The following is a 72,089-nucleotide window of genomic DNA, read 5'->3' as shown; positions in this document are numbered from 1 at the left end:
GGCGCAGGGGTATGCATTGCATACCCCTGCGCGCACGGATGCAAGATTTTGGCCTAGGAAAGAGGCTTCAAGCAGCCTCATTTGACCGAGGGACGTGGGCGTGAGCTGCCATTCAGACAGGGGCTGTGTCCGAGTAAACTCGGTCTGCGCCTTGTTTGAATGGGTGCTGTCCGAGCGTCCGCGCGCGTGTGTGTTCATTCAAATCCTGATATTTTCATTCAACTTCAAAAAATCATAACTAATTCATAAAAAATCCAAATTAGGTTCTTTAAAAGCCTAAATTTTTTAGTTTTTTGTCTATTTCCAGAAAAAATAATCCCAGATCGAAATAAAAATATTTCAGTAACATATATTGCGATTTCAGAACTATCATCAAATAAGCACACAAACCACATGAAACCATCCAAATTAACACATAACATCGTTTTAATTCATATTTCATGAAAGTAAATCAATACCATGGCTCTGAGGCCAGTTGTTGGATATATTTTACCATAATCTAGATTTACTACCATGTATGTTTCATTAACATCCTAATATGAATTCTAAAACAATGAAATAAACACATAAGAGCTTAGGAAACCTTACATTGGGTGCAGCGCAATATAATGACTCTTTCCGTTCAGATATCAAGCCCTTGATTCCTTTCTGTAGCAGAGCATTATCAATATCTGAACCTAGATCTCTTTCTCTCCTTCCTTTGATGTTGAATCTCCTTCTTGTTGGTTGTTTTTCCACAGTCTTACACACTCTGATTGAGATACCACTTGATGTGTGTGGGCACTCACTCATTCACTCAAGGATTTCGAAATTTAGAGAAGAAAAGAGAAGGAAAGAGGTTCGGCCTATAGAGAAAAAAATAGAGGCTCACTTTTCATATGACAGAAGTTCAAGTGTGAATGAGAGCCATCACTATCTATTTATAGCTAACCACCTACGTTTAGATTATTTGGCATTAAAATAATGAAAAAATAAATGATAAAACCCTATAAGTGTGGCCGGCCATGGGCCTTGGATAATGGGCCTCACTTATGCAATTTTGCTGTTTTATCATTCCTGCATCTGATTTTCTCAAAAACGCCAATTTTCAAATTCAACCATTTAAATGCCAATTCTAATTATTTAATGACTAAAATTAATTCTTAAATAATATTTTCATTTAATATATTTATTAATTAGACATATAAAGTCTCTTAATTAATAAATAAACCTAGAATCTCTTTTCTTTACAATTTCGCCCTTGCTTAGTGAAAATTCACAAAGTAGACATAGTCTAACTTTAGAATTATAATTGATTAATCAAAATCAATTAACTGAGTCTTACAAGTAGTATGGTCTCAACTAGTATGGGGACCATGGGTCTATATATCCAAGCTTCAAATAAGTAGATCAAGAATTTATATCTTAAATTCACTGACTTATTAATTCTTCGTTGAATCCACGCATAGAACTTAGAATTACACTCTCAGTATATAGAACGCTCTATTTGTTCCACGATATAGACACGTCATTAGTTATCCATTGTTATAAGCCTAATGTGATCAATGATCCTCTATAAAGATGATTTACACTGTAAAGGGATTAAATTACCGTAACACCCTACAATGTACTTTATCCTTAAAACACTTAACCCTGTATAAATGATATTTCAGCTAAGTGAAATGAGATCTCCACCATTTATTTTCGTTTGGTTAAGCTCGAAGGAAATCATCCTTTACTTTCTATTCACCAGATAGAAGCTATAGATTCCATATTTATGTTAGCGCTCCCACTCAATTGCACTACCGTGTTCCCAAAATGTACGTATCACCCTGACCCAAAAGTAGGCTTAACTAACAAATCAAAGAACACGAATAACACTCTTGAGATTGAACCTAATCATATCAGGATTTAAGATCATTTGATCTAGGATCAACAGGTGATATTGAATTGAATAGATATTACGGTAAATTCTAATATATCTAATCAAAGTTCAATATCGGTCCCTTCCGATGTATACTCCATACATCCGATGCTGGTAAACTTTTCCAATGTCCTGGAAAGGACATAACACTTATCCAAGGTGTAAGAATACCTATCGTTGATTATACCATGTCAGTCTAAATCCAGTGTTCTGACAAATCAGGGAATAAACTTTCGAACATATAATTAAGATTATATTCCACTGTGTTGACAACACTATAATAATTAACAAACTGATATATTCTGGACTTAAATAGAATTCGTACATTATGTACATATAATCATGAAATAAATCATGTGTACCATCCAACATTAAATGTTATTTCTGATCTATATTAATAAGTAAATCTGATTATATTGAAATGAGTTTTATTTAGGGCATAAAACCCAACAAACTCCCACTTGCACTAATATAAAACAAAATGTGCATTTCAAATAATCTCAACACCTTGATATACAAATCAAGTGTAGTAGTAGTAAACTCCTCGTAATAGGATCTGAAAGATTGAATTCAACACAACCTTTTCTCCACCATAACTCTTCCTTAATCACAAAATCATTGATAATGTGAAATTCCTCTCTATATGTCTACTCTTTTGGGATAGTGGATTCTATACCTTTGGCAACTACTTCTTGGTTATTCAGGAAGTAACCCTAGTAGTTAAGGCAGGTTGGAACGGTGCCACAATTGTATAGAACTTTCCTTAGACTGAATAAGTACCGTTCCTGCAACTTTAACATTCAGTCACTCTCTGGTAGACTAAGAGATTTCAGATAGGTTTTTACACTTCTCCAAAATCACTACTCCACCCCCAGAGTAATCACCATTGTAAAGCCCGCTTAGTTAATTTGGAAATTAGCAGTTATTTATGTTAATCATGAAATTATTTATAGCCATTTAAATAATTTATTATGGAATTCAGATATGCATAATTATGTCATCAGTAGTTTTTATATTTCGCATTTCCGGTGTCCGGTATTTTGGAACGCGGCGTTTGGCTCATTAGAAATCACAACTTAGTATGTTAGTATTTTGGGGACGGGTTTTAGACATTGGGAATGTCGGGAATGGCCGGGAATTTTGAATGTCCCAAAAATACCCCTTTAGTATGATTTTCATGATTTAATGGTGGAGGGGCAAAATGGTCTTTTTGCCCCATTAGTATTTTTGTCTTATGTGATTTATGAAATGGAAAATAAATGTTAAGTGTTTATTTTATTTATTTGTTGGCTGAAAATAAAATGTGTTATATGGCTTATATTCCCTTTTCCTCACTATTTCAACACTTAGTCAATTTAAAGGAAAATTTCAAAAACTCACACACACAACTCTCTCTCTCTCTTTCGGCCAAACCTTGAGCAGCAAGGAGGGGACTTTTCTCCTTGGATTTTGGCTAGTGGTTCATCATCTCTTAGGGTTCATCTCAAGCTAGGTTGGTTCATGTCTCTCCTCCTTTAATTTCTTGAAAAACTATGTGAAAAATGATGATGCATGCATGAGTTTTTAGTATTTGTTGCTGCTGTGATTTTGTTATTTTTCTAGGGTTCAAAGCATGATTATTTTGATGATGATTGAGTTGTTTGAATGCTTGTTAGTTAGGATTGTTCAAGCTCTTAGTTTTTATGTGAAAAAGTATGATTTTTGAAGGAAAATGTGTGAATATGTTGCTGTGAAGTTGCTGGGTGTTTCTGTATGTTTTCAGAGGTGATTATATGCTTAGTTAAGTAGAATTAACTAGGCTAGGGTGCATGATAGTGGATTTAACCAAGTTTGAGTTCTTGAACTCAAAGCTTGGTCTTTAATGGTAAATTTTGCATGTGTGATTTCTGGGTAGGTTTGATGCTCTAGAATTGTTATTTGGGACCTATAGAGGAGGTCTGGAAAGTTTGGGATCAATTGGGTTCGAATTGATCAAGATATGTGAATTTTTGGTTGCTGCCTGCGAGGAACCGGAATTCCGGTTGAGCATCCGGAATTCTGGATGGGGTCCTGAATTTTCCCAGAACCGGAATTCCGGTTGGGCAACCGGTCTGCCGGTTGGGGGATTTTTCAGAACCCTAGTTTTCCTCGTTTTTGGGTTTTTAGGGGTATTGCCATGCTTTTTATCGATAGGGAAACTTTTAGTTTCAAGTTTTAGTCCCCGGGAAGTGATTTAGCGTGTCACTTATAGCGTTGTGATTTTTATGGTTTAGGAGCCAGTAATCCGCCGTTCAGCTTCAGTTCCAGTCAGGTTGACCGGCACACCTGAAATCGGAATCCAGGTAAGATTAGTATAACAGTATGCATATGTAGATTACATGTTTAGCGTGCATGTAGGAAGCCTGTTAGATTACATTAGATATGTATTTAGGCTTCGAACCACCCAACCCTGTCACGTCGGTACAGTGGAGTATGACCAAACCGGAGTATGACCGGTTCGACCGATCAGCCGACACCGGTTGGTGGTTCGGTGCTATTGACCTATCCCGTCGGTACAGCCGGAGTATGACCAGCAGGCGGAGTATGACCGGCTCGACCGATCGGGAGGATACTTGTCAATAGTACCGTCCCCCGAACGTTCAAAACTCGGCACCATGTTGGACATGGCAAGAAGTGCTCGCACCATGTTGGACATGGCGCAGCGGGACTCAGTATCGTGTTGGACACGGCAGTCAGTTTTATGTATGATATTATTATGCTTTTCTTACTGAGTCTGTCGACTCACAGTTTACGTTCATGTGTAGGTAAAGGCAAGGCAGTTGCTGATGGACCGTGAGCGGGCTTATGAGATTGTACATGTCGGGGCGGTTAGGCCTGGAGCGTACGATCCTCGGGACAGCACGGCTGAGATTTTGTAACTGTCGTTAGACGACTTTATTTTGATGTAAAAGTTGAACAGTAAAAACGTTTGTAAATATTTTATAAATCGGGATCCCGAGACTTTTTGTAAAATGGTTTATAAGTTTAATGAAAAAGCAAAATTTTAATTAATCACGTTTTTCCATAAACCTCGTTGATTAGCAACGAGCTGCACAGTACGTTTAAAAATCACGTAATACGCCTAAGATAGTTAGGGTGTTACAATTTGGTATCAGAGCCGCCAGGTTGTCTTCCGAAGATCATCACGACATGTACAATCATCATCAGCAGTTAGCTCGGTTCACGGTTCAGTAAGCCTTTATTGCTTTAGTAGTTTATTTTATTCAGTTATGAAAAAGAAAAGCCTGTTAGGAAGCATGTTAGTAGCCTGATAGTAGAATAGGCGCATGTTTCATTTCTAATTTCCAAATTAAGCGGCATTAGTAAGCTCGCCTTGAATACGACCTGATATGCCAACTCTTGGTTTCGCAGGCGGTTCTAACTAGATGGACGCCAGGCGGACCACGAGGAGTCAGGGCAACTCCGTAGGGTCGAATCAGGGACAGGGAGCTCAGTTTCCCCCACCTGCTAGGGGCCGAGGCAGAGGTCCCCGAGGCAGGGCTCGTGGTCGGGGTGATGAGAACCCACCACAGGCTGCCCAGGCTCCCCCAGCCGATCAGGGAGCCCCGAATTGGGAGTTACGGTTTGCGGAGATGCAAGCCAGGATCGAAGAGCAAGACCTCGAGATTCAGAGGTTGAGACGGCAGGTGCTCCCGCAGCCCGCGGTGCCGGAGGTTCCCGTGGCACCCGCCCGCCGCCTGTGCCGAGATGGTAGTGGCGGCCCACGTATTGGAACCTTTGTATGAGCGGTTCGGAAGCAAGCACCTCCGTATTCCCGGGAGGTCCGGATGTGTCAAAAGCCGAGCGGTGGCTTACGGTGATCACCGAATCTTGAACTTCATGGGTGTCACCGCAACGACAGAGTGGTGTGCGCCACATTTCAGTTCCAGGAGGATGCCCTGGTATGGTGGGACATGGTGTCTCAGATTCACGATGTCACCACCATGACCTGGGAAAGGTTCCAGGAACTCTTCAACGCGAAGTACTACAATGAGGCGGTTAGAAGCGCCAAGAGGAAAGAGTTCGTTCACCTGACCCAGCGGGAGAACATGAGTGTCACTGAGTATACTACTCAGTTTGACCGGTTGGCGAGGTTAGCCTCGGGAATCGTGCCGACCGACTTCAGCAGGAAGGAGAAGTATCTGGACGGGTTGAATCCCAAGATCAGGCATGACCTGATGATTACCACAGACGACAGCACCACCTACGCTCAGATGGTGGAGAAGGCACTGCGAGCTGAGGGCGCAGTGGGGTGCATGTCAGAGTCAGCTAGTACTCCGATTAGTGGCGGAGCTCCTACCCCTCCTGCATCAGGATTTAGCAGGGGGAGTAGTGGTTCGGCCATTGATCAGAGGAAGAGGGCACCCATCCGCTTCCGGCGGCTCGAGCGTAACAAGAGGTTCCGGGGGAACCGCAACGGAGGAGTCGTCCTGGTGGTAATGAGACTCGCTTCTCCTATCCCGAGTGCCCTAGCTGCAAGAGGCACCATCGGGGAGAGTGCAAGGGGCAGGGATGCTTTCATTGTGGCATGCCCGGGCACTTCAAGAGGGAATGTCCCCAGCTTCGGCCAGAGGCACCGAGAGCTCCAGTGATGCCCACTCCAGCCAGGGTATTCGCGATCACGCAGCCGATGCGTATGCCACCCATCAGTTGTTACAGGTCAGATTCTTATTGACGACTCGTTTTATTCAGTGCTGTTTGATTCTGGGGCTACACGTTCTTATGTGGCGGCCAGAGTCTTTAGTAAGTTGGGTAGACCCTTTGATAGATATGAATCAGGGTTTGGAACCCTGTTACCTGGCGGAGAATTGGTTATCTCCAATAGGTGGATTAGGTCTATGCCGATCAGGATAGATGGTAGGGAGTTAAGCGCTGATCTGATAGAGATGAGCTTAGTCGAATTTGATATTATTTTAGGAATGGATTTCCTATCTAAATATTCGGCGAGCATTGATTGCAAGAGGAAGATGGTGGTCTTCCAACCAGAAAGTGAAGAACCGTTCGTATTTGTGGGTTCGGTTCAGGGATCTCGGATCCCGGTGATCTCGGCTATGTCAGCGAGAGAATTATTGCACGGTGGGTGCTTAGGGTTTCTGGCCGTGGTGGTGGACACCACTCGGCCGTACACCATTCGCCGAGAGGACATCGGCGTGGTTCGGGAATTTTTGGACGTTTTTCCCGAAGAACTTCCTGTGGTTACCACCTCGGCGGGAGATTGACTTCGTGATTGACTTGGCACCGTGGGTGGATCCGGTTTCTAAAGCCCCGTATAGGATGGCTCCACGAACTTAAGGAATTAAAAATTCAGCTCCAAGGGTTGCTTGACATAGGGTTCATTCGGCCCAGTGTGTCACCTTGGGGAGCCCCGGTTTTGTTCGTGAAGAAGAAAGATGGATCTATGAGGATGTGCATCGACTACAGAGAGTTGAACAAGTTGACGGTGAAGAATAAATATCCATTACCTAGGATCGATGACTTGTTCGATCAGCTTCAGGGGAAGACGGTCTTTTCTAAGATTGACCTCCGTTCGGGTTATCATCAGTTGAGGATCCGAGAGGAGGACATTCCAAAGACGGCTTTCCGCACTAGGTATGGACACTACGAGTTCCTGGTTATGTCATTCGGACTAACCAACGCTCCTGCAGCATTCATGGACCTGATGAATAGAGTATTCAAGGATTTCCTCGATATCTGTGTGATTGTGTTTATCGACGACATCCTCGTGTACTCTCAGTCAGAAGAGGAGCATGAGTTACATCTTCAGATGGTACTGCAACGACTTCGAGAACATAGACTCTACGCCAAGTTCAAGAAATGTGAGTTCTGGTTGTCTCAGGTGTCCTTCCTAGGGCACATAGTGAGTAAAGATGGGATCAAGGTGGATCCCGGGAAGATCGAATCCGTCAGGGATTGGCCGAGACCGAAGACAAGGACGGAGATCGAAGCTTCTTGGGATTAGCTGGGTACTACCGTAGGTTCGTGGAGGGGTTCTCCAAAATTTCAATGCCCCTAACCGAGCTTACAAAGAAGAATCAGCGATTTATCTGGTCAGATAAATGCGAAGCTAGTTTTCAAGAGCTGAAACAGAGGTTGATTACTGCTCCGGTGCTAGCTTTACCTTCGGACGAGGAGAAGTTCGTGGTCTATTGTGACGCATCCAAACAGGGTTTGGGGTGCGTATTGATGCAAGCCGATCGAGTTATCGCTTATGCCTCCCGTCAGTTAAAGGATTATGAACAGCGATACCCGACTCATGATTTAGAATTGGCCGCAGTGGTTTTTGCACTGAAGATTTGGCGGCATTACTTGTATGGTGAGAAGTGCGAGATCTATACCGACCATAAAAGTCTCAAGTATTTCTTTACTCAGAAAGATTTGAACATGAGACAAAGGCGTTGGTTGGAATTAGTGAAGGACTATGATTGTGAGATCCTTTACCATCCCGGGAAAGCCAATGTTGTGGCCGATGCCCTGAGCAGAAAGGGTCCCGGGCAAGTAGCTAGCATGGTTCAGATCTCACCTCAGCTAGCAGAGGATATGGTTAGATCCAGCATTGAGTTTGTGGTAGGTCAGCTTCACAACTTAACGCTGCAATCTGATCTGTTAGAAAGAATAAAGATTGCTCAGACGACAGATCCGGAGTTAGTGAAAATCCAAGATGAGGTATTGGCTGGTCAAGCCAAAGACTTTTCAGTGTCAGATAGTGGGATGCTTTTGTATAAAGCCAGGGTTTGTGTCCCGAACAGTGTGGACTTGAGAAACGAGATCTTTGAGGAGGCTCATTCTACTCCATATTCTCTGCATCCCTAAGACCACCAAGATGTACCAAGACTTGAAACCGTACTTCTGGTGGAACGGTATGAAGAAGTATTTGGTAGAATTCGTTTCGAGATGCCTCACATGTCGACGAATCAAGGCCGAACATCGTAGACCACAGGTTGTTGCAGCCTCTAACCCTACCAGAATGGAAATGGGAGGATATTACGATGGATTTTGTGGTCGGGTTACCTAGGACCACGGGTATGTATGACTCCATCTGGGTAGTGGTGGACCGATTTACGAAATCTGCTCATTTTCTACCGGTCAGAACAACATTTACAGTGGATCAGTTGGCAGAGTTATATGTCAGGGAAATAGTGAGACTTCACGGGGTACCGAAGTCTATAGTTTCGGACAGGGATCCGAAATTCACCTCCAAATTTTGGCAAAGTTTGCAACGGGCAATGGGTACGAAGCTAAAATTCAGTACAGCATTCCATCCTCAGACAGATGGTCAGTCCGAAAGGACAATTCAGATATTGGAGGACATGCTGAGAGCCTGTGTTATGGACTTTGAGGGTTCATGGAATAAATACCTACCGTTAATAGAGTTCTCGTATAACAACAGTTATCAGAGTACGATAGGGATGGCACCCTATGAACTGTTGTACGGTAGGAAATGTAGATCCCCTATCCACTGGGATGAGACAGGGGAGAGGAAATACCTAGGTCCAGAGTCAGTTCAGCGGACCAATGAGGCAATAGAGAAGATAAAAGCTAGAATGCTTGCCTCACAGAAAGACATAAGAGTTACGCGGTCCGAAACGTAGGGATGTTGAGTTCCGAGTAGGGGACCATGTGTTTTTGCGAGTATCTCCGATGAAGGGGATTAAACGTTTCGGGAAAAGAGGCAAGTTATGCCCTAGGTTTACAGGACCTTTCGAGATTCTCGAAAAGATAGGTCAAGTGGCATATCGGTTAGCATTGCCTCCAGCTTTATCAGCAGTGCACAACGTATTTCATGTCTCAATGTTGAGAAAATACGTTTCAGACCCCTCTCATATACTCAGTTATGAGAGTCTTCAGCTTCAGTCAGATATGTCTTATGAGGAACAACCCGGTGCGGATCCTGGATAGAAAGGATAAAGTCCTTCGGAATAAGACCATAGCGTTGGTCAAGGTTCTCTGGAGAAACAGTAAGGTGGAAGAAGCCACCTGGGAGCTTGAGTCAGATATGCGAGCTCAATATCCAGAGTTATTCAGGTTAGATTTCGGGGACGAAATCCTTTTAAGGGGGGGATAGTTGTAAAGCCCCCTTAGTTAATTTGGAAATTAGCAGTTATTTATGTTAATCATGAAATTATTTATAGCCATTTAAATAATTTATTATGGAATTCAGATATGCATAATTATGTCATCAGTAGTTTTTATATTTCGCATTTCCGGTGTCCGGTATTTTGGAACGCGGCGTTTGGCTCATTAGAAATCACAACTTAGTATGTTAGTATTTTGGGGACGGGTTTTAGACATTGGGAATGTCGGGAATGGCCGGGAATTTTGAATGTCCCAAAAATACCCCTTTAGTATGATTTTCATGATTTAATGGTGGAGGGGCAAAATGGTCTTTTTGCCCCATTAGTATTTTTGTCTTATGTGATTTATGAAATGGAAAATAAATGTTAAGTGTTTATTTTATTTATTTGTTGGCTGAAAATAAAATGTGTTATATGGCTTATATTCCCTTTTCCTCACTATTTCAACACTTAGTCAATTTAAAGGAAAATTTCAAAAACTCACACACACAACTCTCTCTCTCTCTTTCGGCCAAACCTTGAGCAGCAAGGAGGGGACTTTTCTCCTTGGATTTTGGCTAGTGGTTCATCATCTCTTAGGGTTCATCTCAAGCTAGGTTGGTTCATGTCTCTCCTCCTTTAATTTCTTGAAAAACTATGTGAAAAATGATGATGCATGCATGAGTTTTTAGTATTTGTTGCTGCTGTGATTTTGTTATTTTTCTAGGGTTCAAAGCATGATTATTTTGATGATGATTGAGTTGTTTGAATGCTTGTTAGTTAGGATTGTTCAAGCTCTTAGTTTTTATGTGAAAAAGTATGATTTTTGAAGGAAAATGTGTGAATATGTTGCTGTGAAGTTGCTGGGTGTTTCTGTATGTTTTCAGAGGTGATTATATGCTTAGTTAAGTAGAATTAACTAGGCTAGGGTGCATGATAGTGGATTTAACCAAGTTTGAGTTCTTGAACTCAAAGCTTGGTCTTTAATGGTAAATTTTGCATGTGTGATTTCTGGGTAGGTTTGATGCTCTAGAATTGTTATTTGGGACCTATAGAGGAGGTCTGGAAAGTTTGGGATCAATTGGGTTCGAATTGATCAAGATATGTGAATTTTTGGTTGCTGCCTGCGAGGAACCGGAATTCCGGTTGAGCATCCGGAATTCCGGATGGGGTCCTGAATTTTCCCAGAACCGGAATTCCGGTTGGGCAACCGGTCTGCCGGTTGGGGGATTTTTCAGAACCCTAGTTTTCCTCGTTTTTGGGTTTTTAGGGGTATTGCCATGCTTTTTATCGATAGGGAAACTTTTAGTTTCAAGTTTTAGTCCCCGGGAAGTGATTTAGCGTGTCACTTATAGCGTTGTGATTTTTATGGTTTAGGAGCCAGTAATCCGCCGTTCAGCTTCAGTTCCAGTCAGGTTGACCGGCACACCTGAAATCGGAATCCAAGTAAGATTAGTATAACAGTATGCATATGTAGATTACATGTTTAGCGTGCATGTAGGGAGCCCGTTAGATTACATTAGATATGTATTTAGGCTTCGAACCACCCAACCCCGTCACGTCGGTACAAGCCGGAGTATGACCAAGCACCGGAGTATGACCGGCTCGACCGATCAGCCGACACTGGTTGGTGGTTCGGGTTATTGACCTATCCCGTCGGTACAGGCCGGAGTATGACCGCAATGGGAGTATGACCGGTTCGACCGATCGGAGGATACTTGTCAATAGTACCGTCCCCCGAACGTTCAAAACTCGGCACCATGTTGGACATGGCAAGAAGTGCTCGGCACCATGTTGGACATGGCAATAGCGGGACTCGGCATCGTGTTGGACACGGCGGTCGGTTTTATGTATGATATTATTATGCTTTTCTTACCGAGTCCGTCGACTCACGCTTACGTTCATGTGTAGGTAAAGGCAAGGCGCTTGCTGATGGACCGTGAGCGGGCTTATGAGATTGTACATGTCGGGGCGGTTAGGCCTGGAGCGTACGATCCTCGGGACAGCACGGCTGAGATTTTGTAACTGTCGTTAGACGACTTTATTTTGATGTAAAAGTTGAACAGTAAAAACGTTTGTAAATATTTTATAAATCGGGATCCCGAGACTTTTTGTAAAATGGTTTATAAGTTTAATGAAAAAGCAAAATTTTAATTAATCACGTTTTTCCATAAACCTCGTTGATTAGCAACGAGCTGCACAGTACGTTTAAAAATCACGTAATACGCCTAAGATAGTTAGGGTGTTACAATTTGGTATCGTAGCCGCTGTGTTGTCTTCCGAAGATCATCACGACATGTACAATCATCATCAGCAGGTAGCTCGGTTCACGGTTCAGTAAGCCTTTATTGCTTTAGTAGTTTATTTTATTCAGTTATGAAAAAGAAAAGCCTGTTAGGAAGCATGTTAGTAGCCTGATAGTAGAATAGGCGCATGTTTCATTTCTAATTTCCAAATTAAGCGGCATTAGTAAGCTCGCCTTGAATACGACCTGATATGCCAACTCTTGGTTTCGCAGGCGGTTCTAACTAGATAGACGCCAGGCGGACCACGAGGAGTCAGGGCAACTCCGTAGGGTCGAATCAGGGACAGGGAGCTCAGTTTCCCCCACCTGCTAGGGGCCGAGGCAGAGGTCCCCGAGGCAGGGCTCGTGGTCGGGGTGATGAGAACCCACCACAGGCTGCCTGTGCTCCCCGCCCGATCGGGGAGCCCCGAATTGGGAGTTACGGTTTGCGGAGATGCAAGCCAGATCGAAGAGCAAGACCTCGAGATTCGTAGGTTGAGACGAGCAGGTGCTCCCGCAGCCTTCCAGTGCCGCAGTTCCCGTGGCACCCGCCCGCCGCCTGTGCCGAGATGGTAGTGGCGGCCCACAGATTGGAACCTTTGTATGAGCGGTTCCGGAAGCAAGCACCTCCGGTATTCCTGGGAGGTCCAGATGTGTCAAAAGCCGAGCAGTGGCTTACGGTGATCACCAGAATCTTGAACTTCATGGGTGTCACCGGCAACGACAGAGTGGTGTGCGCCACATTTCAGTTCCAGGAGGATGCCCTGGTATGGTGGGACATGGTGTCTCAGATTCACGATGTCACCACCATGACCTGGGAAAGGTTCCAGGAACTCTTCAACGCGAAGTACTACAATGAGGCGGTTAGAAGCGCCAAGAGGAAAGAGTTCGTTCACCTGACCCAGCGGGAGAACATGAGTGTCACTGAGTATACTACTCAGTTTGACCGGTTGGCGAGGTTAGCCTCGGGAATCGTGCCGACCGACTTCAGCAGGAAGGAGAAGTATCTGGACGGGTTGAATCCCAAGATCAGGCATGACCTGATGATTACCACAGACGACAGCACCACCTACGCTCAGATGGTGGAGAAGGCACTGCGAGCTGAGGGCGCAGTGGGGTGCATGTCAGAGTCAGCTAGTACTCCGATTAGTGGCGGAGCTCCTACCCCTCCTGCAGCAGGATTTAGCAGGGGGAGTAGTGGTTCGGCCATTGATCAGAGGAAGAGGGCACCCACTGCTTCCGGCGGCTCGAGCGAACAAGAGGTTCGGGGAACCGAACGGAGGAGTCGTCCTGGTGGTAATGAGACTCGCTTCTCCTATCCCGAGTGCCCTAGCTGCAAGAGGCACCATCGGGGAGAGTGCAAGGGGCAGGGATGCTTTCATTGTGGCATGCCCGGGCACTTCAAGAGGGAATGTCCCCAGCTTCGGCCAGAGGCACCGAGAGCTCCAGTGATGCCCACTCCAGCCAGGGTATTCGCGATCACGCAGGCTGATGCAGATGCCAGCCCATCAGTTGTTACAGGTCAGATTCTTATTAACGACTCGTTTTATTCAGTGCTGTTTGATTCTGGGGCTACACGTTCTTATGTGGCGGCCAGAGTCTTTAGTAAGTTGGGTAGACCCTTTGATAGATATGAATCAGGGTTTGGAACCCTGTTACCTGGCGGAGAATTGGTTATCTCCAATAGGTGGATTAGGTCTATGCCGATCAGGATAGATGGTAGGGAGTTAAGCGCTGATCTGATAGAGATGAGCTTAGTCGAATTTGATATTATTTTAGGAATGGATTTCCTATCTAAATATTCGGCGAGCATTGATTGCAAGAGGAAGATGGTGGTCTTCCAACCGGAAAGTGAAGAACCGTTCGTATTTGTGGGTTCGGTTCAGGGATCTCGGATCCCGGTGATCTCGGCTATGTCAGCGAGAGAATTATTGCACGGTGGGTGCTTAGGGTTTCTGGCCGTGGTGGTGGACACCACTCGGCCAGACACCATTCGGCCAGAGGACATCAGCGTGGTTCGGGAATTTTTGGACGTTTTTCCCGAAGAACTTCCAGGGTTACCACCTCAGCGGGAGATTGACTTCGTGATTGACTTGGCACCAGGGGTGGATCCGGTTTCTAAAGCCCCGTATAGGATGGCTCCAGCTGAACTTAAGGAATTAAAAATTCAGCTCCAAGGGTTGCTTGACATAGGGTTCATTCGGCCCAGTGTGTCACCTTGGGGAGCCCCGGTTTTGTTCGTGAAGAAGAAAGATGGATCTATGAGGATGTGCATCGACTACAGAGAGTTGAACAAGTTGACGGTGAAGAATAAATATCCATTACCTAGGATCGATGACTTGTTCGATCAGCTTCAGGGGAAGACGGTCTTTTCTAAGATTGACCTCCGTTCGGGTTATCATCAGTTGAGGATCCGAGAGGAGGACATTCCAAAGACGGCTTTCCGCACTAGGTATGGACACTACGAGTTCCTGGTTATGTCATTCGGACTAACCAACGCTCCTGCAGCATTCATGGACCTGATGAATAGAGTATTCAAGGATTTCCTCGATATCTGTGTGATTGTGTTTATCGACGACATCCTCGTGTACTCTCAGTCAGAAGAGGAGCATGAGTTACATCTTCAGATGGTACTGCAACGACTTCGAGAACATAGACTCTACGCCAAGTTCAAGAAATGTGAGTTCTGGTTGTCTCAGGTGTCCTTCCTAGGGCACATAGTGAGTAAAGATGGGATCAAGGTGGATCCCGGGAAGATCGAATCCGTCAGGGATTGGCCGAGACCGAAGACAGTGACAGAGATCAGAAGCTTCTTGGGATTAGCTGGGTACTACCGTAGGTTCGTGGAGGGGTTCTCCAAAATTTCAATGCCCCTAACCGAGCTTACAAAGAAGAATCAGCGATTTATCTGGTCAGATAAATGCGAAGCTAGTTTTCAAGAGCTGAAACAGAGGTTGATTACTGCTCCGGTGCTAGCTTTACCTTCGGACGAGGAGAAGTTCGTGGTCTATTGTGACGCATCCAAACAGGGTTTGGGGTGCGTATTGATGCAAGCCGATCGGGTTATCGCTTATGCCTCCCGTCGGCTAAAGGACTATGAACAGCGATACCCGACTCATGACTTAGAATTGGCCGCGGTGGTTTTTGCACTGAAGATTTGGCGGCATTACTTGTATGGTGAGAAGTGCGAGATCTATACCGACCATAAAAGTCTCAAGTATTTCTTTACTCAGAAAGATTTGAACATGAGACAAAGGCGTTGGTTGGAATTAGTGAAGGACTATGATTGTGAGATCCTTTACCATCCCGGAAAGCCAATGTTGTGGCCGATGCCCCGAGCGTAAAGGGTCCCGGCAAGTAGCTAGCATGGTTCGTATCTCACCTCGCTAGCGAGAGGATATGGTTAGATCCAAAGCATTGAGTTTGTGGTAGGTCACCACAACTTAACGCCGCAATCCGATCCGTTAGAAAGAATAAAGATTGCTCGGACGACGATCCGGAGTTAGTGAAAATCCAAGATGAGGTATTGGGCCGGTCGAAGCCAAAGACTTTTCGGTTGTCGGATAGTGGGATGCTTTTGTATAAAGCCGTGGTTTGTGTCCCGAACAAAGGTGGACTTGAGAAACGAGATCTTTGAGGAGGCTCATTCTACTCCATATTCTCTCGCATCCCGGCACCACCAAGATGTACCAAGACTTGAAACCGTACTTCGGTGGAATCCGGTATGAAGAAGAATTTGGTAGAATTCGTTTCGAGATGCCTCACATGTCGCGAGATCAAGGCCGAACATCGCAGACCAACAGGTTGTTGCAGCCTCTAACCCTACCGGAATGGAAATGGGAGGATATTACGATGGATTTTGTGGTCGGGTTACCTAGGACCACGGTATGTATGACTCCATCCGGGTAGTGGTGGACCGATTTACGAAATCGCTCATTTTCCGCCGGTCGAACAACATTTACAAAGTGGGATCGGTTGGCGTAGTTATATGTCGTGGAAATAGTGAGACTTCACGGGGTACCGAAGTCTATAGTTTCGGACAGGATCCGAAATTCACCTCCAAATTTTGGCAAAGTTTGCAACGGGCAATGGGTACGAAGCTAAAATTCAGTACAGCATTCCATCCTCAGACAGATGGTCAGTCCGAAAGGACAATTCAGATATTGGAGGACATGCTGAGAGCCTGTGTTATGGACTTTGAGGGTTCATGGAATAAGTATCTACCGTTGATAGAATTTTCTTACAACAACAATTATCAGAGTACGATAGGGATGGCTCCCTATGAACTGTTGTACGGTAGGAAAAGTAGATCCCCTGTCTCATCGGAGAGGAAATACCTAGGTCCAGAGTCAGTACAGCGGACCAATGAGGCAATATAGAAGATAAAAGCTAGAATGCTTGCCTCACAGAGCAGACAGAAGAGTTACGCAGATCCGAAACGTAGGGATGTTGAGTTCCGAGTAGGGGACCATGTGTTTTTGCGAGTATCTCCGATGAAGGGGATTAAACGTTTCGGGAAAAGAGGCAAGTTATGCCCTAGGTTTACAGGACCTTTCGAGATTCTCGAAAAGATAGGTCAAGTGGCATATCGGTTAGCATTGCCTCCAGCTTTATCACAATAGCACAACGTATTTCATGTCTCAATGTTGAGAAAATACGTTTCGTACCCCTCTCATATACTCGGCCATGAGAGTCTTCGCCTTCGGTCCGATATGTCTTATGAGGAACAAACCGGTGCGGATCCCGGATAGAAAGGATAAAGTCCTTCGGAATAAGACCATAGCGTTGGTCAAGGTTCTCTCGGAGAAACAAGAAGGTGGAAGAAGCCACCCGGGAGCTTGAGTCTGATATGCGAGCTCAATATCCAGAGTTATTCAGGTTAGATTTCGGGGACGAAATCCTTTTAAGGGGGGGATAGTTGTAAAGCCCGCTTAGTTAATTTGGAAATTAGCAGTTATTTATGTTAATCATGAAATTATTTATAGCCATTTAAATAATTTATTATGGAATTCAGATATGCATAATTATGTCATCAGTAGTTTTTATATTTCGCATTTCCGGTGTCCGGTATTTTGGAACGCGGCGTTTGGCTCATTAGAAATCACAACTTAGTATGTTAGTATTTTGGGGACGGGTTTTAGACATTGGGAATGTCGGGAATGGCCGGGAATTTTGAATGTCCCAAAAATACCCCTTTAGTATGATTTTCATGATTTAATGGTGGAGGGGCAAAATGGTCTTTTTGCCCCATTAGTATTTTTGTCTTATGTGATTTATGAAATGGAAAATAAATGTTAAGTGTTTATTTTATTTATTTGTTGGCTGAAAATAAAATGTGTTATATGGCTTATATTCCCTTTTCCTCACTATTTCAACACTTAGTCAATTTAAAGGAAAATTTCAAAAACTCACACACACAACTCTCTCTCTCTCTTTCTACCAAACCTTGAGCAGCAAGGAGGGGACTTTTCTCCTTGGATTTTGGCTAGTGGTTCATCATCTCTTAGGGTTCATCTCAAGCTAGGTTGGTTCATGTCTCTCCTCCTTTAATTTCTTGAAAAACTATGTGAAAAATGATGATGCATGCATGAGTTTTTAGTATTTGTTGCTGCTGTGATTTTGTTATTTTTCTAGGGTTCAAAGCATGATTATTTTGATGATGATTGAGTTGTTTGAATGCTTGTTAGTTAGGATTGTTCAAGCTCTTAGTTTTTATGTGAAAAAGTATGATTTTTGAAGGAAAATGTGTGAATATGTTCGTGAAGTTCTTTGGGTGTTTCTGTATGTTTTCAGAGGTGATTATATGCTTAGTTAAGTAGAATTAACTAGGCTAGGGTGCATGATAGTGGATTTAACCAAGTTTGAGTTCTTGAACTCAAAGCTTGGTCTTTAATGGTAAATTTTGCATGTGTGATTTCTGGGTAGGTTTGATGCTCTAGAATTGTTATTTGGGACCTATAGAGGAGGTCTGGAAAGTTTGGGATCAATTGGGTTCGAATTGATCAAGATATGTGAATTTTTGGTTGTCGCTCGCGAGGAACCGGAATTCGGTTGAGCATCCGGAATTCGGATGAGGGTCTTTGAATTTTCCCGAACCGGAATTCGGTTGGGCAACCGATCGCCGGTTGGGGGATTTTTCGAACCCTAGTTTTCCTCGTTTTTGGGTTTTTAGGGGTATTGCCATGCTTTTTATCGATAGGGAAACTTTTAGTTTCAAGTTTTAGTCCCCGGAAGTGATTTAGCGTGTCAACTTATAGCGTTGTGATTTTTATGGTTTAGGAGCCAATCCGCCGTTCGGCTTCGGGCCGAGTTGACGGCACACCCGAAATCGGAATCCGTAAGATTAGTATAACAAGATGCATATGTAGATTACATGTTTAGCGTGCATGTAGGAAGCCTGTTAGATTACATTAGATATGTATTTAGGCTTCGAACCACCCAACCCTGTCACGTCGGTACAGCCGGAGTATGACCAAGAATGAGTATGACCGGCTCGACCGATCAGCCGACACCGGTTGGTGGTTCGGTCTATTGACCTATCCCGTCGGTACAGCCGGAGTATGACCAGCACGGAGTATGACCGGTTCGACCGATCGGAGGATACTTGTCAATAGTACCGTCCCCCGAACGTTCAAAACTCCGCACCATGTTGGACATGGCAAGAAGTGCTCGGCACCATGTTGGACATGGCGATAGCGGGACTCGGCATCGTGTTGGACACGGCGAGTCGGTTTTATGTATGATATTATTATGCTTTTCTTACCGAGGTACGTCGACTCACGCGTTTACGTTCATGTGTAGGTAAAGGCAAGGCGATTCTTGCCGATGGACCGTGAGCGGGCTTATGAGATTGTACATGTCGGGGCGGTTAGGCTCGGAGCGTACGATCCTCGGGACAAGACGGCCGAGATTTTGTAATCGTCGTTAGACGACTTTATTTTGATGTAAAAGTTGAACAAGAAAAACGTTTGTAAATATTTTATAAATCGGGATCCCGAGACTTTTTGTAAAATGGTTTATAAGTTTAATGAAAAAGCAAAATTTTAATTAATCACGTTTTTCCATAAACCTCGTTGATTAGCAACGAGTTTGCACAAAGACGTTTAAAAATCACGTAATACGCCTAAGATAGTTAGGGTGTTACAATTTGGTATCGTAGCCGCTGTGTTGTCTTCCGAAGATCATCACGACATGTACAATCATCATCGGCAGCTAGCTCGGTTCACGGTTCGGCAAGCCTTTATTGCTTTAGTAGTTTATTTTATCTCGCTATGAAAAAGAAAAGCTGTTAGGAAGCATGTTAGTAGCCCGATAGTAGAATAGGCGCATGTTTCATTTCTAATTTCCAAATTAAGCGGCATTAGTAAGCTCGCCTTGAATACGACCCGATATGCCAACTCTTGGTTTCGCAGCGGTTCTAACTAGATAGACGCCGGGCGGACCACGAGGAGTCGTGGCAACTCCGCAGGTCGAATCGGGGACGGGGAGCTCGGTTTCCCCCCACCGCCAGGGGCCGAGGCAGAGGTCCCCGAGGCGGGGCTCGTGGCCTGGGTGATGAGAACCCACCACAGGCCGCCTGTGCTCCCCCCCGATCGTGGAGCCCCGAATTGGGAGTTACGGTTTGCGGAGATGCAAGCCAGATCGAAGAGCAAGACCTCGAGATTCGTAGGCCGAGACGAGCAGGTGCTCCCGCAGCCCAAGCGCCGTAGTTCCCGTGGCACCCGCCCCTCGCCGCCTGTGCCGAGATGGTAGTGGCGGCCCACGCATTGGAACCTTTGTATGAGCGGTTCCGAAGCAAGCACCTCCGTATTCCCGGGAGGTCCGGATGTGTCAAAAGCCGAGCAATGGCTTACGGTGATCACTCGAATCTTGAACTTCATGGGTGTCACCGCAACGACGCAGTGGTGTGCGCCACATTTCGGTTCCAGGAGGATGCCCCGGTATGGTGGGACATGGTGTCTCGCATTCACGATGTCACCACCATGACCCGGGAAAGGTTCCGGGAACTCTTCAACGCGAAGTACTACAATGAGGCGGTTAGTAGCGCCAAGAGGAAAGAGTTCGTTCACCTGACCCAGCGGGAGAACATGAGTGTCACTGAGTATACTACTCGCCTTGACCGGCTGGCGAGGTTAGCCTCGGGAATCGTGCCGACCGACTTCGGCGGGGAAGGAGAAGTATCCGGACGGGTTGAATCCCAAGATCGTGCATGACCCGATGATTACCACGTACGACAAAGCACCACCTACGCTCGGATGGTGGAGAAGGCACCGCGAGCCGAGGGCGCGGTGGGGTGCATGTCGTAGTCGCCTAGTACTCCGATTAGTGGCGGAGCTCCTACCCCTCCCCGCATCGTGATTTCAGCAGGGGGAGTAGTGGTTCGGCCATTGATCGGAAGGAAGAGGGCACCCACTGCTTCCGGCGGCTCGAGCCGTAACAAGAGGTTCGGGGGAACCGAACGGAGGGAGTCGTCCCGGTGGTAATGAGACTCGCTTCTCCTATCCCGAGTGCCCTAGCCGCAAGAGGCACCATCGGGGAGAGTGCAAGGGGCGGGGATGCTTTCATTGTGGCATGCCCGGCACTTCAAGAGGGAATGTCCCCGGCTTCGGCCGGGAGGCACCGAGAGCTCCAAAGTGATGCCCACTCCAGCCAGGTATTCGCGATCACGCAGCCGATGCGGATGCCACCCATCGCCTGTTACAGTCGGATTCTTATTAACGACTCGTTTTATTCAAAGGTCTTTGTTTGATTCTCGGGGCTACACGTTCTTATGTGGCGGCCGCAGTCTTTAGTAAGTTGGGTAGACCCTTTGATAGATATGAATCGGGGTTTGGAACCCCGTTACCCGCGGAGAATTGGTTATCTCCAATAGGTGGATTAGGTCTATGCCGATCAGGATAGATGGTAGGGAGTTAAGCGCTGATCTGATAGAGATGAGCTTAGTCGAATTTGATATTATTTTAGGAATGGATTTCCTATCTAAATATTCGGCGAGCATTGATTGCAAGAGGAAGATGGTGGTCTTCCAACCGGAAAGTGAAGAACCGTTCGTATTTGTGGGTTCGGTTCAGGGATCTCGGATCCCGGTGATCTCGGCTATGTCAGCGAGAGAATTATTGCACGGTGGGTGCTTAGGTTTACGGCCGTGGTGGTGGACACCACTCGGCCGTACACCATTCGGCCGTAGGACATCGGCGTGGTTCGGGAATTTTTGGACGTTTTTCCCGAAGAACTTCCTGTGGTTACCACCTCAGCGGGAGATTGACTTCGTGATTGACTTGGCACCAGGGGTGGATCCGGTTTCTAAAGCCCCGTATAGGATGGCTCCAGCTGAACTTAAGGAATTAAAAATTCAGCTCCAAGGGTTGCTTGACATAGGGTTCATTCGGCCCAGTGTGTCACCTTGGGGAGCCCCGGTTTTGTTCGTGAAGAAGAAAGATGGATCTATGAGGATGTGCATCGACTACAGAGAGTTGAACAAGTTGACGGTGAAGAATAAATATCCATTACCTAGGATCGATGACTTGTTCGATCAGCTTCAGGGGAAGACGGTCTTTTCTAAGATTGACCTCCGTTCGGGTATCATCAGTTGAGGATCCGAGAGGAGGACATTCCAAAGACGGCTTTCCGCACTAGGTATGGACACTACGAGTTCCTGGTTATGTCATTCGGACTAACCAACGCTCCTGCAGCATTCATGGACCTGATGAATAGAGTATTCAAGGATTTCCTCGATATCTGTGTGATTGTGTTTATCGACGACATCCTCGTGTACTCTCAGTCAGAAGAGGAGCATGAGTTACATCTTCAGATGGTACTGCAACGACTTCGAGAACATAGACTCTACGCCAAGTTCAAGAAATGTGAGTTCTGGTTGTCTCAGGTGTCCTTCCTAGGGCACATAGTGAGTAAAGATGGGATCAAGGTGGATCCCGGGAAGATCGAATCCGTCAGGGATTGGCCGAGACCGAAGACAGTGACAGAGATCAGAAGCTTCTTGGGATTAGCTGGGTACTACCGTAGGTTCGTGGAGGGGTTCTCCAAAATTTCAATGCCCCTAACCGAGCTTACAAAGAAGAATCAGCGATTTATCTGGTCAGTCATAAGAAGGGGAGTTCCTAGAAACTCACAATGGATTTTAATCACTAATGTCTTCTAAGTCATAAGAAGGGGAGTTCCTAGAAACTCTCCCACTACGACAAGGTACCGTGAATTATGTCTAAGAAAACTAAATGGTATTGATATCTTCGGTTGTGACTAGACAACAGAGGCAGTGGGATCATCATATGTCAAATAAGATGATAGAACACTTTTGGAATCAAGAAAAATATCTCCTTTATTTTTTACTTTATTTTCAGACTTAGCCATTTTCTTAGAAAAGTAGTATTTGTTTAAACAAACACTTTCTTGTCTATTGACTATGGGATGGTCCACCCCTAATCACTTAGAATAGTTAACAAACCATGGTTAACAGTTCTAGCTTTTCTTAAGATTTTGATTAGGTCATCCATGAATCTAGTAATGATTTACATTAAGTATACAACCATTGCATCATTCTGAAATTGTATTACCATAGAAGGACTTAGGCAACGACTAGTAACTAATCATCAATATGCAAATCGAAATTTCTGGGGAGGTAAGTTTGGATATAATTCAAAAATCAAATTAATGATCTTTGAACTGCATATCTACTAACTATTTCTCCACCCCTATCAGTTCGCAAGATCTTTAACCACTTACCTTAATGGTACTATCATTGCTAGAAATCAAAAATTTTTCAAACATTTCAAATTTCATTGCATAAGGTATAATCTAGAGTTATCGTTTTAAGAATACAACGAAAAACTCATATCCACCCCTGAATGTACATCCATCTACGAATGACATGAACAACTTTCAGTGGATATAGGCATATTAACTCTTTGCAGAGATTGATCTTGTCAAAACCACTATGAACAAGATACAAATGCCATAGATTAAAAAAAATGGTTGTGTCTTTTTGATGACTTATGTTTAGTTACATTAAAAAGTTCTTAGAATAGTGCAAGTGGATCCTGGTCATAGAATACAAAACTCATATTCCATACTGTTTGAATCCATTGATAGAAAATGGTTATTTAACACTTGTGAAAGTGTAACTGTATTGTATCATGGAATTAGAAATATAAGAAAATTTCTGTTTGGAATCTAAAATTAAAGTCAAAGACTTAAATTTATACCAAATATACATGAGTAATTCTTTCTTGGACCACCACTACTAATTTAAACTCTAAGTTAAATTTTCCCATACAAGTAGGAGATTTCTAAGATTGAGGACTTATATCATTGTGGAATAGAATTTCGGGATTATAATCATATGCGTCATTTAATTTCTTAAGAGAAAAAATAGAATGACATAAAATGATATATAGACCATTCATCCAATGATATGTTATTGAGCTAATTCGAAATGAATAAGCTAAGAGGAATTAGGATAATTTCGTTTATAAATAAGAATCCAACGATGCTTTGATTAGCGAGAGTCAAAGTAATCTTATTTATACAATCTTCTTGTTTCATATTGTAAAAATACTAGTCTAAGGTGTCATCAATTGATGAACAGCTAGATGTTGCATATACAATATTTATCTTTCGAGATCTAACACTATTATGTATGTCTAATGGTGAAAATCCATTAGGGATTTATCTCATTAGAAAAACAAACCAAGTTAGACAAACAATGAAGATTCGGAATTAAACTACAATTTAATAACAGAAAATAACATGGTTCAATATAAATTCATACACAATTCAGAAATTATTAAACATATAGCAAGTAGGAATGACAAGTGAAAATACTAATACATACAATCTAAAATAATTTCCAAGGTCTTCAACAAACTGATATCAGTGTCCCGTTTAGGCGAGAGTCAAAGCTACCATCCATTGAATAGAGTTGTCAGCTCATCTAAAATGTTAAACATTCTAGCAACCTTTTATTCGATCAAGATTGGAATCCAGCGTTGTCCCGTTTAGGCGAGAGTCAAGGCTATTCTATCTTATGAGCTTTCACCATTGTTTCATATTTTGTAAGTCAAATACAGTCGCCACCATTAGGGTGATCCATACCATATAAAACACTTACAAAGCTACTTATCTTTCGAGATTAAACGGTGCTAACTTGCTAATGAACGTTCCTCCATTAGGGAGGATTACTCACTAAAACAAAAGCTATGTAAAACCAACAATGGATATTGAATATCCTTATAATAATAAAGCTCATTATTTTTTAAAAAATTGTATTTTCTTCTAATATTTATTTTAATGAATTTATTTTAAATATATATTTATTTAATTAAAATTTCTAATTTAGAATGAAAAATTCTAAATATAAATTTTAATTTAATATTTATAAATTATACTTAGATTAATATGAAAATAAAATGAATTATTTCCATCTTAGTAATAATTTCCAATAAATATTTAGAAAAATATTCAATTTAAGTTGTTACAAAATTAATTTACAACTCAAATTCAATTTTCTATAAATATATATTGCATTTCGAAAAATTAAAGTATTTAAGAATACAATTTTCGAAATTGCTTGTTAAAATAAAATAAAAATAAATCCTGGAAAAAAATTCTAATTTAATGTTGGCCCAAAATTAATTAATAAAATTAATTTACAACAAAAAAATATAATTTTCCTATTTAATTACATATAAGAAAATTTTCAAATATTTAAGTATCATGATGAATTCAACTTAAATATTAATTTTCTATTTAATTAAATACACTAGAAAAATACTTCAAGCAAAACAGATAATATCTATCTAGACTTTCATTGACTAATTAATTCATTTTCTAATTAAATATATTTTACTTCATTTATTTTAATTAATCATTAAAAGAAAAAATCATTGCTTTAAGTTGATCCAAAATTAAAATAAATAATTTACAACTTTAATCTATTTTTCAAATAAAATTTGAAATTTCTGCATTTAAGAAATGCAAATTCGAAATTGTGGGAAAAAGATTAATAAAATAAAATAAAATATATTTTGAAAATTATTCAAATTTAAGTTATATAAAATAAGATTTCAAACTTAAAATAATTTTCAATTTTAATTAAATAACATGAAAATAATAATATTTAAGTATCATGATAAAAATCAACTTAAATATTTAAATTTTCAATTTAATTAAATTAATAAATTCAAGAAATAAATAATTAAGTATAGAGAAGACTTAATTATTAATTCTAATTTAATACTAGGAAAAATATACTTAACTTAGATTGTACCAAAATTAATTATTAAACAATTAATTTCACAATCTATGATATTTTCCTAATTAAATATTAGAAAAAATAACTAGTTCTAGAAATAACTATCTAGAATAATTTCATTTACTAAGTGTTTTTCTAAAATTAACTTTAAAATATTAAATGAAAAATTAAATTTCATATATTTTAAAAGTTAATTATGTTGCTAATTCAATTTTAATTAGGTTAGACTAATATAATTAACCTAATACAATTATTTAAATAAGGCAAATGGGCGTTCACAATTGGGGTAGTTCATGTGAGGGGGAGCTGGGTTCAGTATGTCGTACCCACTTCTATTGGCCCCCAACTCTTACACAAGGCCCAAAAGAGAGGAATTTAACCTTTAAATAAACAATTGTTATTCATTGAATAAGCCCAAATCTAATTGAGCCTAAATAAATTTACTTATGTCAAAATTTATTTTAGCAACCTAGTCCATTTACTTAGTAAAACTTAAATGGGCTTCCTATATGCATCTAAGCCCAATAGCAAACATATAGGCTCACACAGGTCAAAAGATTTGGATGGGCCCTATCATGTTACTAGGTTTACACAGATGAAAGAAATTGCAAAATTTACCTATTACAAATTATTTATAAGATCTATTGACAATTGAACTATGATTAAAATCAGATCATTGGATCTCTCAACAAGTTAATCAAAGCAATTTAGATCAAATAAATAATAAGTTTGTAAAAAAAATTTGAATACATAATAATATAATCAAACAATACAAACAATAATAACTGATCTGGAATATCTGGAAAGTAAGCTAAAATATCTCAATTTTAAAATTTAAAATAAAATTAAATTTTAAAAGAAATATCTTAACTAGAATTCAAATTTAGGTTGTTAGAGAATATTTGAAAAAATTCAAAATTCAACAAACTCCTAAATTTCTTAAATTCTAACAAAAAATCAAAAATATCTAACCAATTTTTCAAATATCAAGTTTATTCAAAATTTAAATTTCTTTAAAATTTCTAATAAGATAATATAATATAATATCTTGAATTTTAAATTTAGATATTTTATTATATTCTGAGTCTTATAATTTAATAAATTTAAATATTACATAAATAAACTAATTGAAAAATAAGATATTTTATACGGTTAGAATATTTTTTTTTAAAAAAAATAATAAGTTTGAAAAATTTATGGTTTGAAACCCTAAAATATCTATTCAAACTAAACTAACCAATTTTTCAAATCTTCATGTTATTTTTGCCAAAATATAATTTTAATAAAAAAATGTCTAATAAGATAAAATGTTAAACCTAACATATTCCTAATCTTATAATTTTAATTAATAAAATATATTTTGAAAATAACAAATTTAAAAAAAAAATATGATATGGTTAGCAAATTTTGAAATTAGTACAAGATTATTTTTAAAAGATAATATCTTAATATCAAAGTAAGATCATTTAAAATTTAATTAAAAATAATATCTGATCTTATAATTAAAATAAATAAAATAATCTAAAGTTTCAAAATTAACCATAAGGCTCCTTTGTGAGAAATCAAATTTTCAAAATTCAAAGCCTACTAATGTCAAAAACTAATTTTAATTAATTAAAAAATTAATTAAAATTAATTTTATTCTGACAATTAGATTTTTGATTGAAAAATCAGATTCTACACAAAATTGTACCAACAATTGGCTTTTGTTTCAGTGAAAAACGATTTTTGAATCAAAAGTTATGACGAAAGCATGGTTTAGGCACAGGGGTATGCATTGCATACAGTGGGACGTGGGCGCGAGCTGCCTTTCAGACAGGGTGCTTTTCCAGCGTCCGCGTGCGCGTGTGTGCATTCAAATCCTGATATTTTCGTTCAACTTCAAAAAATCATAACTAATTCATAAAAAATCCAAATTAGGTTCTTTAAAAGCCTAAAGTTATTAATTTTTCGTCTACTTTCCAGAAAAAATAATTCCAGTAACATAAATTACGATTTCTAAACTATCATGAAATAAGCACATAAACCACATGAAACCATCCAAATCAACACAAAATTTCGTTTTAATTCATATTTCATGAAAGTAAATCATTACCATGGCTTTGAGGCCAGTTGTTGGATATATTTTACCAGGATCTAGATTTACTAACAAGTATGTTTCATTAACATCCTAATATGAATTCTAAAACAATGAAATAAACACATATAAAGTTTAGTAAACCTTACATTGGGTGCAGCGGAATATAATGACTCCTTCTGTTCAGATATCTAGCCCTTGATTCCTTTCTGTAGCAGAGCATTATCAATATCTGAACCTGGATCTCTTTCTCTCCTTCCTTTGATGCTGAATCTCCTTCTTGTTGGTTGATTTTCCACAGTCTTACACACTATGATTGAGATACCACTTGATGTGTGTGGGCACTCACTCATTCACTCAAGGATTTCGAAATTAAGAGAAGAAAAGAGAAAGGAAGAGGTTCGGCCTATAGAGAAAAGATAGAGGCTCTGTTTTCATCTGACAGAAGTTAAGTGTGAATGAGAGCCATCACTATCTATTTATAGGTTACGACCTAGGTTTATGTTAGAATTATTTGGCATTAAAATAATGAAAAAATAAATGATAAAACCCTATAAGTGTGGCCGGCCATGGGCTTTGGATAATGGACCTCACTTATGCAATTTTGCTGTTTTATCATTTCTGCATCTCATTTGCTCAAAAACGCCAATTTTTAAATTCAACCATTTAAATGCCAATTCTAATTAATTAATAACTAAAAATTAATTATTAAATAATATTGTCATTTAATATATTTATTAATTAGACATATAAAGTCTCTTAATTAATAAATAAACCTAGAATCTCTTTTCTTTACAATTTCGCCCTTGCTTAGTGAAAATTCACAAAGTAGACATAGTCGAACTTTAGAATTATAATTGATTAATCAAAATCAATTAACTGAGTCTTACAAGCAGTATGGTCTCAACTAGTATGGGGACCATGGGTCTATATATCCGAGCTTCCAATAAGCAGATCAAGAATTTATATCTTAAATTCACTGACTTATTAATTCTTCGTTGAATCCACGCATAGAACTTAGGATTGCACTCTCAGTATATAGAACGCTCTATATGTTCCACGATATAGACACGTCATTAGTTATCCATTGTTATAACCCTAATGTGATCAATGATCCTCTATATAGATGATTTACACTGTAAAGGGATTAAATTACCATAACACCCTACAATGTATTTTATCCTTAAAACACTTAACCCTGTATAAATGATATTTCAGCTAAGTGAAATGAGATCTCCACCATTTATTTTTGTTTGGTTAAGCTCGAAGGAAATCATCCTTTACTTTCTATTCGCCAGATAGAAGCTATAGATTCCATATTTATGTTAGCGCTCCCACTCAATTGCACTACCGTGTTCCCAAAATGTACGTATCACCCTGACCCAAAAGTAGGCTTAACTAACAAATCAAAGAACACGAATAACACTCTTGAGATTGAACCTAATCATATCAGGATTAAGATCATTTGATCTAGGATCAACAGGTGATATTGAATTGAATAGATATTACGGTAAATTCTAATATATCTAATCAAAGTTCAATATCGGTCCCTTCCGATGTATACTCCATACATCTGATGCTGGTAAACTTTGCCAATGTCCTGGAAAGGACATAACACTTATCCAAGGTGTAAGAATACCTATCATTGATTATACCATGTGAGTCTAAATCCAGTGTTCTGACAAATCAGGGAATAAACTTTCGAACATATAATTAAGATTATATTCCACTGTGTTGACAACACTATAATCATTAACAAATTGATATGTTCTGGACTTAAATAGAATTCATACATTATGTACATATAATCATGTGAACCATGCAACATTAAATGTTATTTCTGATCTATATTAATAAGTAAATCTGATTATATTGAAATGAGTTTTATTTAGGGCATAAAACCCAACAGATGCCAGCCATGTCATCTTCCCACACAACGACCCCTGGTCGTAGAGGTGCGAATTGCAAACAAGATGGTGGCATGCTCTATGATACATAATGGAGTTTCCTCAAATATTCTATTTAAAACAACTTATGAGAAGATGGGACTTTAACTTAAAGACTTAATCCTTTACACTTAGCTCGTATATGGTTTCTCTGGCCAGAGTGTTCCTTGAATAATTTTTAGAATATATTTTATTTTATTTTAATAATCATTTCCCACATAAATTTTAAAATAAATTTATTTTAAATGTAGATATTTTTAAATTTTCAATTTTAAAAATTAGATTAAAGTTGAAATTTAATTTGTTAATTAAATTTAGATCAACTTAAATCAAGTAATATTTTCATTAATAATTTAATTAAAATAAATACACTAAAATATATTATATTTCAATTAGAATATAACTAATTAGTTTATGAATTATCTAAATAATTATTTTCTAGGTAAGCTTTTGGTATTTTTCTAGATGTATTTGATTAAATAGAAATTAATATTTAAGTTGAGTTTTTCAAGACACTTAAATATTTGATATTTTTCTTAAGAGATTTAGTTAAATAGGACAATTATATTTGTGTTGAAAATTAATTTAATTAATTTTAGATGAACATAAATTAGAATAATTTTTCCTGTTTTATTTTATTTTATTTTAATATGAGATTTTGAAAATGTATTATTTTAAATACATAGGTTTCAAATTTAAAAGAGATATATATTTATAGAAAATTAAATTTAAGTTGAAAATTAATCATTTAATGAATTTTGGATCAACTTAAATTAAGTAATTTTCATAATATTTATTAGAAAATTAATATTAAGGATGAAAATTAATATTTTATTTTTTCAGATCTTCCTAGAGTATAATTTTATAAATATTAAATTAAAATTTATATTTAGAGCTATCTAAATTAGTAAATTTAATTAAATAAATATATTAATATCAAAATAAATAGATTAAAATATATATTAAATGAAAATAAAACTCTTTAAAATAATAAGTTTTAGTTATAAGGATATTCGGTCTCCATTGTTAGTTCTACATAGTTCTTATTTTAGTGAGATTCATCCCTAATAGATGTTCGTTCATTAGCAATTTAACGTCATAGAATCTCGAAAGATAAGTATTATTGTAAGTGTTTTATTCTTAGTAACGTCCACCCCAATAGTGGCTGGTAAGAGTAGGGCTTACAAAGTATGAAACAATGGTAGAAGCTCATAAGGTAGAATGACCTTGACTCTCACCTAAACGGGACAACACGGGATTCTTATCTTGAAAGAATAAAAGGTTGGTAGAACGGTATCTATTTTTAATGAGTTGACTATTCTATTCAATGAATAATATCTTTGACTCTCGCCTAAATGGGACACTGTATCAGTTTGTTAGAAACCTTAGAAATTATTTAAGAACATGTCTTTATTACATGATAAATGTATGATAATTTTCGAATGTGTATGAATTTATATTGAACTATATTATTTTCTATTATTAAAGTTGTAGTATAAATTTTGATCTTCATTGTTGGTCTAACTTAGTTTGTTGTTTTAATGGGACAAATCTCAAAGGATTGCTATCCATTTGACAAACATAATAGAATTAGATATCGACAGATAAGTATTTATAAATGCAACATCTAATTGTACATCTGAAGATGACAACTTAGACTAGTGTTTACAACATGAAACAATAAAAAAAAAATCATAAAATAAGAATCACTTTGACTCCCGCATAAACAGGACATCATTGGATTCTTATTCTAATCAAAATTATCCTTTATTCTCCTATTAGCTTTTTCATTAAGAAATTGCTTAGATAGTATGTCATTGGATAGAAGGATTATACATTATTTGCTTATGATGTCATTCTATTTTCTTCTATGAAATTGAATGGCGCAGATGACTATATTCTAGATATTCTATGCCAAAATGATATAAATCCTCGATCTTAGAAATCTCCTACTTGTATATGCTAAGTTAAGGCAATCTAAACTTAAAGTTAGATTAGTAGTGATGGTTCAAGAAAGAATGGAAACTCGAGAAACATTTGGTATTAATTTAAGTCTTTGACTTTATTTTAGATTCCAAATAGAAATTTTAAATTTCAGTTTCCAAAATACATTGGACAAAACAATATGACTTTCACAAGTTGTTAATATCCATCTTCTGTCAATGGATTTGAACTATATGTTAATGTATGGATTATGAGTTTTGTATTCTATGACCAAAACCCACTTGGACTATTCTAAAAATTGTTTATTGTAACTAGACCTAGGAATCATCAAGATTCGTCAAACCACCACATATATCTATGTTGTTTGCATCTTGTTCATAGTGGTTTTGACAAGATCAATCTTTGTAAAGAGAAAACATGCCAATATCTACTTGAAAGTAAGATCATCTATATTCGAACAAATGGATGTACATTCAGGGGTGGATATGAGTTATCGTTAAATTCTTTAAGATGATCATTCTAGATTTTACCTTATGCAAAGAAATTTGAAATGTTTTAGAAATTTTTGAAGTTCTAGCAATGTTGAAAAACATTAAGGTAAGTGGTTAAAGATCTTGCAAACTGATAGGGGTGGAAAAATATTCGGTGGATATGCAGTTCAAAGATCATTAAGTTGAACTTCAAATTGTATATAAACTTACCTCCCCAGAAATTCAGGTTGCATATTGATAAAAGTAATAGGTCTATTATTAGTTACTAGCAGCTGCCTAAGTCCTTCTAGGGAAAAACCCTAGTGATGGAAAAATTTCAGAATGATGGAATGGTTGTGTACTTAGTGTACACCATTACTAGATTCATGGATGTCTTGATCTTGAACTTAAGGAAAGCTAAAAATGTTAACTTAGTTTTACATGTTTGATAGCTATTCTAAAGTGATTAAGGGTGGACCATCCTATGGTTTTTGCATCAACTGTTTCCAATCATAAGACAAAATTTTCTCCTAGAGCACGCAGTTGTGTCTTTTTAGGATTCCCCCAAGGTGTGAAAGGGTGTCGACTTTATGACATCAACACCAAACAATTTTTTATCTCTAGAAATGTTTTTTTTCATGAAAATATCTTTTCATTTCACAAAATTAATGAAAGCACTGCTAATATTGATCCTTTCACCACTAATGTTCTACCTTCCAACACCATTTTTAACACTCCCATTGATGATTATCCACATACTACTACTAATTCTACTAGTTCTAGTTCTTCTATGCATAGTATAGATGAGATTGCTACAGACACAGTGACCACACTAGCTGCAACAGAAGGTTCACAGGAAATTTCCAATGAACAACCAAAGCCATTCCTAGAAGAACAACTAGACCTACTAGACCACAAGCTTACCTTCGAAACTTTGAGTGTTATTCTTCCATACACGATAATTCGTCTACCCCTCATGCTCTAAATAAATATCTTTCTTATTCAAGACTAACAGAATCTTACAAAGCTTTTATTCTTCCAGTCACTTCTTTAAAGGAGCCTTAAATATACAAACAGGCCATTCAATTCTAGGCATGTCAAAAAGATCCACTTAGTTGGAGCCGGTTGGAGCTCCGACCCGACGGATCACCTCTGATCTGAAACATTCGGATACTTATTGGATCTTGGATCAGATCCACTCCGCCCCGCCTAATTTTTTTCTGGATCGGATCTGATCCGACCCGATTTCAATTTATTTTAGAAAAAACTTAATTCAAGATTCAGATCCCTTGGGACCTGGACTCGAACCCAAACCAGGACCGGGACCCGGACCCAAACTCGGACCCGGACCGGGACCCGGGACCCGGAACCCGGAACCCGGGACCCAGGACCTGAACCCGAGCCCAGACTTAGACCCGGACCCAGACCTAGACCTGGACTCGGCACCCGGGACTTGGACCCGGACCCAAACCCGGGACCCGGACCCAGACCTGGACCCGGTCCCGGACCTAGGATCTGGGATCCGGAACCGAACACAGACCCGGACCCGTACCCAAGACACCGGACCCGGACCTGGACACGGACAAGGACCCAGACCCGAACACAAACTTGGACCCGGACTCGGAACTCGGGACCCGGACCCAGACTCGGACTCGGGACCCGGACCCGGAACCAAGACTCGGGACCCTGGACCCGGACCCAGGACCCAGACCCGCCCGGGACCGGGACCGAGACTAGAATTTGGGACCCAAACTCGAACTCGGACCTGGACCTGGACCGGGACCCGGACCCGGACCAGACCCAGACCCTGACCCGGACTTGGGACCCATTTACATTAGGCATGGCAAAAAGATCCATTCATTCGGGTCGGGTCAGTGATCCGATCCGACGGATCATTACTGATCCGAAACATTCGGATAGTTATTGGATCTTGGATCAAATCCGACCCGCCCCGCTTAATTTTTTTACGGATCAGATCTGACCCGATCCGTTTGAAATATATATTTTTTTAAAAAAAAGAATTTACTTTTTAATATATTTTTTTTTTAAAAAAAAAAGGATTAGTTAAAGCACAAGGAAACATTCATCACATTAAACATTCATAATCACATTTAGGATCAAAGTATTTTTCTTTGTTATTATTACCATACTATAGGATCAAACTATTCTTTTTTACTAATAGTTTCACACAAGATTATATGTAATTAATATATTCGTATATATAGCTACAGGCTCTGTTTTTAGTTATTGGCTGATATTGAAACTAAAGTAATTTTAACGGCAACAGAAAAAAAACTCTGAAGTTTTAAAAATGTTTGCTACTTATATGATTTTACAAATAAATTGTAAAGTAAATCTTATAATTAATACCGCATATATATATTAGTCTATTTTTATTGTTGTAAGAATTTTTTAATAGACGTACTGTTATTTATTTATCTAAAGTTAATTAAAAATTCAAAACCAAACCAGACCAATAAAATAATCAAGCCAAATAAAACCACTCAAAAATGGATTAGTTTGGTTCGAACCATTGTATTTCGTAGTTCTAATTTTTTTTACAATAATTATTCATTTTTTCCTTATATTTTTTAGTTATTGAGGGTAGTTATTGAATGGAAAAATATGAGTGTATATATAGAGGAGTAAAGGAGAGAGAGGTTATGCGAGAATTGAGGTTATACATGATCACATTTTTATGTGATAAGAATTTGATGTTTTTTTTTTTATTGATTTTGACAAATAAAATAAAAATATATAAGAAAAAAAATGATGCATTATTAGTTCTTAAACAAATAAATTTTGGAAAAAATAATTATAAATTTAGATATAAAATATTTTTTTTTTAAAAAAAAGAAAAGTTGGGTCGGATCTGATCCGATCCGAGTATCTAATCTAGCGGGGCGGGGCAGATCCGTACATGATCTGGATCAGGTCGGATCATAGTCAGATCAGATCCGACCCGCCCCATTGACATTCCTAATTGGCATTCCTATTCAATTCAAACAATGGCTAGATGCTATGGACACTAAACTCACAACCCTTCGCAACAACATAACTTGGACAATTGTTTTACTTCCCCCAATCAAAAGAGCAATCGGTTGTCGTTGGGTTTACAAAATAAAACTCAATAGTGATGGTTCTGTACAGAGATTCAATTCCAGACTTGTTGCTCAAGGCTATACACAACAAGAAGGCCTCAATTTTTTTGATACTTTACTTGTGGCCAAAATGGTCACTTTTAAATTGCTCCTTGCTATTTCTACTATAAAACAGTGGCATACTTTACAAATTGACATAAACAATACTTTTTTGAATAGAGACCTCAATGAAGAGGTCTACACGGCCCTTCCATCAAGACTAACCTTGTCTAATTCTGTTTCCTTATGTTCTAACCTTGTTTGCAAGCTTCACAAATCCATCTATGGACTTCGCCAATCCTTGAGACAGTGGTACAAAAAACTCACTGATGCCCTGCTGCATGAAGGTTTCAAGCAATCAAAAGCACGTTACACCTTATTCACGCATGGAAATAATGACACTTTCATTGCCCTATTGGTCTATGTTGATGACATTGTCATCACATGCCCTAATGTTCATGCTCTACATCAACTGCAAACCACTCTGCATTAGTAGTTTAATCTTAAAGCTCTCGGACAGCTCAAATATTTCCTTGGGTTCAAGATAGCTCGTGCTACATCTGACCTTTTTCTCTCTCAAAGACAATACACCCTTCAACTTCTAGAAGACAATGGCTACATTGGTAGCAAACCAGCAAAAACACCCATGGATCCTAAAACCAAACTCGATGACCAACAAGGAGAACCATTGACCAATCCTTCTGAATACAGACAACTCATTGGGAAACTTCTTTATCTAATCTTGTCTAGACCAGACATTACCTATGCAGTGAACACTTTGAGCCAGATTATGTCTGGCCCTCGCATAACACATATGCAACAAGTCTCTCACCTACTTCGATACCTTAAAGGTAGTCCAGGACAAGGATTACTCTATTCCAGGAATTCCTCTATTCACCTCTGAGGTTTCTCTGACTCGGACTGGGCCTCTGCCCCATTACAAGATGATCAACAATTGGATTTTGCATATTCCTAAGCGATTGTCTCATTTTATGGAAAACCAAGAAGCAACCCACCATTTCCAAGAGCTCTGTTGAAGCTGAATACAGAGCACTTGCTGCAACAACCAGTGAACTCACATGGCTTCAATATCTACTCCATGACTTCCAAATTAAACAAGCCACATTTGCCTTCATATACTGTGATAATCAGTCTACCATCCACATTGCAAATAATTCAACTTTCTACGAGCACACAAAGCATATCGAGTTAGATTGTCACTTCATTTGTGACAAAATTAACAATTCTACTATTCGCCTAATTCCTTTCTCCAGCAATTTACAACTGGCATAAGCCTTCACCAAACCTTTGCCCTCCACTATACTAACTGCCAATACAAGCAAGATGTCTGTATATAACCTATTCAGTCCACCTTGAGGGGGGAGGGGGGGATGTATTAAGAATTGGTCAGTTAGTTCAGTTAGTCTTCAGCTAGTAAGTTCAGTTGGTGACCATTATGTTTGTTGACAGTTTCTTTCCCTTGGTTCTCTTTTAGTTCTGATTATTTAGTTGGGTTTGGGTTAGTCTTTTAGCGTGATCATAGGGTGTTAAGTTAGTTGACCACACTGCTCATACTATATATATTTGTACCCTTTCTTGTATTGTTCAATTCAATTCATTCAATAAGTTGTACATTTTCTTACTTTTTAGTTTCGCTTGTAATACAATACTGTTATAAATAAAGATTTGGCTCAGTCTGGATCAAGCTTTCATAGAGCTTAGCTCATAGCAACATTTTGTCTCAATTACTCTCTATCCTTTTATGATTTCCTACAAAGTTAAACTATTTCCATTTTTGTTAGTTTAGGATTGGTTTGACGGGACACCCTATTCGGACTTCATAGGAAAATTAATTAGCCGAATAAGATTCTTCTTTTTCTTCGTTTAACAAATTCGTGTTGTGAGACTGTTTTAAAAGAATATAAGTAGAAATTTATTTTCTAAAAATAAAGTTACAATTATTTGCTACAAAGCAAAAACCAAATGCAGTAATGCTCTAAACAAACTGGGGTGCACTAGGTGCATGGACACTTGTTAGGTCCAAAGACTCCAAACTGATTAAAATCCCAACATGAATGCTTGAACTTACTCCTCTACTACTCTTCTTAAGTCTTTCTTTTAACTTCTGCAAGGAGGAGAGAAGAGAATGCATAATGCCAATCAGAATCAGCCTGGAAAGCTCTCAGACAACTTCAGAAGGGAAAAAATAGTGGCAGGCTAGTTGAAATTGTAACAAATCAAAATGGCTAAGGTAAAATAGATTTTGCTCCTTTTCACCCTTTCCAGTTCTCTAAGACATTCTCTAGATTCTGGTCAATAAATGCTCTAACTACATGTGAGTCAAGGAGAACCGAGGTGCAGAAAATTGTCAGCAAACTCGAACTTTCCGTCTTTCCCTGTCACTGGTAGCTGTTGAGTGGTTGTCTCTCTCTGCTAAGCATCTCTTGTATGGTACAAACCCCTTCCTAGAATTGCAGTGTTCAACACTCGCTTTACGATGAGGTTCTTGAGAAAAGGAATTAAAAGCTTCTATGTTTCTGTTTCCCACTGTTTCCACTCCACTGGAAGAACCCTCATTTGAATCGGTACAAGATCTTTCCTTCTTAATTTCCTTCTCTTCCATTTCTGTAGATGTTGGACCTGTGCTTGGATTGTATGCCGCTTGGTAATGAAAGGGAAATTGGGGCATAGACCACCAGAGCATTTGAGCATCACCATTTAGTTTTACAATATTGGAGCTTTCTTTCTGTTGTTCTGTTTGGTTGCTAGGAGAAGAACTTTCCAATGGACTACAGTTACTAGCAAATCCAAATCCACCGAGAGACAAATTTGTGTCTAATTTCTGCCCTTCATCCGTTTTCAGTGCTTCAGAATCATCAGTACTACAATGAGATTCCTTCTCAAGGTCGGATAACAACACCGTCCTTCCAAAAAGCTTGAAACTTGTTGAAGTTGATAGTTTGTCTTCTTTGTTATTGTGTGCTGTGTCCTTACAACCTGGCTCAATTTTCTGTAAAGCATATCTGGTTAGTATATGAGTGAAAATACAGATCAATTTATTTCAAAAAGGAAAATATCTGGGAAACTAAATAGACAAATCATCTTACCACAGATAAGACATTCTCCACATTTGATTGAGAAGATAAATGATTTCCTGGTATCTTCTCTTCAGCAGATGAGTTGGACATCAAGTAACAGTTTTCCTTATCTGAAGGAGATAGGCTGATTGACTGCATATCAGTTGTACATGAGGTTGACGAAGGGGACCTGTTATGCTGGTGGTCAGAAGCATCATAACCGACTGCATCTGAACCATGACTAGATAAAACTGAAGTAGGAGATTTTATTCCTTTATCTGTTGCAGCAAAATTTGGGGATGGAGACCTTTCTAGTTGATTTAAAACTGATGTTCCATTGAAGGACTCGACAAATTTACGAGGGTAAGGATGCATAGGCTTCCTCTTTGGCCTTGGTGGAGGAATCTCAACCGGTTTCATGCACCCTTCAACACTCCCACTTGAACCACGAACAACCTGAAAGCAAAAGAGAAAACATATGAGTAAACAAGACATGATTAAATTTTAATGTATGGAAGTGGATATTATGACAAGAGTTTTAGTGAACAATAAAATAGGAAGCTTATCGACCTTAGAGAAATACTTCTGAGCGTGACTTCGAATCTGAACAGCAGTTTTAGTACCAACATGTTCTGCACCAGGATATAAAGGAATTTTACACAACAGAACAGCCAAAAATATACATTCCATGGGCAACAATTTAACAAGCTTACCTTCAATTTGACGCCAACCTCGACCATAAAGTTTCAAGGCTTCAAGAAACTTTTGATGCTCCTCCTCTGTCCACTTTTCTCTTTGTTTGGTAATTGTGTAAGGTTTTCTAACCTATAAATTTTGATGAAACATAAAACAGGTCAGACCACAATGTCCCTCAACCATAAATATTTGCCCAAAAAACGGCGAGGCCTCCTTAGTAGAGATTAAGGAGCAGATGGAAACCTTTGGTGCACTTTCATACAGATCCTTCAACGGGCTCTCTGACTTATATTTTGCATCACCATTGGTAATGCAGTTACCAGCCACGACAGAGTTGTTTGACAACATGCCTTCACTCTGTTTCTGTGACAAGAATAAAAGGGAAAAAATGATTCCAAGTAAGATTATATGTTCCCACGTGAAATAATAAATAACAAAGTACTCTTACACACACACAGCATAATTCGGTCATATAAACGAAAATAAAAATATTGACAAAAATCAATTACAAAGCAAACTGCAACAGATACAATAGTAGACTCCTCGAGTAAGAACTGAATATAGAACAATTGATTGAAAAAATTTCACATGTTCCCAGGAATAAAGATCCGTTATCCCTAACTAGTCCTAACAAACCCAGAGATACACAATGAATTAATCAGTCAAAAACAGAAAAGAAAAAAAAATCATACGATTTTACTCACTTAGCAATCCCTTAAACTCAATTAACCCCTTAAACTCAATTAACCCATTAAACTTAACTTAACCAATAGACAGTCGAGTTCTTTGAATCAGAATATAAGAAGTAGCATCACAACTGGCACACATGGCCAATGCAATTCAAATGGCCAAACATGACAAAAAGGTGATACCATAATGCTATTTGTCCTTAGTATGAAAATTAAGTCTTAGCAAAATTACAGCAGTAATTGTTACACTACTATTTGAATAAGAGGATTTCCAATAATTGCATTGCTCAATAATTGAAAAAGTCTCCATTCACATAACCACACAATTTCATAAAATTAAGCATACCACATAAAAAAAATCTCTTCTAAATATCATCACCGAAAGGGCCCCAAACTTTTTTGCTGAGAAACAGGGCGGGCAAGAGATGTCTCATATATGCCATGCCAGTACTGTAATAAATACTAGATCCCACTACCATCTACCAATAAAATAATAATAAAAAAAATACACATAATTTTTCAAACTTCCCCAAATGAATATTTTGAATTAGTAACAGAACAAAGCAATTGCTTACCTCGACAACCATGGCTGCAAAAATAGGACGTGTACCGACACCGAATCCCTTAGTTAATCCACCAGAACCTGCAGTTTCATTAAAATTCCAATAATTAAGTTTTCTTCACCCACTAAAATAAGAAACCACAACAACACAGCCTCCATAAACAGCAGCATAGAAAGGGAAAAAAAGTCAATCTGAAAGCAAATCAACTATTGTTTTTTCGTATTCTCGTTCAGAAATGGTAGATCAACCAGAAACTCACCTCCAAAAAAAATATTAGAAAATTCCAAGCAGAGTTGGTCGGATAAAGTTCTCCTTGGGATATTTTCCCAGAAAATACAGATTCCAGGAAAGGAAAAGAGAAAAGAAAAGTAAAGAAATTATCCAAAGATACACCTGTAAAAATCTAAGAGGGGAAAAATGAGAGCATGAAAAGGGAGAAAGAGTTTGGAAGAATCATATAAACGAGTATTTGAGAGAGAGAGAGAGAGAAGGAAGATGTAAAAGGATTGATTTTTGAAGAAGTATAAGAAAGAAAGAAATGAAGAAGAAGAGTGAAAAAGCAGACCAAGCCACGTCAGATAATTCTAATTTCTTTTTATTTTTTTTACCCGAAAAATAAAAAGTGTATTTGGACAATTCGAGAAGGGCCTTGGAGCTTGTGGCTGAGAACGAACGGGACCCTTGACACGCGGCACTTACTTCTTCCATGTCTGTCTCACTAACTCTTTTTACTGAAATACCCTTCCTATTTTTATTATTTTTTTAATGTCTTTCTTTGATATTTATTCAAAGGAAAAAACAAAAAAAACTTGATATTTATTTATTGTGGAAGATATTAAATCTGAACGGATAAATATTACGACATGTTTCAGGAGAGATACCGAAACAGTTGGGCTTTAAGAAATGAAGAACTTTATTCTATTCGGACAGCGTGTGAGGTACACGCGCTATGCATTGAGATGTAAAGGCTTTGCCATATCAGATACAGATATCAATATCAGATAGTTTCACATGCTCCAAAATTATAAAATCCTGTTTGGCCTAAGATTTTAAGCCAATAGAATAGAATAGCATTTATCCTCAATTAACTTTATTATTTATATATTATTTTTTAAATTAGGCCCCACAGAAATTTGAATAATGAAATGTATCCTACCTTTTTGCTAAATGACAACATATAAAAAATAATTGGTCATTTTTGATAAATTGAACTATTATTAAGGTAACAAACTTTTTTTCTATTAATAAAATAAAGATTCTTTTGCTAATAGTTGAGTGTGATGTTTGGAAGTAATTGTGTAATTATTAAATAGTTTAATTATTAAAATGATTTTATATTTTTAAATATAAATGTGTTTGGATATGAAGTAACAATTTAATGTGAATTTTTAATTTTTTTTTAATAAAATAATTAATAATTATACTGAAAAATAATATTTAATAGTTAATAATTAAAATTAAAAAAAATTAGTAATTATGCACCATTCTTATAAGAGCTAAGAATTTGAGAGTATAAATGACTTTTAATTACACAAAGTATATTGTAATATATTTATATAAATATGTAAAATTTTATAATTACCTTTAATTAAATAAAAATTTAAAAAAATGTGGCTTTATGCCACGTGTTAAGGAAGATGAGCAAGTAAATGGTTTTTACAAATTAAACTTATCCAAATTACAGATATACATACGTGTCCCAAAATGGAAATCCTAGAGCTTTATGGAACGACTGCAGAAAAGGGAAAGATATAGAAGCGTAATTAATTTGATTTAAAATGAAAATTAAAATTGGAAAATTTCGGACCACAAGAAAAACAAGGGTGGGAGACAAACAAGGGTGGCCAGGTATCTTTATGTGATCTATAATAAAGCTGTAGAAGACTAGAGAATAGTGGAAGAGAGCAGTGATGACATGAGCTGGTCCACATCATATGTAAACTGCGCTTTAATGACACATCATCATCCTCTCTGTATGTATAGTCAAACGCCTCTAAACCACAAATTAAACAAATACAATTATCCTCTATTCATTTTAAAGGCAAGAAAAATAAAATGGGTTAATGTAAGATTCTAAGAAAACTATTTTATTATTCTGACGGCTATTGACATTATTATAACACTGCAAAACCTTTAATTATTATTAAAATGAGAGGAGAGATGGAGACATTCTCTCTCTTTTCAAATATCCAAATTTCAATCCCAAATCTAAATAGATAAAATAAATAAATAAATAAAATAAAATAAAATTATTTCACAAATACCTAAAAATAACAAAAAAAAAATTATAAAAATACAGTTTTATAGAATTTTAAATATTTTTACGATTTTATATGGTCTTTTTATGTTGTACTCTTATTAATTTATTATTAATATTTTGTTATCTGTATGTTATTTTTTGTTGTTGTTTTGATGTTATTTAGATGTTATTTTCATGTAACTTTTATGTAGATTTCTTATTATTTTCGTATTGTTTTTATGGAAAACTGTTAAAATATATATATATAAAAAAAAAAAACTTTAAACGTAAAAATATAATTTTTTTACAAAAATTAATACCTTATGTAATTATCCCTAAAAAAAATAGTTTATACTTAGTAAAAGGCAAGGAGAGTAAGATGGATAAAAGTTGAGAAATGATGAGAACAGTGGCAGAACCAATCGACGGAATAAAAAGGGGCAAATAAAATGTATTTTTACTTAATTTTTTTAGTATATAGTATTATATAAATTAATATAAAAAGTTAAATAACTTTATCCAACGCATATAAAATAATGTAACATATACAAAAGAAAATATAAAAACAGGTATAAATATAGATTATACAAAATAATACATTGTCTAAAATTGTAACGTACATTCTTTTAAAGAAACAAAATCATCAAGTATTGAATTTAAATCAAATTTCTCAGCTATCTCTCTTTTAATATAGGCAATTAAATTGTTTGCTAGAAAATCATTTTCAATTTTATGTCGGAGCCTTGTTTTTGTAATCTCCATAGTTGAAAATGCTCGTTCACTAACCGATGTAGATACTGAAAGAGTTAAAACAAGGTAAATTAGTTTATCAATAAGATAGTATATCTTTGATTTCTCTGTCTCTATTAATCTTCAACATAATTTTGCGATCAATGACAAATTTCGAAACTTTGGATTAGTAAGCACATCAAGTTTAAAATGCTTCAATTGAAACCTTATATTAATTTTCTCATTCTCAAAAAAATCAAGAGGATAATACCCTTTGCAAGGCAACATATATCATCAATACTGTAAGATTTAAAAGCATCTTTTAGATCCAAAGTTAAGGTAAGAGTTAAAAGCTTTGTTGCTCCTTCACTAAAAATTTTATCACGCTCGTGTACATGAAAGTCAATGGTAGCATTAAATATATCAAAATGATAATGATGATCTGAACGTTGACGGCGACCACGTCCTTGGACGTAACGAGAGCTCAAATTTGGAATGTCAATGTCAAATTTCTCAGAGAAAGAGAAAATATTTTTAAGAAAATTTTTCCAACAATTATTTCTTAGCTCTTGGATAAGAATTTTTGTAGTAGATACCATATTTATGATATTCAATCAGTCTAATTTTTTTTTTGCTGCAAAACTTGACAAAGAATATCATTTTTTTGCTGTAATATAAATATAAATTCAAATGATGTTATCATTTTATAAGCAGCATTTGCATCTCTGCGTTAATGGTAATCAGATTCTTCCTTTATTATATTTTTAAGCACCGAGTAAGTGGCTCCAAACATATTTTGTAGACTACAAATAAAAAAAATGAGAGCCCTAATGAGTATGACTTGCTCGTTTGACTGTACTAATTTAATTTGCTCCTTTTCCATTTTCAAGTTCATTAATAGCTATCATATGTGCAATTTGTGTTGCTTGAGCAGCTTGTTCATCATGACATTTACATGAAGCCCCCACAACAATGATAACAAATAAAATTCAAATTTGAAAAGGATTCATGCACATAAAGTATCTCTCTGGATGTAACAACTAATGTTAATTGTAATCGGTGAGCAAAGTAATGAACATAGTATGCATATGGGCAATCTTCAAGAAATAATGCTTACAAACATTTCCATTCAGCATGCATATTACTAGCACCGTCATATTCTTATCCATGAATATTTTGATATCAACACAATGGTGAGAAAGAACTCTAGTTATTTCATTCTTTAAAGTCAATGCAGCTGTATCTCTAACATGTAAAAGATAAAAAATCGTTCTTGTATAAAACCATCATCTTCAACAAACCTTAAGATTATAGCCTTTTGCTCCCTAATGCATAGTTCCTTAATATCTAACATATAGGTCACTTTTATAAATCTTTCTTGATTGTCCCCTAATGTTCCCCATTTGATTACATCTCAGATGGCTCCCACTCAATAGCAGATGTCTGGTTAGAAACTTGTAACCTTTTACTATTGTTTTGAGGGATATCTCGTTGTGACCTATTATCTTAGTTTGAAATTGTAAGTTTCTCTAAGACTAGGTCAACAACATAGCAGTCTAGTATTTGAAGTGTAAAATACTTGCTAGAGATTAAGCAATCAAATCAAGATACCATAAAATGTTATGAGGATTAGAAATCTTGGTTCAAGTCATTCGAATAGACTATGCAAGAATTCTTCTATCTTATTCTCATAATTCTGATAAGTTATTTCTATCCATGTGAATGGTTAGATTTGTTTTATCAGAGGTGTTCTTAAGTTCCTATCACAAGTTTCAACCAAATGAAGATGGGTAAAGAATTTTAATATTCTCCCACTCAACTAAGGTAATGTGATACATTATCAAAGAACTTTATTGGTATCATTATCTATTACAACAGTAAATCTAAACTGGAACATATAATCAAGATCAAGGATTTATTCTGATAATAACTAATTTATTATATTACTTCCATGTTTAAAATTATGTGTTACAAAGAGTACTATGGAATAAAGTCCACCCCTAAGTATATAGAGATTATGATCCACCCCTAAAGGTTGTAAAGATCATGATTCCCTAAGTGTGATAGAGAATATGTGGAGTTGAATATAATCCAGAGTTCATTAGATATAAAAGATCGTTGAACTGCATATTATTCTTAACTTTTCTCCACCCCTATCAGATCAAAAGATCTTTTTATTAAACAAATTCTCAATAATTGTTTTAGAATTAACAATTATTCATAAACATAGAAATAATTTCTAGTGTTTATGTAGTAATAACTCTGTAAGGAGTTTAAATAACTATAGAATTTGTATCAATAATAAAAACACATACACATACAAACATGATAAATATAACAATTGGTAATTGATTTATAAGATAAAGTACTGAAGCTCAACTCATAGATTGTAATTAAAAAATAAATTTTATTATAAACCAAAAAAAATTGTTTGCAATATTATGAGAAACGAACAGGGAATAAAATCCCAAACTTGAAATCCAAATTGTTTGAAAATTTAAACAATTAATTCAAAAAAATAAATGAGCTTTTTCTTCATCATAGACGACCTCCATCCATAATCCAGCTTTCAGATCCAACTCGCTAAGACAGCATCCGAGTTTAAGAAGCTTGAGCTATAAGAAGAATAATAAACAAGGTTAGTAGTCCAGAATTAATAATCCAAATGGATAATAATTCACTAAAACACATCAGTTTATAAAGAAATACCTTGTTTCTTTGCAAGAAGCTTAGGACATTGGGATTTCCAATGGCCTTTCTCATTGCAGTAGAAACATTTTCCTTTTGGTGTATCACCAGAAGCTCCAGCCTTTTTGTTCTTAGCTGCTTTCGCAGCTTGAGCTCGCTTCTTGGCATTTTTTCACTTCTTTTTATTATTGGATTTGGAAGTAGAAGCAACGTGTGCCTCAGGATTGTTCGTCGTATTACAATTTCCAGAATTCTGAGGTTTACTCCCTCTTTTCTTGGGACCTCCAATCAAATTTTCATATGTCTGAAGGTCGTTGACCAACGTATGAAAGTCTTGTTCCTTCTTGTTCATGACATAATTCGATGTATAGGGCAGAAAATCTGGAGTCAGACTATTCAAGATGAGACTCACTTGAGTAGTCTGATCCATTTCAGCACCATGATTTTGGGCTTCCTGGAAATAACTAGCCATCTGGAGAAGGTGATCACGCACATTCTGATGGGGTTCCTGTTGGATATATTTTACCAAGATCTAGATTTACTACCATGTATGTTTCATTAACATCCTAATATGAATTCTAAAACAATGAAATAAACACATATAAAGTTTAGGAAACCTTACATTGGGTGCAGCGGATATAATGACTCCTTCCGTTCAGATATCTAGCCCTTGATTCCTTTCTGTAGCAGAGCATTATCAATATCTGAACCTGGATCTCTTTCTCTCCTTCCTTTGATGCTGATTCTCCTTCTTGTTGGATGGTTTTCCACAGTCTTACACACTATGATTGAGATACCACTTGATGTGTGTGGGCACTCACTCATTCACTCAAGGATTTTGAAAATAAAGAAGAGAAGAAGAAGGAAGTGGTTTCGGCTATAGAGAATAGGAGGCTCAATTTCATCTGACAAAGTTTCACAGAAGTTAAGTGTAAATGAGAGCCATCACTATCTATTTATAGGTAACCACCTAGGTTTAGGTTAGAATTATTTGGCATTAAAATAATGAAAAAATAAATGATAAAAGCCTATAAGTGTGGCCGGCCATGGGCTTGGATAATGGGCCTCACTTATGCAATTTTGCTGTTTTATCATTTCTGCATCTCATTTTCTCAAAAATGCCAATTTTCAAATTCAACCATTTAAATGCCAATTTTAATTATTTAATAACTAAAATTAATTATTAAATAATATTGTCATTATTTATTAATTAGACATATAAAGTCTCTTAATTAACAAATAAACCTAGACTCTCTTTTCTTTACAATTTCGCCCTTACTTAGTGAAAATTCATAAACTAGACATAGTCTAACTTTAGAATTATAATTGATTAATCAAAATCAATTAACTGAGTCTTACAAGAAGTATGGTCTCAACTAGTATGGGGACCATGGGTCTATATATCCGAGCTTCCAATAAGTAGATCAAGAATTTATATCTTAAATTCACTGACTTATTAATTCTTCGTTGAATCCACGCATAGAACATAGAATTGCACTCTCAGTATATAGAACGCTCTATATGTTCCACGATATAGACACGTCATTAGTTATCCATTGTTATAACCCTAATGTGATCAATGATCCTCTATATAGATGATTTACACTGTAAAGAGATTAAATTACCGTAACACCCTACAATGTATTTTATCCTTAAAACACTTAACCCTGTATAAATGATATTTCAGCTAAGTGAAATGAGATCTCCACCATTTATTTTCGTTTGGTTAAGCTCGAAGGAAATCATCCTTTACTTTCTATTCGCCAGATAGAAGCTATAGATTCCATATTTATGTTAGTGCTCCCACTCAATTGCACTACCGTGTTCCCAAAATGTACGTATCACCCTGACCCAAAAGTAGGTTTAACTAACAAATCAAAGAACATGTATAATACTCTTGAGATCGAAGCTAAACATATCAGGATTAAGATCATTTGATCTAGGATCAACAGGTGATATTGAATTGAATAGATATTACGGTAAATTTTAACAAATCTAATCAAAGTTCAATATCGGTCCCTTCCGATGTATACTCCAAACATCCGATGCTGGTAAACTTTGCCAATGTCCTGGAAAGGACATAACATTTATCCAAGGTGTACGAATATCTATCGCTGTTATACCATGTCAGTCTAAATCCAGTGTTCTGACAAATCAGGGAATAAACTTTCGAAAATATAATTAAGATTATATTCCATTGTGTTGACAACACTATAATCATTAACAAATTGATATGTTCTGGACTTAAATAGAATTCATACATTATGTACATATAATCATGAAATAAATCATGTGAACCATGCAACATTAAATGTTATTTTTGATCTATATTAATAAGTAAATCTGATTATATTGAAATGAGTTTTATTTAGGGCATAAAACCCAACAAACTCCCACTTGCACTAATATAAAACAAAATGTGCATTTCAAATAATCTCAACACCTTAATTTACAAATCAAGTGATGTAGTAGTAAACTCCTCGTAATAGGATCTGAAAGGTTGAATTAAACACAACCTTTTCTCCACCATTACTCTTCCTTAATCACAAAATCATTGATAATGTGAAATTCCTCTCTCTATATGTCTACTCTTTTGGGATACTGGATTCTATACCTTTGGCAACTACTTCTTGGTTATTCAGGAAGTAACCCTAGTAGTTAAGGCAGGTTGGAACGGTGCCACAATTGTATAGAACTTTCCTTAGACTGAATAAGTACCTTTCCTGCAACTTTAACATTCAGTCCCTTTCTGGTAGACCTAGAGATTTCAGATAGGTTTTTACACTTCTCCAAAATCACTACTCCACCCCCAGAGTAATCACCATCTTATCAGCAGATTTTCTAACACAAAGGCAAGTCTCGAAATTTGATGTGGTGTAGTCTAAGAGTTTTTAACACACCCTTATTGACTAACATATAGTTCTTCTTCTTAATCTTAAGATTTACTTGATTGTCTTCCAATGTTCTTCTCTTGCATTAATCAGATACCTACTCATTACTCCCACTCAACAGCAGGTGTCTGGTCTAAGGCATACAAAAGCATATCTGAGACCTCTCACTGTTGATTTAAGAATTTCTTTCATGGCTTTATCTTTTCTGGAATAGTTGAGACTTTTCCTTAGATAAATAAAATCTATGCATAGGAAGTTGTGAAGCTTCTATAGATTTCCATTAGAAAGAAAATGCTTCAACATCTTACTAAAGTAAGTTGCTTGCATTAGAGTAAGTAATTACCAGGTATACCACAAGCCATAGGTTTAGATAAACTCAAACCTATAATACTAGGAACAGGGAGTTTTGTTAAGTCCATTGAATAGACTTATTAACGAAAATTTCATTTTATGTCCTTGTAATAGAAAGTTTAGGTTACTCCACGTGAATGGATTAAACCATAGTTCTATTGACTTTTCTTCTTAGTTTCTTATCTTGACAATCCATTACTTGTTTAAACTCACAATGGATTTTAGTCACTAGTGTCTTCCAAGTCATAAGAAGTGAAGTTCCTAAAAACTCTCCCACTACGACAAGGTACCGTGAATTATGTCTAAGAAAACTAAATGGTATTAACCTCTTTGGTTGTGACTAGACAACAAAGGCAGTGGGATCATCATATGTCAAATAAGATGATAGAACACTTTTGGAATCAAGAAATAAATATCTCCTTTATTTGCTACTTTACTTTTAGACTTAGTCATTTTCTTAGAAAAGTAGTATTTGTTTAAACAAATACTTTCTTATCTATTGACTATGGGATGGTCCACCCCTAATCACTTAGAATAGCTAAAAAACATGCAAACCATGGTTAGCAGTTTTAGCTTTTCTTAAGAATTCGATTAGGTCATCCATGAATCTAGTAATGATTTACATTATGTACCCAACCATTACATCATTCTGAAATTGTATTACCATAGAAGGTCTTAGGCAACAACTAGTAACTAATCATCAATATGCAAATCGAAATTTCTGGGGAGGTAAGTTTGGATATAATTCAAAAATCAAATTAATGATCTTTGAACTGCATATCTACTAACTATTTCTCCACCCCTATAAGTTCGCAAGATCTTTAACCACTTACCTTAATGGTTAATCACCATTGCTAGAAATTAGAAATTTTTCAAACATTTCAAATTTCTTTGCATAAGGTATAATCTAGAGTTATCGTTTTAAGAATACAACGAAAAACTCATATCCACCCCTGAATGTACGTCCATCTACGAATGAGATGAAAAACTTTCAGTGGATATAGGCATATTAACTCTTTGCAGATATTGATCTTGTCAAAACCACTATGAACAAGATAAAAATGCCATAGATTAATAAAAATGTGATTGTGTCTTTTTGATGACTTAGAGTTAGTTACATCAAAGAGTTCTCAGAATAGTGCAAGTGGATCCTGGTCACAGAATGCTAAACTCATATTCCATACAGTTTGAATCCATTGATAGAAAATGGTTATTAAACACTTGTGAAAGTGTAACTGTATTGTATCCTGGAATTAGAAATATAAGAAAATTTCTGTTTGGAATCTAAAATTAAAGTCAAAGACTTAAATTTATACCAAATATAATGAGTAATTCTTTCTTGGACCACCACTACTAATTTAACTCTAAGTCAGATTTGCCCATACAAGTAGGGGATTTCTAAGATTGAGGACTTATATCATTTTGGAATAGAATTTCGGGATTATAATCATATGCGTCATTTAATTTCTGAAGAGAAAAAATAGAATGACATGAAATGATTTATAGACCATTCATCCAATGATATGTTATTGAGCTAATTCGAAATGAATAAGCTAAGAGGAATTAGGATAATTTCGTTTATAAATAAGAATCCAACGATGCTTCGATTAGCGAGAGTCAAAGTAATCTTATTTATACAATCTTCTTGTTTCATATTGTAAAAATACTAGTCTAAGGTGTCATCAATTGATGAACAGCTAGATGTTGCATATACAATATTTATCTTTCGAGATCTAACACTATTATGTATGTCTAATGGTGAAAATCCATTAGGTATTTATCTCATTAGATAAACAAACCAAGTTAGACCAACAATGAAGATTCGAAATTAAACTACAATTTAATAACAGAAAATAACATGGTTCAATATAAATTCATACACAATTCAGAAATTATTAAACATATAGCAAGTAGGAATGACAAGTGAAAATACTAAAAACATTCAATCCTAAATAATTTCCAAGATTTTCAACAAACTGATATCAGTGTCCTGTTTAGGCGAGAGTCAAAGCTACCATCCATTGAATAGAGTTGTCAGCTCATCTAAAATAATAAATATTCTAGCAACCTTTTATTCGATCAAGATTGGAATCCAGCGTTGTCCCGTTTAGGCGAGAGTCAAGGCTATTCTATCTTATGAGCTTCCACCATTGTTTCATATTTTGTAAGTCAAATACAGTCACCACCATTAGGGTGATCCATACCATATAAAACACTTACAAAGCTACTTATCTTTCGAGATTAAGCGGTGCTAACTTGCTAATGAACGTTCCTCCATTGGGAGGATTACTCACTAAAACAAAAGCTATGTAAAACCAACAATGGAGATCGAATGTCCTAATAATAAAGCTCATTATTTAAAGTGTATTTTCTTTTAATATTTATTTTAATCTATTTATTTTAAATATATATATTTATTTAATTAAAATTTCCAATTTAGAATGAAAAATTCTAAATATAAATTTTAATTTAATATTTATAAATTTTACTTAGATGGATATGAAAATAACATGAATTATTTCCATCTTAGTAATAATTTCTAATAAATATTTAGAAAAATATTCAATTTAAGTTGTTACAAAATTAATTTAAATTAGTTTACAACTCAAATTTAATTTTCTATAAATATATATTGCATTTCGAAAAATTGAAGTATTTAATAATACAATTTTTGAAATTTCTTGTTAAAATAAAATAAAAATAAATCCTGGAAAAATTATTCTAATTTAATGTTGGCCCAAAATTAATTAATAAAATTAATTTACAACAAAAAATATAATTTTCCTATTTAATTAAATATATAAGAAAAATTTCAAATATTTAAGTATGATGAAGAACATCAACTTAAATATTAATTTTCTATTTAATTAAATACACTAGAAATATACTTCAAGCAAAACAGATAATATCTTTCTAGACTTTCTTTGACTAATTAATTCATTTTCTAATTAAATATATTTTACTTCATTAATTTTAATTAATCATTAAATAAAAAAATCATTGATTTAAGTTGGTCCAAAATTAAAATAAATAATTTACAACTTTAATCTATTTTTCAAATAAAATTCGAAATTTTGCATTTAAGAAATGTAATTTCGAAATTGTGGAAAAAGATTAATAAAATAAAATAAAATAAAATATATTTTGAAAATTATTCAAATTTAAGTTATATGAAATAAGATTTCAAACTTAAAATAATTTTAAATTTTAATTAAATAACATGAAAATAATAATATTTAAGTATCATGATGAAAATCAACTTAAATATTTAAATTTTCAATTTAATTAAATGTATTAAATTCAAGAAATAATTAAGTATAGAGAAGACTTAACTTAGGTTAGACTAATATATTTTGAAAATTATTCAAATTTAAGTTATATGAAATAAGATTTCAAACTTAAAATAATTTTCAATATTAATTAAATAACATGAAAATAATAATATTTAAGTATCATGATGAAAATCAACTTAAATATTTAAATTTTCATTTTAATTAAATGTATTAAATTCAATAAATAAATAATAAAGTATAGAGAAGACTTAATTATTAATTCTAATTTAATAGTAGGAAAAATATACTTAACTTAGATTGTACCAAAATTAATTATTAAACAATTAATTTCACAATCTATGATATTTTCCTAATTAAATATTAGAAAAAATAACTAGTTCTAGAAATAACTATCTAGAATAATTTCATTTACTAAGTGTTTTTCTAAAATTAACTTTAAAATATTAAATGAAAAAATAAATTTCATATATTTTAAAAGTTAATTATGTTGCTAATTCAATTTTAATTAGGTTAGACTAATATAATTAACCTAATACAATTATTTAAATAAGGCAAATGGGCCTTCATAATTGGGGTAGTTCATGTGAGGGGGAGCTGGGTTCAGTATGTCGTACCCACTTCTATTGGCCCCCAACTCTCACACAAGGCCCAAAAGAGAGGAATTTAACCTTTAAATAAACAATTGTTATTCATTGAATAAGCCCAAATCTAATTGGGCCTAAATAAATTTACTTATGTCAAAATTTATTTTAGCAACCTAGTCCATTTACTTAGTAAAACTTAAATGGGCTTCCTATATGCATCTAAGTCCAATAGCAAACATATAGGCTCACACAGGTCAAAAGATATGGATGGGCCCTATCATGTTACTAGGTTTACACAGATGAAAGAAATTGCGAAATTTACCTGTTACAAATTATTTATAAGATCTATTGTTAATTGAACTATGATTAAAATCAGATCATTGGATCTGTCAACAAGTTAATCATAGCAATTTAGATCAAATAAATAATAGGTTTGTAAATTTTTTTTTTTGAATACATAATAATATAATCAAACAATACAAACAATAATAACTGATCTGGAACATCTGGAAAGTAAGCTAAAATATCTCAATTTTAAAATTTAAAATAAAATTAAATTTTAAAAGAAATATCTTTACTAGAATTCAAATTTAGGTTGTTAGAGAATATTTGAAAAAAATTCAAAATTCAACAAACTCCTAAATTTCTTAAATTCTAACAAAAAATCAAAAATATCTAACCAAATTTTCAAATATTAAGTTTATTCAAAATTTAAATTTATTTAAAATTTCTAATAAGATAATATAATAAAATATCTTGAATTTTAAATTTAGATATTCCATTATTATATTCTGAGTCTTATAATTTAATAAATTTAAATATTACATAAATAAACTAATTGAAAAATAAGATATTTTATATGGTTAGAATATTTTTTTAAAAAAAATAATAAAATAATAAGTTTGAAAAATTTATGGTTTGAAACCCTAAAATATCTATTCAAACTAAACTAACCAATTTTTTCAAATCTTCGTGTTATTTTTGCCAAAATATAATTTTATTGAAAAAATGTCTAATAAGATAAAATGTTAAACCTAACATATTCCTAATCTTATAATTTTAATTAATAAAATATATTTTGAAAATAACAAATTTGAAAAAGATATGATATGGTTAGGAAATTTTGAAATTTGAACAAGATTATTTTTAAAAGATAATATTTTAATATCAAAGTAAGATCATTTAAAATTTAATTAAAAATAATATCTGATCTTATAATTAAAATAAATAAAATAATCTAAAATTTCAAAAATAACCATAAGGCTCCTTTGTGAGAAATCAAATTTTCAAAATTCAAAGCCTACTAATATCAGAAACTAATTTTAATTAATTAAAAAAATTAATAAAAATTAATTTTATTCTGAAAATTAGATTTTTAATTGAAAATTCAGATTTTACACAAAATTCTACCAAAATTTGGCTTTTGTTTCAATGAAAAAAGATTTTTGAATCAAAAGTTATGACGAAAACAAGTTTGAGGCACAGGGGTATGCATTGCATACCCCTGTGCGCGCGGATGCAAGGAATTGGCCTAGGAAAGAGGCTGCAAGCAGCCTCATTTGACCGTGGGACTTGGGCGCGAGCTGCCCTTCAGACAAGGAGCTATCCGAGCGTCCGCGCGCGTGTGTGGATTCAAATCCTGATATTTTCGTTCAACTTCAAAAAATCATAACTAATTCATAAAAAATCTAAATTAGGTTCTGTAAAAGCCTAAATTTATTAATTTTTTGTCTACTTTCCAGAAAAAATACTTGCAGATCGAAATAAAAAATATTTCAGTAACATATATTGCGATTTCTAAACTATCATCAAATAAGAACATAAACCACATGAAACCATCCAAATCAACATATAAAATCGTTTTAATTCATATTTCATGAAAGTAAATCATTACCATGGCTCTGAGGCCAGTTGTTGGATATATTTTACTAGGATCTAGATTTACTGCCATGTATGTTTCATTAACATCCTAATATGAATTCTAAAACAATGAAATAAACACATATAAAGTTTAGGAAACCTTACATTGGGTGCAGCGAAATATAATGACTCCTTCCGTTCAGATATCTAGCCCTTGATTCCTTTCTGTAGCGGAGCATTATCAATATCTGAACCTGGATCTCTTTCTCTCCTTCCTTTGATGCTGATTCTCCTTCTTGTTGGATGGTTTTCCACAGTCTGACACACTATGATTGAGATACCACTTGATGTGTGTGGGCACTCACTCATTCACTCAAGGATTTCGAAAATAAAGAAGAGAAGAAGAAGGAAGTTGTTTCGGCTATAGAGAATAGGAGGCTCAATTTCATCTGACAAAGTTTCACAGAAGTTAAGTGTGAATGAGAGCCATCACTATCTATTTATAGGTAACCACCTAGGTTTAGGTTAGAATTATTTGGCATTAAAATAATGAAAAAAATAAATGATTAAAGCCTATAAGTGTGGCCACCCATGCGCTTGCATAATGGGCCTCACTTATGCAATTTTGCTATTTTATCATTTCTGCATCTCATTTTCTCAAAAAACGCCAATTTTCAAATTCAACCATTTAAATATCAATTCTAATTATTTATTAACTAAAATAAATTATTAAATAATATTGTCATTTAATATATTTATTAATTAGACATATAAAGTCTCTTAATTAATAAATAAACCTAGAATCTCTTTTCTTTACAATTTCGCCCTTGCTTAGTGAAAATTCATAAACTAGACATAGTCTAACTTTAGAATTATAATTGATTAATCAAAATCAATTAACTGAGTCTTACAAGTTGTATGGTCTAAACTAGTATGGGGACCATGGGTCTATATATCCGAGCTTCCAATAAGTAGATAAAGAATTTATATCTTAAATTCACTGACTAATTAATTCTTCGTTGAATCCACGCATAGAACTTAGAATTGCACTCTCAGTATATAGAACGCTCTATATGTTCCACGATATAGACACGTCATTAGTTATCCATTGTTATAACCCTAATGTGATCAATGATCCTCTATATAGATGATTTACACTGTAAAGGGATTAAATTACCGTAACACCCTACAATGTATTTTATCCTTAAAACACTTAACCCTGTATAAATGATATTTCAGCTAAGTGAAATGAGATCTCCACCATTTATTTTCGTTTGGTTAAGCTCGAAGGAAATCATCCTTTACTTTCTATTCGCCAGATAGAAGCTATAGATTCCATATTTATGTTAGCGCTCCCACTCAATTGCACTACCGTGTTCCCAAAATGTACGTATCACCCTGACCCAAAAGTAGGCTTAACTAACAAATCAAAGAACATGTATAATACTCTTGAGATCGAAGCTAAACATATCAGGATTAAGATCATTTGATCTAGGATCAACAAGTGATATTGAATTGAATAGATATTACGGTAAATTTTAACAAATCTAATTAAAGTTCAATATCGGTCCCTTCCGATGTATACTCCATACATTCGATGCTGGTAAACTTTGCCAATGTCCTGGAAAGGACATAACACTTATCCAAGGTGTAAGAATACCTATCGCTGATTATACCATGTCAGTCTAAATCCAGTGTTCTGACAAATCAGGGAATAAACTTTCGAACATATAATTAAGATTATATTCCACTGTGTTGACAATACTATAATCATTAACAAATTGATATGTTCTGGACTTAAATAGAATTCATACATTATGTACATATAATCATGAAATAAATCATGTGAACCATGCAACATCAAATGTTATTTTTGATCTATATTAATAAGTAAATCTGATTATATTGAAATGAGTTTTATTTAGGGCATAAAACCCAACAGTTCCATCCGTGCGTTGATAAATTTCTTAGTCGCGTCAAAGCGAGACTGGATAGATGCCATACCGAATAGCTCAGTTAACTGCGTCATGATTTCTGCAGTCGTGACAGTGTTAGCAAACCTTATTTTCCAAGGTGTCAACCATGCTGGAAAGCATGAAGTATCGAGCTTTGTTATTAGCATTCTGCCAACGCTCGAACTTCTCTTTAACAGCTTTGGTTGCATTATTACCTGGCTGTTCAGGAGACGGCTCAGTCAACACAAATAGGGCACTTTCACCTATGAGAGCAATATTAATGTTCTCTCTTCATTTTGGGAAGTTAGATCCATTTAGCTTATTTTCAGTTAACAGTGACAACATGGGATTCGACATTGCAATTCAGGATACTACAAGATAATAAATAGAAATCAATTATGGTTTAACACAAAATCTTATTCAGAAATTATTAGCACATAGCAAGTAGGAATGACTAGAGAAAATACTAAAAAATGCAATCCTAAATAATTTCCAAGGTTTTCAACAAACTAATATCAGTGTCCCGTTTATGCAAGAGTCAAAGCTATCATCCATTGAATAGAGTTGTCAGCTCATCTAAAATGACAAACATTCCAGCAACCTTTTATTCGATCGAAAAGAGAATCCGACGTTGTCCCGTTTAGGCGAGAGTCAAGGTCATTCCTATTTCATGAGCTTCCACCATTGTTTCATACGTTTGTAAGTCTTATACAGTCGCCACCATTAGGGTGATCAATACTATTATAAAAAACTTACAAATATACTTATCTTTCGAGATTAAACACCGCTAACTTGCTAATGAACGTTCCTCCATTAGGGAGGATTACTCACTAAAACAATAGCTATGTAAAACCAACAATTGAGATCGAATATCTTAATAATAATAAAGCTCATTATTTAAAATGTGTTTTCTTCTAATATTTATTTTTATATATATTTATTAAATTTTAAATTTAGAATAAAATTCTAAATAAAATTTAATTTAATATTTATAAAATTAAACTTAGATGGTTAAAAATAAAATGAATTATTTCCATCTTAGTATTAATTTTCCAATAAATATAAAGAAAATTACTTAATTTAAGTTGTATTAATTTAAATTAATTGGCAACTCAAATTAAAACTTTCTATATGTATATATATTGTATTTCGAAAAGTTAAAGTATAAAATTATACAATTTTCAAAATACATTAAAATAAATCAATCTTTACTAGAAAAAATACTTCAAGCAAGAATACTATCTATCTAGATTTTCTTTAACTAATTAATTCAATTTCTAATAATATATTTTAGTTCCTTTATTTTAAATTAATCATTAAATGGAAAAATCATTGATTTAAGTTGATTCAAAATTAATTAAATAAATAATTAATCTACAACTTTAATATATTTCTCAAGATAAATTCAAAATCATCTTGCATAATCAAATGAAATTTTAAAAAATGATTAATAAAATAAATAAAATATATTTTGAAAATTATTCAAAATCTAAGTTGTTATGAAAATATCCAACTTAGAATTATTTAATTAAATATCATGAAAATAACAATATTTAAGTATCATTATGAAAATCAACTTAGATATTTAATTTCAATTTAATTAAATGTATTAAATTCAGGAAATAAATAATTAAGTGTAGAGAAGGCTTAATTATTAATTTCCAGTGTAATACTAGGAAAAATATTCTTAACTTGAATTGTACCAAAATTAATTGTTAAATAATTAATTTCACAATCAATAACATTTTCCTATTTTAGAAATAATAATTAGTATAGAAATAACTATCTAGAAAATATCTCAATATAACTAAGTATCTTTTCAAGATTTGGAAAATATCTTATTTAAGTTTTTATAGAAAGAATCTATAACAAGCAACTTAAAAATTTCCAAATGAAATTTAATTAAATATCAAAATTAAGTAGTAACTACCTAATTTAAGGATATTCCATTTTCAGTTTAAAACCAACTTAAAAAATATCTTTTTAGAATCTTCAATAACCAATTCCTAGAATTCCTCAACTTAATATTAAATTCAAGCGATATTCAAATTTAAGTTAATAAGGAAAATTAGTAATAACTAATTTATAACTTAAATAAGAATATTTAATGAAATAATAAAAGTAAGTTTCAGAAAGAATCTAGTTAGTTAAAATTCTTTATTTAATTAAATATAAGAAAAATACAAATAGTTTATCTAGAAATAATATTCTACAAACTATGTTTTTCTTAAATTAATTTCAAAGAATGAAATTAATTATGTTGCTAATCAATTTTATTAGGTCAAACTAATTTAATTAACCTAGCACAGTTATCCAAATCACGCAAATGGACCTTCACAATTGGGGTTGTTCATGTGAGGGGGGGCTGGGTTCAGTATGTCGTACCCACTTCAAAGGCTCCCAACTCTCACACAAGGCCCAAAAGAGAGGAATTTAACCTTAGAATGAACAACTGTTATTAATTGAATAGGCCCATTAACTAAATGAGCCTAAATAAAATCTATCAAGTTATGACATTTTATTTAGCAACAACAACCTATATGTGTCTATAACAGAAATTAAACATATAGGCTCACACAGGCACACAGATTTGGATGGATCCTATCATGTTTATAGGTCATACATAGATGAAAGAAGAATGTAAAATTTACCTGTTACAAATTATTTACTTGACCTATTGACAATTGAACCATGGGTTAAAATCAGATCATTTGATCTGTCAACAAGTTAACCATGGCAATTTAGATCAAGCAATAATAGGGTTTAGAAAACTTACAAACAATTTAAAACACATACTCCTGCAACAAGTTAGACTTGGATAGTTGGATGTAGGATTTATTTAATTTTAAAATATTAAAATTTATTTCGAAAAATAAAAAAAAAAATTCGGTTTTGAAGAATGAAATAAAATAATATTTAAAATTAAACCTACAATTTTGAAAAATTAGGTTTCAAGTAACCTAAATATCATTTCAAAATAAATTTGCTAACTTTCTTTTTAAATTTCATGTTATTTAATAAATTAAATATTCAATAAAATAGAAAATGATAAATACATTCCCTTTTCTAATTTTATAATTTAATTTAAGCAAGAATAACAAAATTTAAAAGTTAACAAAAATATCTTATTTCTCTTTTTAAAATACCATGATTATAGTAATCTTATTCTAAAATAAGGTCAATATACTAAAAAATATTTTTATATAAAAAAATTTAATTTCTGACCTTAAATTTAAAAATAAGATAAAATAATCAAATTTTAAAGAAAATAAGAAAAGAGGTAAGCAAAACTTGATTTTAACCTATTTTCAAAATCAAATTACACTAATATCTAAAATTAATTTTAAAAATTAAAATTAATTTATTTCTGATAATTAGATTTGAAAATTGAAAAACAAAAATCAAAATACAAAACTACAAAAAAAATGGGAAGTCAATTCCATGAAATAGCATGAAAAATCGAAGAAAACGAAGAAAGATTGCACGCTGTACAGATGGTATGCGTTGCATACCACCCGCGCGCGTTTGGGAGGTGATCTGCGGAGTTTTCTCGGCGCTGGGAGGCTGCAAGCAGCCCTTCCGCGCGCGTAGGAAGGGTGATCACCACCTCGATTCTTCCGATTTTCAAAAATTCATAACTAATTCAAATTAAATCGAAATCGAGTTCTGTAAAAAAGTAAATTGCTTAGAATTTTCCAAACTATCCAATAAAAATAATTCCAGATAGAGATAATCAATTATTTTTCCCAGAATTCACAAACATCAATCAAACATCAATATGACACACCATGAAACCATCCAAATCACAAACAAATCGTTTTAAGTCCAAATTTCTTGCAAGCAAATCAATTACCATGGCTCTGGTGCCAGTTGTTGGAATTAATTTTACCAGGATCTTAGATCTACTCACAAGTATGTTGATTTAACAACCTAAATATGAACTTCTAAAACGATAAATAAAAGCATGTAAAAGTTAAGAAACCTTACAGTGATGGCAGCGGAATTAAGTGTCTCCTTCCACTCAGATCTCTAACCCTTGATTCCTGTCTGTAGCAGAGTATAATCAAGATCTGAGCCCGAATGTCCTTCAGTTGGATGTGATCCTTCACAGTCTTCCAATCTATGATTGAGGTACTGTATGCTGTGTGTGGGCACTTCTCTCTCACAAGGAATTCGAAATTTTCTCTCTATTTCTCTCTTGATTTCGTGTGATACAATAGCTTGAATATCAAAGCATACAAAAGCATACCAAGAGAAGAGAGGGGGCGGCTTTATATAGGAAAAGAAGAGAGCTCAACTTTCCAAATAAACAGTTTCCTCTTTTACTGTGTAATTGATTAACTGCCTTATTTAGTGTGATCCACCACTTTCCTATTATTGCTAGGTTTTGATTAGCAATTACTTGGCAATTAAAATTGAAAATAATAATTGAGAAATTCAAAGCATGTGGCCGACCATGGTGTGTATGGGCCTCACATGGATTTTACAGTTTCCTCAATTTTATTTCTATTTCTCCAAAAATGCCATTTTTTCAATTCTAACCATTTAAATGCCAAAACTAATTATTTAATAATTAAAATAGATTATCAAATAATATTGTCATTTAAAATAATTATTAATTAGACATACAAAGTCTCTCAATTAATAATTAAACCTAGAAACCCTTTTATTTACAATTTCATCCTTATACAGTGAGAATTCACAAATTAGACATAGTCTAACTTTTAGAATTATAATTGATTAATCATAAATCAATTATAGAGTCTTACAAACAGTATGGTCTCAACTAGAATGGGGACCATGGATCTATATTGCTGAGCTTCCAATAAGTTGAACCGAATTTACCAAGTAAATCCCTAACTTATTAATTCCTTGTTGAATCCACTCTTAAAACTTGGAATTGCACTCTCAGACTTATATAGAGCATACTATATGTTTCACGATATACATATGCTATCTCATTTAACCATTGTTATAATCTTAATGTGATTAAAAGATCCTCTATATAGATAATTTACATCGAGATGGGATAAATTTACCGTTTCCACCCCTCAATGTATTTTGTCCCTTAAAACACTTAGTTACCTGTAAATGATGTTTTAGTGATCTAATATGTAGTCACTGAAACAAGAGCTCATCCATTTACTTCTATTTAACTAAGCTCGAAGGGAATCATCACTTGACTTCTATACACCAGTAGAAGCTATAGATTCCATATTTATGTTCAGCACTCCCACTCAGTTATGCTATCATGTTCCCAAAATATACGTAGCACCCTGACCCAAAAGTAGGCTTAACTAATAAATCAAAGAACATGAATAGCACTCCTGAGATTGAGTCTAAGCATATCAGGATTTAGATTCTCTTAATCTAAGATCAACTTCTGATATTGACTTGGAAAGATACAACAGTAAGTTTATAATATCTTATCTAAGTTCAATATCGGTCCAGTCCAATGTATACTCCATACATTCGAAACTAGTATACTTTGCCAATGTCCTGGAAAGAACATAACACTTACTCCAAGTGTAAGTATACTTCATCGCTGATTATCACATCAGTGTAAATCCAAAACACTGATGAACAGGGACTAAGTCTTTTGAATCATATAATCACAATCACATTCCACTGTATTGACAATACTGTAATTGTGAATGAATATATGTTCTGGACTTAACTGATTTTGGGCATATATTAAATATGTATATTAAACCATAAACATGTAAAATACATGTAAACATAAATCACTTCAAAAGTCTAAATTGATAACTAATAAGATTGTAATGGGTTTTATTTTGGGCACAAAATCCAACACAACTTACATGGTTTGTAGACCCAGAATCAAGAATCCAAATGGATTTATCATTCTCTAAAACACATGATTCGAAGACTAAAGCATCACTGCTTATTCGTTTTTGAATTGTTGTTCTTGCTAGTTCATTTTGTTGTGAAGTATAACTAGAGGAAGTGGAATCACTTTCTCTTATCTTCTCAACCGAGCTTGAAATAGTTGGATTTATGGAGTTATGAACTATTTGCTCTTCAGAGTGAACAATTCCCAGCTTATCTGCTTTCTGGAATTTCATGTTCATCATGAGCACATTTGAAGTATTACTCTGACCAGGAGTTTTATTCATATCTTCAAGTTCATTTGCTAAGATATTAACTAGGAGTGGATTGGGATGAGGGTTATTGGCACTACAACATATCAATAAAACAGAAGTAAGTTTTGGTTCAATAAATTCATACACAAGTTCAGAAAATAACAAATAATCACATATGTTATAAAAATACTAAATCTAACATAGTTTATTTTCCAAGGTTTCCAACATAATGAAAAACAGTGTCCCGGTAGGCGAGAGTCAAAGATAACAATATTTGAATAGAGTAGTCAGCTCATCTAAACTAAAACCATTTTAGCAACCTTTTATTCGATCAAAATGAGAATCCAACGTTGTCCCGGTAGGCGAGAGTCAAGGTTATTCTCATTTTATGAGCTTCCACCATTGTTTCATGTTTTATGAGTTTATCTCTAAGTAGTCACCGTAGGGGAGAGTCTAATAGAGACGAAAACTCACAAAACACTTATCAAATGAGATCTTAAGGTGTTAAAAGTTTTCAACGAATAACCATCCATAAGGGGGACGAAGTCTAAGCGTCTCGAGGTTATATTAAAAAAATTTAACTATTGTAAGACCAACAATGGAGATCGAATATCTTTTGATTAAAGCTCATTATTTTAAAAAATATATATTTTATTTAATCATCTGTTCCATATTTTAATAATGAAAAAATTACAAATTAAAGTTGGTTTTTTAAAAAAGTTTATATAAAAAAAATATCCAACTTTAATTAAATTTAAATTATTATTTAAATTCGAAAAATAAATTCGAAAAGAATGGAACAAATTTGAAAATATCTTGTTTAAGTTGTTTAGAAGAATCTAAAATATCAACTTAAATATTTTTCAAATTAGATTTAATTAAATATTAAAATTAAGTTGTAACCACTTAATTTGAAAATATTCCATTTTAAGTTTATATTTGAAAAAATATCAAAAATATCCAAATAATCTTAATAACCAATTCTTAAAATTCCTCAACTTAATTTTGAAATTTAAAATTCAAAAGATATTCAGATTTAAGTTGATTAGTTAGAAATAACTAATTTTCAACTTAAATAGGAATATTTAATAAAATAATTTAAATTAAGCTTCAGAAATAATCTAGTTGGTTATAATTCTATATTTAATTAAAACAAGAAAATACATATAGTTTAACTTAGAATATAATTCATTAAACTATGTTTTCTTAATTTAATTCCAAAATAAATGAAATTAATTATGTTGCTATTCAATTTTGTTAGGTTAAACTAATTTAATTAACCTAGCACAATTATCCAAATCAGGCAAATGAGCCTTCACAGTTATCATGATGAAAATCAACTTAAATATTTAAATTTTTAATTTAATTAAATGTAATAAATTCAAGAAATAAATAATTAAGTATAGAGAAGACTTAATTATTAATTCTAATTTAATACTAGGAAAAATATACTTAATTTCGATTGTACCAAAATTAAATATTAAAAAAAAAATTCATTTCACAATCTATGATATTTTCCTAATTAAATATTAGAAAATATAATTAGTACTAGAAATAATTATCTAGAATATATATATATCATTAACTAAGTGTTTTTCTAAAATTAACTTTGAAATATTAAATGAAAAATAACTTTCATATATTTTAAAAGTTAATTATGTTGTTAATTCAATTTTAATTAGGTTAGACTAATATAATTAACTTAATACAATTATTTAAATAAGGCAAATGGGCCTTCACAATTGGGGTAGTTCATGTGAGGGGGAGCTGGTTCAGTATGTCGTACCCACTTCTATTGGCCCCCAACTCTCACACAAGGCCCAAAAGAGAGAAATTTAACCTTAAAATGAACAACTGTTATTAATTGAATGGGCCCAAAAACTAAATGGGCCTAAATAAAATCTATCAAAATCTATGACATTTTATTTAGCAACAACAACCTATATGCATCTATAACAAAAGTAAACATATAAGCTCACACAGGCACACATTTGGATGGATCCTATCATGTTACTAGGTCATACACAGATGAAAGAAGATTGTAAAATTTACCTGTTACAAATTATTTACTTGACCTATTGACAATTGAACCATGGGTTAAAATCAGATCATTGGATCTGTCAACAAGTTAACCATGGGAATTTAGATCAAGCAATAATATGTTTTATAAAACTTACACACAAGCTAAAACACATACTCCTGCAACAAGATGAATTGCATAGTTGGATGTAAGAATTATTTAATTTTAAATAATAATTTTCGAAAATAATTAAATAAATAAAAAAAATATTTTCGTTATTTAAAATGAAATAAAATAAAAAAAATTTAAAATTAAACCTACAATTTTTGAAAAAATAGGTTTCAACTAACCTAAATATCATTTCAAAAATAATTGCTAACCACCTTTTAAATTTTTAAAATTATTTTATAAATTAAATATAAAATAAAAAATATATATTTTTCAGATTTTATAATTTAATTTAAATAAAAATAACAAAAATTTAAAAGTTAGCAAAATATCTTATTTCTATTTAAAATTACATGATTATAGTAATCTTATTTTAAATTTAAATAAGGTCAAATTATTTAAAAAAAATTAATTTAAAAAAATTTAATATCTGACCTTAAATTTTAAAAAAAATAAGACAAAATAATCAAATTTAAAATTAAGATATAAAATCAAGCAAAAAGATAGATTTTTACCTGTTTTCAAATTCAAATTACACTAATATGTAAAATTAAATTTAAAAAATTCAAATTAATTTATTTCTGATATTAGATTTGAAAATTAAAAAATCAAAATCAAAATAGAAAACTACACAAAAAATCGGAAGTTAATTCCATGAAATAGCATGAAAAATCGAAGAAAACAAAAAAATTTGCGAGCTGTACGGACAGTATGCATTGCATACTATCCATGGGCGTGCAACAGGGGGTCTGACCGAGAAACCTCGGCACAGGAGGCTGCATGCAGCCTCTCCGTGCGCGCAAGGTTCGGTTTCAAACACGAAATCGTGTCTGAGCGCGTGTTGTCCGAGGGATGCCCCTCACCCGCGCGCGTAGGTGAGTGACACCTCCCTCATAGTTTTCCGATTTTCAAAAATTCATAACTAATTCAAATAAAATCGAAATTGAGTTCTGTAAAAAATTAGATTGCTTAATTTTTCCCAAAATATCCAATAATAATAATTCTAGAAATATATTTTCAATAATTTTTCACAAAAATTCACAAACATTAATAAATCATCACACAAAACACAAAACAACATGATACCATCCAAATCACAAACAAATCGTTTTAAGTCCAAATTTCTTGCAAGAAAATCAATTACCATGGCTTTGAGGCCAGTTGTTGGAAACTATTTTACCAGGATCTTAGATCTACTCACAAGTATGTTGATTAACAACCTAAATATGAACTTTTAAAACGATTATAAATAAACACATATAAAGTATGAGAAACCTTACATTGGGTGCAGCAGAATAATATGTCTCCTTCCACTCAGATCTTTAACCCTTGTATCCTTTCTGTCGCAGAGTATTATCAAGATCTGAGCCCGAATGTCCTTCTTGTTGAATGTCTTTCTTCACGATCTTCCTCACTATGATTGAGGTACTACTTGCTGTGTGTGGGCACTACTCTATCACTAAGAGGTTCAAAATATTCAAGGAAGAAGAAGGAGAGGAAGGTGGCGGCTAGGTTAGAGTGAAAGGCTCAGGTTTTTCTCTGAAGGAAACAAGATGTGAAAGTAACTTTTTCCTGAAACCATCACTATCTATTTATAGCATGCCACATAGGGTTAGGTTTGAATTATTTGACATTAAAATAATGAAAATATTAAATGATAAACCCTACAAAGGTGGCCGGCCATGGCTAGTGGATTTGGGCCTCACTTTTGCAATTTTGCTGTTTTATCATTTCTGCATCTCATTTTCTCAAAAACGCCAATTTTCAAATTCAACCATTTAAATGCCAATTCTAACTATTTAATAACTATAAATAATTATTAAATAATATTGTCATTTATCATATTTATTAATTGGACCATACAAAGTATCTTAATTAACAAATATGCCCTAAAAACTCTTTCTTTACAATTTCGTCCTTGCTTAGTGAAAAATTCACAAATAGACATAGTCTAATTTGAGAATTATAATTGATTAATCAAAACCAATTAAATGAGTCTTACAAGTAATATTGTCTCAACTAGTGGGGGGACCATGGGTCTATATATCCGAGCTTCCAATAAGCAGATCAAGAATTTACATCCTAAATTCACTAAGTTATTAATTCTTCGTTGAATCCACGCATAGAACTTAGAATTGCACTCTCAGTATATAGAACGCTCTATATGTTCCACCATATAGACACGTCATTAGTTATCCATTGTTATAATCCTAATTTGATCAATGATCCTCTATATAGAGGATCTACACTGTAAACGGATTAGATTACCGTAACACCCTACAATGTATTTTATCCTTAAAACACTTAACCCCGTATAAATGATATTTCAGCTAAGTGAAATGAGTACTCCACCATTTATTTTCGTTTGGTCAAGCTCGATGGAAATCATCCTTTACTTTCTATTTGCCAGATAAAAGCTACAGATTCCATATTTATGTTAGCGCTCCCACTCAATTGCACTACCGTGTTCCCAAAATGTACGTATCACCCTGACCCAAAAGTAGGCTTAACTAACAAATCAAAGAACACGAATAAAACTCTTGAGATTGAACCTAATCATATTAGGATTAAGGTCATTTGATCTAGGATCAACTAGGCGGTAGTGACTTGAATAGATATTACGGTAAGTTTAATTAATCTATGTCAAAGTTCAATATCGGTCCCTTCCGATGCATACTCCATGCACCCAACCCAAGCGTTACTTTAACCAATGCTCTGGAAAGAACATAGCATTTTACCAAATGCAAGTAAACTCTGTTGTAGATTATCATATCAGTAAAACTGCGTGTTCTGATAAATCTAGGAATCTTGATTCACATAGTCATGTTTACTTTCCACTGTGTTGACAATACAATAAACAGGATCAAGTATGTGAAAAAGGTTTGGATGAATTTATAAATCAAATAGATAAGCAACTGATAAGATGAACCAAAACATACAAATGAATGAAAAATACTTCTGTTTCTTTATTGATATTGAATAAAATAGATTACATTGAAATGGAGTTTTATTTAGGGCATAAAACCCAACAATAACTTTGTTAGCTTGCATCAAAACACATCCTAGACCCTGGCTGGATGCATCACAATTTATAACAAACTTTTCTCGATCTGATGGCAAAGCTAACACTGGTGCTGTTATTAATTGTTGTTTCAACTTTTGAAAACTTGCTTCCCACTTGTCTGACCATATAAGTTGTTGATTCTTCTTAGTTAACTCGGTTAATGGCATAAAGATTTTAGAGAACCCTTCGACAAAACGTCGATAATACCTTGCTAAACCGAGAAAACTTCATACTTCCGTCACAGATCTTGGCCTTGGCCAATTCGTCACTAATTCAATCTTTCCCGGGTCAACCATAATTCCATCTTTTCTGACAATATGCCCTAGAAAAGATATCTCTGACAACTAGAATTCACATTTTTTGAATTTTGCATATAACTTATACTACTACAATTTAACCTTTTAGTGACATGCACAAAATCTCACTTTTGTGCGCGTCACTAAATAGTTAAGAATAGTTTTTAGTGACGCGCATAAGTAGACTCTAAATTTTCGCTGTTAGTCTCTCATATTGCGGGTCACTAAAAATATGAAGTGTGACCAAAAAGTATTACCCATAATTTTTTAATTTATTAAAAAAACTGACTTATAGAGTCATATCAAGAGTGACTAGGAAAATGTATCTCCATGTGCTTTACACGTCACAATAGGTATTTTTAATAAAAAAATATAAAAAAAAATTAAAATCGAAAAGGCATAGTAAGTGTTGGAAATTGCTTCTCTATCTTTCTAGATAGATCTTTTTAATAATTTATTCTTCTTATATTTTTTTATTGAAAAATTATTTGGGGTAATAATATCAAAACCCTAATAATTTTTTCCCTCTCTCTCCTTTCTCAATAGCGCCTCTCTCAAATTTTTTATTTTTCTTTTATCTCATCTCTTCTCTCTATCACATCTCTCTCCAAAACTAACCATCTCCAACCCTCCATGGAAGATGACAACCACTAAAGGCCCAGGCGAGCTCCACCAATGGATGACTGACACGTCTAAATTTTGAGCCCCAAGGCGACTCCCTCTACTCTACCACTATAAGACCAAAAATGATTGACTTCTATGCCACCCAAACGCCTACGAAGTTCACCCAAATTACTGTCTTAATCGGTATATTTTTTTCCATCTGATTATTTGTCTTTCCCTCTCTCTAAATGTGTCTCAGATCTATCCAGCTGGACGACATTTGAAGATCATTGTGGGTCTCACCTTCAATGTCTTTTGTGGTTTTGTGTACACGATTGACGTTCGTGTCCTAAGGGCTTGGGTTCGACGGGCTTGGTGTTTGACGGCTTGGTGTTCGACGTTTGGTTGACAGTGGCTTTGAATCTTTTTTTTTGTTGTTTAGGTTTATTTTGTTATAAGTTTTCATTGTGATACTTTGAATAGGATTTATGTTTATTTCATTCTAAATAAATATTGTATCAATAAACTAATCTGGGTTTCTTTTATTTGTGTCTTTGTAATTAATAAAAAATGATATGAGTTTGTATTAAGGATCATATAATTTGTAATTTTAATTTAAAATTGTGTATAAATTGTATTACATTTTGTTAATAATCTTAATAAATATAAATATTTGTATTTTGTTATTTTATTTTTTAGTTTTATTATTTCAGGTGAAATTAATTGTAGTAATACAGTTAATTAAATTATTATTATTTTTATATTTAATAATAGTTTTATATAATTAATAAAATTAATATTTATAATATATAAAATCTAAATTAAAAGAATTAAATATTATTTTTTTAGAAATATCTAATATAGTAGCCCTTTTTGTGGGTCACTATATCTCCAAAAATAATAAAAAATAATAATAATAAAAAGTAAAAAAAAGATATAGTGACACTTTTTGTGTGTTGCTGTTACTTTTTCAGTCTAGTAAAATCTGACTCTAAATGCCTACAGTGACGTGTTGGGTTTTGTGCCCTAAATAAAATCCATTTCAATATAATCAGATTTACTTATTAATAAAGATCAGAAATAACATTTTATGTTGCATGGTTCACATGATTTATTTCATGATTATATATATAATGTATGAATTCTATTTAATTCCAGAACATATGAATTTGTTAATGATTATAGTGTTGTCAGCATAGTGGAATATAATCTTAATAATATGTTCGAAAGTTTATTCCCTGATTTGTCAGAACACTGGATTTAGACTGACATGGTATAATCAGCGATAGGTATTCTTACACCTTGTAAAAGTGTTATGTCCTTTTCAGGACATTGACAAAGTTTGCTAGTATCGGATGTATGGAGTATACATCGGAAGGGACCGATATTGAACTTTGATTAAATATATTAGAATTTACCGTAATATCTATTCAATTCAATATCACCTGTTGATCCTAGATCAAGTGATCTTAATCCTGATATGATTAGGTTCAATCTCAAGAGTGTTATTCGTGTGTTCTTTGATTTGTTAGTTAAGCCTACTTTTGGGTCAGGGTGATACGTACATTTTAGGAACACGGTAGTGCAATTGAGTGAGAGCGCTAACATAAATATGAAATCTATAGCTTCTATCTGGCGAATAGAAAGTAAAGGATGATTTCCTTCGAGCTTAACCAAACGAAAATAAATGGTGGAGTACTCATTTCACTTAGCTGAAATATCATTTATACAGGGTTAAGTGTTTTAAGGATAAAATACATTGTAGGGTGTTACGGTAATTTAATCCCTTTACAGTGTAAATCATCTATATAGAGGATCATTGATAAAATTAGGATTATAACAATGGATAACTAATGACGTATCTATATCGTGGAACATATAGAGCGTTCTATATGACTGAGAGTGCAATTCCAAGTTCTAAGAGTGGATTCAATAAGGAATTAATAAGTTAGGAAATTTACTTGGTAAATTCGGTTCGACTTATTGGAAGCTCGGTTATATAGACCCATGGTCCCCATAATAGTTGAGACCATACTGCTTGTAAGACTCAGTTAATTGATTTTAATTAATCAATTATAATTCTAAAAGTTAGACTATGTCTACTTTATGAATTTTCACTAAGCAAGGGCAAAATTGTAAAGAAAAGAGATTCTAGGTTTATTTATTAATTAAGATATTTTATATGTCTAAATTAATAAATATATTAAATGACAATATTATTTAATAATTATTTTTAAGTTATTAAATAATTAGAATTGACATTTAAATGGTTAAATTAAAAAATTTGCATTTTTGAGAAAATAGGAATGAGAAACAACAAAATGGGAAAGTTGCAAAGTGAGGCCCAATTTCTTTATATGGGCCGCCCACTATGCATAGGCTTTTACCATTTTATTTTTCCATTATTTTAATGCCACACAATTCTAACCTAAACCTAGAGGGCATTCTATAAATAGAAAGTAATGGCTTCAGGAAACAACACACAATTGCATCTCATTCTTTTCAGAGAGAATTCCTGAGCGCCACTTTCCTTTCTCTTTCCTTCTCTAAATTTTGAAATCCCTTGAGTGAATGACTGTGCCCACACACATCAAGTGGTACCTCAATCATAGTATGTAAGACTATGGAAAATCAACATCAAAGAAGGAGAGAAACAGATCCAGATTCAGATCTTGATAATGCTCTGCTACAGAAAGGAATCAAGGGCTAGAGATCTGAATGGAATGAGTCATAATATTCCGCTGCACCCAATGTAAGGTTTCCTAAACTTTATATGTGTTTATTTCATTGTTTTAGAATTCATATTAGGATGTTAATAAAACATACTTGGTAGTAAATCTAGATCATGGTAAAATATTTCCAACAACTGGCACCAGAGCCATGGTAATGATTTACTTTCATGTAATATGAATTAAAACGATGTTTTTATATGTTTTGTGTTGATTTGGATGGTTTCATGTTGGTTTATATGCTTATGTGATGAATGTATGTGTTGTACGAATTTTTTCCATGAAAAATATATATATATATTTTTTTTATTTTTCAAAATATTTTATTTGGATTCCTTGTGAAAAATTAAGAAATTTTGCTTTTTACGGAACTCGATTCCGATAAAAATT

General features: G+C 34.6%; 1 protein-coding gene across 2 annotated transcripts; it reads right to left on the bottom strand.

Annotated features, from left to right (window-relative positions):
• Nucleotides 1–37,009: 37,009 nt before the first annotated feature.
• On the bottom strand, nt 37,010–40,673 carry LOC115714271 (protein REVEILLE 7). 2 transcript variants are annotated; one of them, XM_030642907.2, is made up of 7 exons: nt 40,385–40,673; nt 40,138–40,205; nt 39,117–39,236; nt 38,891–39,002; nt 38,748–38,809; nt 38,208–38,633; nt 37,010–38,110 (listed from the first exon to the last, which is right to left on the bottom strand). In XM_030642907.2, the coding sequence occupies exons 2-7, from the start codon at nt 40,147–40,149 to the stop codon at nt 37,469–37,471; spliced, it is 1,374 nt and encodes a 457-aa protein (XP_030498767.2). In that variant the 5' UTR covers nt 40,150–40,205; nt 40,385–40,673; the 3' UTR covers nt 37,010–37,468. The 2 variants fall into 2 exon arrangements, with proteins under 2 accessions (XP_030498767.2, XP_030498766.2); XM_030642906.2 differs by lacking the exons at nt 40,138–40,205; nt 40,385–40,673 and adding an exon at nt 39,909–40,034.
• Nucleotides 40,674–72,089: the final 31,416 nt, after the last annotated feature.

The sequence above is a fragment of the Cannabis sativa genome, chromosome 4 (genome assembly GCF_029168945.1).
Source record: "Cannabis sativa cultivar Pink pepper isolate KNU-18-1 chromosome 4, ASM2916894v1, whole genome shotgun sequence".
Taxonomy (NCBI): Eukaryota; Viridiplantae; Streptophyta; class Magnoliopsida; order Rosales; family Cannabaceae; genus Cannabis; species Cannabis sativa.
This window is presented reverse-complemented; position numbering and strand designations above follow the sequence as displayed.

Coding starts and splice junctions, on each gene's coding strand:
- LOC115714271 (XM_030642906.2), bottom strand. CDS start 39,938: ATGATATTTAGAAGAGATTTTTTTTATGTG. Junction 39,237..39,908: donor GAAGAGATTTTTTTTATGTG/GTATGCTTAATT, acceptor TTCTTGTCACAG/AAACAGAGTGAAGGCATGTT. Junction 39,003..39,116: donor TGTATGAAAGTGCACCAAAG/GTTTCCATCTGC, acceptor CAAAATTTATAG/GTTAGAAAACCTTACACAAT.